This window comes from Sciurus carolinensis, chromosome 5 (genome assembly GCF_902686445.1).
Source record: "Sciurus carolinensis chromosome 5, mSciCar1.2, whole genome shotgun sequence".
NCBI lineage: Eukaryota > Metazoa > Chordata > Mammalia > Rodentia > Sciuridae > Sciurus > Sciurus carolinensis.
The window spans coordinates 110,422,203-110,487,415 of record NC_062217.1 but is presented as its reverse complement, the minus strand read 5'-3'; the positions used below and the strand labels follow the sequence as shown (position 1 = coordinate 110,487,415).

The 65,213-nt window shown below is 37.6% G+C and overlaps 2 pseudogenes; one reads left to right on the top strand and one right to left on the bottom strand.

Annotated features, from left to right (window-relative positions):
• Nucleotides 1-27,372: 27,372 nt before the first annotated feature.
• Nucleotides 27,373-27,465, bottom strand: LOC124986011 (uncharacterized; annotated as a pseudogene).
• Nucleotides 27,466-27,777: 312 nt separating this feature from the next.
• Nucleotides 27,778-28,543, top strand: LOC124985836 (pre-mRNA-splicing regulator WTAP-like; annotated as a pseudogene).
• Nucleotides 28,544-65,213: the final 36,670 nt, after the last annotated feature.

Sequence of the window (65,213 nt, the reverse complement as noted above, 5' to 3'; positions counted from 1 at the left end):
CAATATACTCACAATGGCTTCCAGAACCTTATATTCTCAAGTTTGTGACAAGCTCCCTGATCTCATATTTTATTAGTCCTATCATACTTTGCCCTCTGGCTAAGCTGGCACTTCCCTCCTGCAGTTCCTTTATCCTACATCTGAAGTTTACACGTAACTTTACCTGGAATTCACTGCTCTCACAGTTTTGTACGGTTCTCCCCTATACTTTTCAGTCTCTGTGAATCTATCACTGCCACAGAAAGTTTCCCCCTGAGTAAAAACAGTCAGCACCTCATTACCCAGTGATTTTACACTAGTTTTCTTCATAGCAATCATTACTATCCTATCACATATTTTTTTTCTTGTTCATTTACTGTCTATCCTCTGCCTCTTTTTCCCCCATGGTGCTGCCTGCTAGAAAGAACACTCCATGAGAATAAAAACTTGGCAAGTTTTGTTCACAGTTGCTTCTGTAGCACTCTTGAGGCTCCAAAAATGATTCCCCTAAGTATGGCACTTTGTCATGCTGAGTACCTTGAACTGAAGGATATTGGAAGGGCTGCAGAGGCAAGTATCCTGACTTTCTCTGGCCCTTGTTTCTTTAGCTTCCCTTTCTTCCTCAAGGAAGGCCATAGAAACTAGAATTCTTTTTTTCTTAAGGAAGATCATGGAAACCAGAATCTTTTTCCTCCAGAAATATCCATAAAGCCTAGAAATATTATTAATATTATTCTAACCTCCTCCTGGCCATAAAGACATTCCTTGGTCTACTTGTCTGAAGTGGGTCATAATATCTTCATTCTAAAAGGATCCTACCCTGAACCTGGGCAGAAGGAAAGGGATAATTAGAAGAGACAGGGCCTGCTGTTTCTTGTCTAAGTCGATTGCCATAAGATCATACCCTTTGTCTCATCACGTTTCTACACAGTAGTCCATTCTTCATCAAATCTAAGCATAAATATAGACAGTTTCCCCTGGGTCTTAGGGGTCTTCATTTTTGAAGACTTCCATGTCATGTAAAACATTCATTATGTATATTTATTATGCCTTTGTCCTGTTTTCTTGTCTTTTGCTGGAGGAATGTAGTTGTGACCCTTATGGTGGGAGCACAGATATCATGCCTCTCCTTCCCTGTAGCACCTAGAACACTGCATGGCACAGAGCAGGTGCTCATTCTATGTTTGCTCAATGCAAGAGAGTGAACGAATGAGTAATGCCTTTGGGCAACACTAAAATTTAGGAAGTAAGAATTCATGAGCCTGTTTCCCAATAGCTTCACAGCTTTTGACAACTACAAGCCTGTCTGACCATAAATGACTGTATTCTGCTGTGCTTCTGGCTAGTTTTACATTACTAACTTTTAGCAATGTCTCTCTGCCTCTTTCCCCTCCCCTGCAGTGCTGGAATTGAACCCAGGGCCTCATGCATACTACACAAGTGCTCTACCACTGAGCTACAATTCCCAATATCTATTCTATTCTCTTCCTTTTAGAAGAAGCTTTTAAAGAGTCATAAAAGCTCTGTTTTTGGAACCCACTGTATTCCACATGTCTCTTCATTCATTTTGTCCTGATTTGTATCCTTTCTCAATAAACTGTTATCATAAATGTTTCACTTTTATGACTTCTGTGGGTTATCCTAGTTATATTATGAACATGAGGGAGTAACTGATGTGTAGCCAGATGGTCAGGAGTGCCACTGGCCTGGACATTCCAAACTGGTGCCTGAAGTAAAAGCAGATTCTTGGGGGCACTGCTACTCTTTGATCTGTAAAGTCTGAATGTTAACTCTGGGAGGTTAGGGTCAGAATGGTAGTACAGTGGCTCAACATGTGCTTCTGTTTAAAGATACCATAGTTAAAATATATATTGTTGATTCATTAACATTGAGCTCCCAGCCAGAGGCACTAAGCCTCCTTCCTGAGCACAGCTTAGCTACACACTTATTTTCTTCCCTAGGCACATTTGTAACTTTCTATGTTTAGGAACCTGAGACAACACTTCAGTATTACACTTGGAAAGAACATTTTAATCAGGAAAATCTATGGAACTAAATAGACTTTTAAAAAGGCACTTGTTGCCAGGCAGGAAGGCAGAGGCCTGTAATCCCAGCTACTTAGGAGGCTGAGGCAGGAGGATTGTAAATTCAAGGACAGTCTGGGCAATTTAGCAAGTCCTGTATCAAAAAAATAAAATAAAATAAAATTTAAAAACTAAGAAAAAAGATTTTTTTAAAAAGGTGGTGGGGTTGGGGGCCAGGGATGTAGCTCAGTGGTAGAGCTACATCCCCAGTACTTCTGATGGTGGGGGGATGGCAGTGTGAGGAAAAAAGAAAAAGAAAAAATGCTCTTATTTGTAGTATGAGAGCTGAAAAAGCAAGGCAATGCATTGCCTTGTTCCATTTCAACTGATACCTGAAAACTCAACTTTTTTTTTCCTGTTCTTTGTCCACAGATGACTGAGAAAATGCCCCTAGTATTGACTTGGAGACTACAAAAAAATTTTAGCCAGTAGGTGAATTTCCAAATATGGAATTCATAAATGAGGCTCAACTGTGTGCACACACTTGCGCGCGCGCGCGCACACACACACACACACACACACACACACACACACACACAGTTAGAACCTTTTATCCCACATCCTAAAAGAAGTCTGATGTACTTTCTGAGAATCCTGTGAAATCCTAGGGATTTGTCTTCAATACAGACTAGTTTCTATTCTTCCTAAACCCTTATCTTGTTGATCACAGTCCTTCTTTTTGCTCCATACTTATTCTATGGGGCACTCAGCTCCTCTTGTTTGATTTGCTCCCAAATAACTAACACAGTGCCTTTGTGTAGCAGGCTTCAGGGGAGGTTCATAAATGATAAGCTTTGTTACATTGCCGGAACACAAACAAATTAAAATAGAATGTCAAACATCCCTGTCTTAAACTATCCTTCTGTCCCTACATCCCCTTCCTGGAATTTTTAATAGTTACTATTCCTGAGCATTTAATGTCTTTATTTAAAACAAGACTCTGCCTACTTTGCATCTTAAGCTCAACAGCTCTAGCCAAGGCTTTCCCTCTTTGTTTTTTCCCCTCAGCCTCAACGATGTCTATAAATAGAAGAACGGAGATTTAGTTTTACTGAAATGAGTTATGGTAGCCATTTCTCGACAAGCACAGTTGGCTGTGGTAGTTTTAGTAACATTGCCCTCCCTCTGTGTTCCTGATGTCAAACCCATTTAAGCCTCAAAATCCTTATGAGAAAGTTGTATTTCAAAATACCAGACGAGGAAGAGGCCTAGCAAGGTTGAGCAGCTCCCAACTTCTGAAGTCTAAGTTCACAGAACTTGAATATATGCTACATGTGCATTATTTCATTTAATTCCCACAATAACTCTCTAAAATAGACTTTAAAAAAAAAAAAAAAAACAGTTAGGAAAGAAGTTTGGGAGGTAGTCATGTGGTTTGTCCAAGGTCAAGTAACAATCAGAGCCAGAACGAGAATCTAAATTTGGCATTTATAATAGTAATTATTATTATTCTATTGACATCTCTACTTATATAACTCTGTTTGCCAAAATTAATGCTCTAAGGGAGTTCAATCTAGATCTTAGAGTCAAGGATGAATTTGCTTATTTCTGTGCTGGATTTGCTTCCTTCTCAGCTATCTAATTTATCTAATAAAAGGATGCCTATATTAGTGAGAATATGCTATCCTGTGTACTTTCAATTCCCTTGTCCCAAAATCTGTAATTGAATTAAATGTACAAAATGTCATCTAATTTGAAAATGCGGGTTTTGGGCTCTTTCTCTTCTTGGATGTACTCTGCAAGGTAAAGATGTTGAAAAGCCAGAACCAAAAATTGAATTGTCTCTATTTGAGAGTACTGCATAACTCAGGAAAAAAGGTATTAACTAATCCTGCATTATACTGGGTAATTAGTTACTTGCATTATTCTGGTGATTTTCTGATGTTGCAAAGCAATTTTGAAAGACTGCAGATTAAAGGAATAAAAGTAGTGATGGGTGCATGCAGAAATCATATAAATGAACTCAAAATTTTAAGTTGTACCTAGACAGCTTTCTTATGAATATACAAAGTATATGAATCCTCAAGATTAATTATGTATGGAAAATTATTTTAACATTTTCTCTTTATAGCTTTATGATGTAATTCAAGACCTTTTTAGAAAATTTTTGATTTACTAACTACAAATCCAGTTTTAGAGCTTTTCCATCACCCTCCAGATTTTCCTCAAACTCATTTTAATCTTTTAAAGGACACAGGAGACACACACACACACACACACACACACACACACACACACTCCTAAAGAGAAAAAAAATCACCTAGTACCATCTAGTGGTGTATAAGTGGATAGCAAGTTGACATTGGAATTGCTGAAATTCTCAGATTTGAGATTTCTTCTTTGAGATCACTAAATCTGCTACTTATTTTTATGGGTTATAATCAAAAACCAACCTCAAAATATCAAAAAGCTTTTGTAAAATCCTTACTAGATAAAATTTTAAAACTTTAACTTAAAAAATGAATGATGTTCTTCTTAATTTGAGAGGTTAGTTGCAGCCCTAGGATGCTTAAATAAATTCATAAATGCCTATTGACTCTTGTTTGACAGAGGAATGGGGTTGCTCCCCCACCTGTGAAATTAACTTTATAAAGCAAAAATGGTGTAAGAATACACAAAAATAGAAAGAATGGTTATCTTTGGGTGTTGGAAAATGAGTGAAGTTTTCCTTTTAGTTTTATTTTTCTCTCGAGTGTGTGTATATATATATTTATGTGTGTGTGTGTATATATACAAATGTATTTGGAAAAACTGGTAAAAACTCTATTTTTAAAAGTGGCCATAAAATTTCAAAGTATGGAATAAAGCAGAAGTAACTAAAAACATTTCAAAGTATTGTAAAAATGCATAGCGAAGTCCCTGAAAAAACAATTTTCCACCAATATTACTTCTTCTTGTTTTCTCCCTAATGCAGATAGTAGGTCTATCACTCATAGATTATGACTGAAGGTGGTGGTTAATTGGGAATATCTTCTCAGCCTCACAACATGACTTCTTTCAGGAGACTCCACATGTTGTCTGGCTTCATAGAAGTTCAATATTGCAAGATTAACTCATGTCACTGTAAGATTCATATGGTGAAATGCTCATAATTCCAAAAGAAGTCCTGGTAAACAGTGCTATATTACAGAAAAATCATTCATAGAAACAAAAATTTTGACCAACAGCATTATATAAGTAGAGATCTTCACATAATAATAATATTAGTAACAACAACAAATGCACAATTTATATTCCAATTTTGCCTGTGATTCTTACTCTCCATGTGACTATTGGACCTCCTCCTGAACTGGGCAAACCACTTATCCTCCCCTGTAAAATAGGGATAACAAAAATACCTTGAAGCATTGTTATGGGAATTAAGTGAAATAATATGTATGTAACATATATCAAATGCTCAATAAAATGCTAGGCACTTCTACTGTTATTTTGTTATCAATATTATTTTCTTAAAGTGTTACATAAGATTTGTCTTAATTTTGACCCTAGGAAATTCTGATCATACCATTCCCACAGGTGTAGAAACACAATTCTAAGTGTGGAGGAGGTGGATAAAGTGCTGTCCTTGGTTCTGAAATCACCCCACCAAAAGAGCATGATTGTTTTGAAGGCTCGGGATACTGATGATTCCTGGCCCAGCCTCTTCCAAGACTTTTGAAACAGGTGAGGGCACACACACACACACACACACACACACACACACACAATGGGGAAAGGGAGGGAAGGAGGGGGAGAGAGAGAGTGTTCTGAAAAGTTAGGGAATAAAGAGTTGAAAGAAACACATGATTCATATTGTTTTCAAGGACATTGCCTTCCATCATCAAGAAAGAAACAGACACACCCTTTGCATTTGGGCAAGAGCTGTGGGTGTGTGTTGAGGAAGGTAGTTTACATGTTCCTTCCCCGAAGCTATCCTTGCTGTACTTCCCTAATTATAGTACCTAATTAGGTATTAGTACCTAATTGCTAAACTGCAAGTTCCCCAGGGCAGGAACTGGGTCTTGAGCACTCTGATGAAAAGAACAGTGCCTGTGACAGCTCTTGCTGCCAAAACAAAGTAGTATAAATAAGGTGACTTAACAGAAAGTTATTTTCTCAGAGTTCTGGACCTGATAACTTGAGGATGGGCGTTAGTATGATCTGGTTCTGGATGGGACCCTCTTCCTGATTTGTAAATGGCTGCTTCATTCTTTTGCCTGTGTCCTCACATGGGGGATCACATGTCCTCACATGCTGGACTTTGGGGAGAGTTCCACAGAGCAAGCTCTCTGGTGTCTTCTTATAAGGACACTAATCCTATCATGAGGTCCCCTAATTACCCAGGCCCCATCTTCAAGTAGCAGCACAACAGGGATGGGTGGTCAGGCTCAATATATGAATTTTTGGGGGCTCATAAACATTCAGTCTACAACAATTTGTAAAGGAGAAAAATCTGTCACATAGAAGTTCCTAAATAAATGGTAGTTTTATTTAGAGAGGAACTGTAACCTGAGTCTCATTTCTTCTATTTCACTGCATAATTCTATTTCTTTTCCTTGTGGTAACCAAGGAAGATAATTCTGATATAACACTGTCCATGTCTTTGCTTGGTCACATGTACCCATCCAGCACAGATGGACTGTGCTGTGAGTGGCAATGATCCAAAGCTCAGCGTGTAACCTGCCTGGCAGCATATCTAACTACACTAAGGGGCGTTTGCTGAATGGAGCCCAAGTGCACTGTAATTTAAAGCTAGTGTAATGGAAAAGATAATGAACAGTTAAGATGTACATAGTGCTTATCGCGTGCCAGGTGTTTCAATCATGTTATATTATTATACTGATTCATTTAAATCACTGCAGAAATCCTAAGAAGAAAAACAATTATTATTCCAATTTTACAGATGAGGAAACTGAGCTAAAATATGTGAAGGACCTGGACTAGTGTCATGCAGTGTCATAGGCAAAGGCTGAACTTAGGCTGTCTGGTGCCAGAGCCTGTGCTTTTAATCATGATATGCAGTCTTTCCTGCAGTTCAAACAACACTGTAAAGCGTTTTGTGAAAACTTATTTAAATTTTTTTTTGTTCTAATGTATATGACAGTAGAATGTACTTATACATTTTGATAGATCATACATAAATGGAGTATAATCTCATTTTTATGATTATACATATTGCAGGATTACATTGGTCATGCAGTCATATATGTACATGAGATAATAACATCCGTTTCACTCTACTATCATTCCTTCCCCCCTACCCCTTCCCCTCCTGTCACTCCCCTCTACCTAATGTAAAGTGGTTTTTTTTAATGTCTCGGAGTATATACTGCATGTCCCTCTAGCTGATATCTGAAGACTGTGAGGAGTGGTGGGAAGGAGAGATTGAGAATGGGGATTGAGAAGTGACTTCCTTTTGCAAAATGACACACTCAAGGGAGTGACAGTGTCTTTAGGAAGGTGGGTACAGCCTCATCAGGCAAGGGCAGAGAGGCTCATTCATTTGTCAGAGGAGGTTTGGGATGAGAGTGGGGTTAATCCTGGGGTAGTCCCAATTGTCTAAATCCTACCATATATTCTAGCAAAATTCTTGACATCCTACTCCTTTGTGATCAGTGCTGTAACTGTCATGGGAAATCATGAGGCTGGAAACTACAACCTGAAGGACTGTGGTCCCCAGTTATCTCATCTCTGGTGCTAAATCATAATGGACAGCCTTTACTTCATCCTAGTCCAGAGGATTTAAGGGTCTGAACTGCCCTTCTCTCTGTCTAGACTTCCTGGTTTTGTTAGAAGTGACCACCTCATAACTGTGATTCCTTGTGTTCTTCACATTATTCTAAGGTTAGAGAGCAGCTCAGTTTTTCTAAATCTCTTTTAAAGGTCAATTTATTCCAGGTGATTCCAGGACTTAGTTTAATTAGATATTTCACCACAGCACATTATAGGCTGCTGACATTTCATTTCTGAGTATTAACATGATTTTCATGGCTTTTAAGTCAATAACCAGTGTATCCTTGAGGTTATACTGTCTGCAACTAACTCCTGATGATGTAATGTAAAATTTTGACCCAGAAATATCACTTCCATCTGTACTAGTTTTTTAGATTGCTGTAACAAATTACTGCAAACTGGGCATCTTCACACTAAAGAAATAAATCCTCTTACAGCATTTGAGGATAGAGTTCCCGCCCCGCCTAAATCAAGATGTTGGCAGGGCTATGCCCCTTTTGTAGGTTCAAGGACTCTTTCTGGTCCCTTCCTTGCTTCTAGTTGTGTTCCTTGCCTAGAGCTGTCTTTTTTTTTTTTTTTTAAGGGTACTTTTTTTTAGTTGTGCATGCTAGGCAAGAGCTCTACCACTGAGCCACAACCCTAGCCCGCCTAGAACTGTTTTGGTACTAAAAATGAACTAAAAAATACTTGAGGCTGCATTCAAGGAACTTTATTATTATTTTCATGTGAAAAGATATGAAAAGATAAAACTATAATTAAATCAAGGAATATCATAAACAGAAATGCGAAATAATCTTGATTTTTGCTACAAATGTTTGGTTGATACCAACCCCCAGTTTTGAATTATCTATCAGTTTCACTTTACAATATCCCACATAGCATTACTTCAAAAACACCATAAACAGTGAAGGCTGAAAAACTTCAAATAATTAAATATTGGGCTAAAGAAAGTTAATTCAAATTTCTAAAAGGCAGATTTCATGCATATTTTTCTTCCTGTCCAAAGCTGCTTTTGGCCTCCTTTTCAAATCCCAAATCTTAAGCAAAAGAAAGATTTTCATGCATGATTGAACTATATGATAACATTGTGAGGGAACTGGAACCTCCAGAAGTCTGTTAAAAAATTTGCACTTCAGTGTATCTTCCATGAATGACTATGCTGACTCTCCATTTCAACATCTATTTGCTGTTTCTTCTACAGTGATAGAAATTCCAGTTTTCATGTTGGAAAAAGGAAGGCTGTAATAAGCTATACATTTCCTTGACCCTAGGAAAGTTCAGTGTAGTCATATGACCTAGTTCTGTCAGTGGGATGTGAGCAGTGGTAATGTGTACATCTTTCAGGTCATGCCCTTTTAAAAGCTCAGTTTCTCTAAATATCTTTTAAAGGTCGATTTATTCCAGGTGATTCCAGGACTTAGTTTAATTAGATATTTCTAATTAAAAGGGTCTCACTTTCCACTCCACTTCCCTGATAACTGGAAAGTAAAGGTGTTAGTGAGCTATCTTGGACTATGCAGATACATGCTAGAAACCAGTCTTGCACCTTATTATTTCCATTTGCTTATCTCTGAATACTAATGAAACTGAGCATTTTTTTTTCATATATTTATTAGTCATTCAAGTGCAACATGCAACTCAAAGTGCGTCCAAAGAGACAGGAAAGATTTATTTTTAACCTTTTTAAAATCCTAATGAGAGTGTGTAAAACAATAAATTTCCCCTATAAGTGCTGTCCTAGTTATGTCAAACGAATTTTTACATGAACTGAATTTTGTTTGTTCTAAATAGATCAGTTCTAAATAGATCTTAATTTCCTTTAGGTTATTGTTTTTTAAAATTCTTTTAGTCTGTGAATTGTTTGGTCATGTATTATTTTGTTCTCAAACATGTTATACATCTTAATAAAATTTATGACTTTATTGCATTGTGGTTGGAGCAAATAGTCTAAAGCACAAATAGATCCTTTGGAATTTATTGAGACTTTTTTTAACAGGCCTAAAATAGTTTATTTTTATACACCTTGCGTGTATACACAAAAATGATATATTCCACTATGTTAAATAGTTTAATAGACCCAATATTAATTGTTCAGATATTTGATATCTTCACTTATTGTTATGTGCTTGCTCTATCAGTTTTTGAAAAGATTCTGTTATACATCTCTCACTTTATTTATTCGTTTTAGGATTTTACATTTATTTTAATGATCATCCTAAACATACATATTCTGATCTTTGCCAAATGATACAGAAATTGATTACATTTGTATTTTGGCTTAGATCAGATTTTTCCAATTATTTTAGTGTTTGGAGGGCATTCTTACTTTGAGAGAGGGTCTAAGTTTTAGTTACTTCTCCCTTTCCCTCTGTGTTCATCATGTCTTATTAGTGGTTTTGCAATCATAAAAGGGAGGGTGGAATTTCAACAAGAAGGGATGTTTCACAAAATTTTACTGCATTGTCTGGCAGTACCTTAGGGTCCACTGGAAAGTGTGGGGACTGTGCAGAATAAATTTTACAAATATGTGGTAGCATGGACCGTGCTGGGAATTTCTGGGAGAAGAGGTGGGGAATGTAGGCTGGATCCATAGCAGTGAGAATCTTTAAAACAAGGCTCCTCATTTTATTCTGTAGTCTATGTACAGTTCTCAAATACTTTGTTGTGTTGGCTTTGATTCTGATTCCTTAATAATAGAACAGGGATAACATTTACCTAATATTATTCTCAAAGATGTCATGTAAACTATTTGTTACTATTTGTGAACATGATTTGAAGATCTGAAATGATAAATTCCCAATGTGTAAGGAATTATTTCATTATTATTCTCAAAACTATGTCTTTGTGAATGTCTCAAGCTATTTGAGTGATATGTTTGAAGTCTCTGGCTGTCTCAGTTTGACTATTATCACTATTTAACACCATCCCAAAGATCAAGTGATATGCTTGAAGTATCTGGCTGCTGTGATTTTACTTTTATCATTATTTAGTATTCTCCTGGGTTATTTGTTCTCTAATTGGCAATGTTATCAGGAGAACAATTTTAATTATAGTTGTTTAGTGTTTTAGAAATATAAAACCAAATGCATCATTTTAAAAACTTTGTTTTATTAGCACTTAGTAGCTTGTGTTGTGTTAAAATTACTTATTTAAACCTGTAAAGACTTCTAGTCCTTCTCTGCTCTGCCCCTTAGTATTCATGCTCCAGTTATTCAATAGTGATATTAAATCTACACTTTTAGTTGAATGCCCAGAATAAGTACATATTTTCTAGCCTCTTTGGTAGCTGGATGTGGCCAAATGACTACATTTTGCTCAATTGGATGCAACTGGGAGTTGTGTTTAACGGAAGGAAGATCTGTATTTCTTGTATACTGCCTCCTATCTATTGGTAGAATAAGGATGTAATGCTGGAGTTGCAGCATCCATATTAGAATATTAGGTGATCCTTAGAATAAAAATCCTGCAGGAGGCAGCAACAAGACAACTGAGCATAGATTTCTTACACCCTTCAATGTCTAAACAGTTGTGACCTGAATACCACTGGGCTTCTTAAGTATGTGTGGGAAATAGAAATATATTTTTCTTTAAACCTCTGATTTTGAGTTATTCTGGCACTCACATTCTAATATGATCTTAACCAATGTAGCCTATGTGTTTTTGCATGTGCAGCATACATTTGCAAGTCTTCAGGAAACACCACTCTAATGTTTCTACTTTTTTTCCATGTGATTAGAGGAGGCTGACACTAGCCTCACAACTCAGGGAGCCTTGCCTTGCCAATCATTGCTTCATCTGCTGGGCTCCAGTGAGTGGCTCATGGATGGTCACATGATCTACCTTGCACCAAGGAGGAGCAATCGGGATTTTTTTTGTAACCCATGAAAGAGAATTTAGCTTTTTTCAGCTGAACTGTGAGAACATGAATCTGAGGGTGTTATGTTGATACAGGAGGACTGGTCTGAAAAAGAAGTCAACACAGGAAAATACTGGAACAGAGTTAACATACTTGCACAGAAACACATTGTAACATTGCTTGAGCATTTTAATCTAGTGATTCCTGAAGTTAACTATGTCAGGCTTTCGTTGCTCTAGGCAGTAAACTTCCTTTTTTCCTCTTTGTGATTGAACGATTCCTATTACTTGCTAAATTTATTTACATCATTCAAAATGTTTTGCATGTACCATTATCTTATTTTTATTCTCAAATCACATCTTTCAGTTAGGGAGGAAACAAAGACTAGATCAGATTCACTTCTGTACTTCTCACAGGGCAAAGCACTATTTCATTAAGACAGCAGGTGCCTAACAATGGCATAAGTGACACCTGTCAGATTTCTGCTTTATTTTAAAAGGACTCATAGAATTCCTATTATAACTTTCAGAGTAGCCACCCTGAAGTCTAAAATATCTTTTAATAAATGTTACTACCATTGCTCAGTATGATTTGAGAGATGACATCAAGTACTTTCAGATTCTGTGGTGTTTTACCTTCTTAAATAACTCAACAGTGGGAAATCTTCCTTCTTTTTCCTTATAGTCAGAAATCAGGGGCTGGGGAGATAGCTCAGTTGGTAGAGTGCTTGCCTTGCAAACACAAGGCCCTGGGTTTGATCCCCAGCACCAAAGGAAAAAAAAAAAATCAGTCAAAATGAATTCTGGCAAATTCAGGAAAGGACTAAAGGATAGAAGTGGAAGCAGTGCAAGAGGAAAGGAAATAAACTCTTTTTATTAAGTTTTGTTAAACTTCATATGAAAACCTACAAAGTAGGCATTGTTATTTTTGTTTTCCTGGAAGAGGCTGAGGGGACACAGTCCATGTTGCTAGGGGCAGGGGACTCAAAGCCAGGTCTACCTTATTCCAAAGACTATGCCTTTTCCTATCAGCCTTTCTGCCTTATTAGGGCTAATTTTATTTGAAATAAAAACCAGGAGGTGATTGTAAAGCCCGGAGACACAATTTTTTGTTGTTAAGTTGTCATGCCACGGGGCAGGATAAATACCTCTGCAGACACAAGGAACAAGCATGAAGAGAGGGATATGGGGGTGGCTCTAAGGGTCAGTCCATTGTTTGCAGGGGGCTTAGGCAGAGCTGAATGCCCCTGGAAAGTGTTACATGGCTGAGGCTCTCCAGGAAACTGAGGCCGTGCAAAGACTGCCCAGTTCCCCCTCAACCCAGATTCTTGCTATCAAGTCAGAAAGATTTCTGTGTCACTCAGAGCAACAGGCATGAATTTATTGAAGGGATAGGAAAAGGGAAAAGGGTGATACCACCAGTTATCAGTGACAAGTTCTGCTTCCTCAAATGTTGAAGTTTGAACATTGGAGAAGAGTGCTGAGACAAGCGTAGGAAGTGAGTTTTATTTAAAAAAATAATAAAAGGAGGAGGGAGAAGGGGGTCATAACTGGTGTCCTGGTATCCCAAGAAGTGGGGGTGTCCTGTCCCTTTTGTGCATGTTAGGTTTTCTTTGCTCTCCTGCCCTCTTCCTCCTTTTCTCTCTCCTTCCTGCATAGTGACTAGGCCCAGGAGATGCCAGGGGGATGGCCAAAAGATGAGAAGCAGACGGGCAGGGGGATGGGCCAAACGGAGTGATCCAGGCAGGCAGCAACCCAGGAGGCATTAATTAGCAGTTCCCTTTCTGCTCAGGGGGTGCTTCATTAACAACCTCTGGGAGGGGCAGTATAGCAGGTTAGCTTGGTAATCAAAGGGCTCTGAGGCATTAGCATTCTAATCTCCCAGGGCCGTCTCCAACTTCCCAGACACACAGGGCCTCCATCTTTGGGATCAGACCCAATTGCCTATCTACAGTGACTGCCTGTCTTTAATTTTTGCTTCAAGAGGACACTCTGAAGGGAGAGAGTGGTTCCTCTCAGATAGCAGGGACAGTGTGTCTCTCCAACACTTCAGTTTATTGGGGGTCCTAGAGAAGTTTCCAGAGAGTTGCACCCAGGTCCACCTTTTGACTTTTGGCTGACAGCAGAATAACATCAGACTTTCAAGTCTCCACTGCGATGACAGTTCTGGGCCACTTTGGCTCATGCTAACCAGTTCTAGCTGGATTCTTAACCATAAATTCTTACAGATTTTACGGTTAGGAGGAATTATCCTTATCTCTTTGTGTTTTGGATCTGGTCTATACAAAGTGTCACAAAAGTCTCCCCCTTCAGGGTAACTTGAATTCCTCTTATGGGTATTATTTCAGGCCTACATTTCTCCTTCAGGTAACAGTTTGCTGAGGAATGGGACATAGCCTGTCCACTTAAGTCAGGCAGGGCTGCAGGTAAATTGCTTCTTGGAAAAGAAAGCATTCTGTAAAATTCAATTTTATAGAATTAGTCCCTTAACTTCAGGTTCCCACCACTTGCATCTGTCTATCTTCTATCGGGTAGTGCTCCATGAAAAGAATCCACTTTACATATGTGTGGAGAACAAGGCAGGGAGACTGGAAACCCTTAGCTGCAAGAAGTGGCCTTGCTGGAACATAGGTGTATCTGGAGCTCAGACAGGGGTTCATGGTTTAGGGAGCTCATGTACCATTGGCTAATATGAGTTAATCACTTTCTAGCCCTTCAGTGGAACTGAAGCCAGAATTAAGGACAGGTAGTTAGTGTAGAAATAGGAAATCGTGTCAATTCGAGGAAATGAAGCCATGAAGCCATCTGCCTTTGGAAGTTGGAGACTGCCCCTGGAAGAATGGAATGTCAAGGATCTCCGGAGCCCACTGATTACCAAATTTACCTGCCTTTATCAAGGACTGCAAGCAAGGAGCTGCTAATTAATGCCCCCTGGGCCCTTATCTGCCTGAATCACCCTGGCCCTCCCCCTACCCATGGTTTCTCACTTAATGCAAAACCAGGCCTAGTCATGTAGGCAGGAAGGAGAGATAAGGGGGGAGAGAACTGGAGAACAAAAGAGACTTTAACCTATAAAAGATGTAGGGTGCGCTCACTTCTGGGGAACTTTTAGAACATCAGCCATGGCCCCCTTCTTCCTGCCGGGAGAAGTCTGTATTATTACCTTTAAATAAAACCTGCTTAATATGCTTGCCTTGGCGTGCTTCTCTAGTGTTAATCTTCAACATTAGAAGGAGCAGAACTCGTTACCGGTAAATGGCGGTATCAGAACCAGCTCAGTCCCACTGGGCTATATTACTGACCACCCAAGGGGAAGGTAATGGATGGGATCAGGAGGGTGTACCATGTAGGTAGAGCCACAGGGCTTCCAACAGGCAGATAATTTTGTGTCTTCTCAGGAAGTGTGTAGATTCCTGATATGACTACTTTACTTCCATGGATGTGTGTGTGTGTGTGTGTGTGTGTGTGTTGTGTGTATTTGGTTTCATTCACTTTTTTTTTTTTTTTTGGTACTGGGTATTGAACCCAGCTCACTTTACCACTGAGCTACATTTCCAGCCCTTTTTATTTTTTTGAGACAGGTACTCAAAATAAAATAAATGATTGCTTAGATTGCTTAGGATCTTGCCCAATTGCTGAATCTGACCTCAAACTTGCAATCCTCCTGCCTCAGCCTCCGGAGACACTGGAATAATTTTCATCTTGTTGCCTCTCTTATCACTTTACTCTGCATAATGTATTTCTAGATAACACCTCTAAATGGTAACAAGTTCCACTCTCTTTTGAAAGTGAGTTTCCGGAGGGTGCCTGGGTGTATACTATCTGGGACTCTCAATTTCCCAACTATTTGAAAGAAATTCCCTCATAAGCCTTAACAGAGAAGAGGAGGGAGGATTTCATTGATATTTTGAGCATCGATAGTGGTAATCTAGCCAGAACATGCTGGGGAGCAAAAAGGCCCAAGGCTCTCTGATAGTATTGCTTTTTCCTTGCCTGCTCTTTTGAACCTAATCCAGAGATGGGAAAAGAAGGGAGGCGGGCATCTTCATGAATGCACATGCTGCTGTCTGCAGATTGTTGTTTATAAAAAGAAAATCTGACATTCCTGACAGGAGGCCTTCTTTTACCTGCTTCTTCTGTACCTGCCTGTAGATGCGGGGTTTCCAGCACTGCTAGATGGAGCACTGTCATTGTAACTGTGTGACTGCCTGTTCAAGAGGTGACTTTAAAAGTTTTGTAATTGCAGCCTGTAAAAGACAGTCCAGTTGTGGTGCTATTGAGAAAAGGACAGGCCAGGCTGCTTCTGGCTTCAAATGCAGATGACAGAAAACAATACCAATGAGGGGAGGGTTCTTGAAGCAGATGCAGTTACATTTTGGTTTATGCAGGGACATGTTCTGAAAGACATCATAGTGTTCTTGCACAAATCCAGATAGCATAGGTTCATCACTAGAAGTGACCTCCTGGTGCAGTAAAGCTGCTGCTGGCGTAACATGGCATACTATTTTATAGTAACCTTTTCTTAAATTTGTAGAAGCACATCTAAAATAGCAATAGAAAGGATGTAGAGCAGATACATGGGCCAGTGCCATAATCAGTTACTGTCATAGTTGTTTGATGCACTGTACATAATTGTACGTGCTATACTTTCATACAGCTGGCAGCTTAGTCCTTTGTTTATACCGGCATTGCCACAGAAGTGAGTAATGCATGTCCCTAAGACATTTCAACAGCTATTACATCATTAAGCCAGAGGAATTTTTTGACTCCATTATAATCTTATGGGACCACTGTTGTGTATGTGATCTGTCATCAACTCATGTGTCACTGTGCAGTGCATGAGCATATGTGGGAAATGAAGGGAGATGAGCCATGTTGTGCACATTGAGCACAGCCGCTCTCCCTTGCATCACTTCCTGACTGTGTGATGGTGACCTGACAACTGAACCCCTCCTGCTTCATATCTACGTGAAGATGGGCAGATAATCGTAATAATAGAAATTATAATATCTACCTCCTAGGATTGTTAAGAAGAGTGTCTGCTAAGTGCAGGCACCAAAGTTAGCAATCAAAATGTTGGTTTTGGGGTTGTGGATGCAGTTCAGTGGCAGAGCACTTGTCTAGCATGTGTGAGGCCCTGGGTTCAATCCCTAGTGCTGCGAAAAAAAAAAAAACAAAAAAAACCAGATGATGATGATGACATTAAAAGTCTCATGGAAGACGATGGGTATTTTGGGAGCAATTGGTTTGATTTTGTTCTAGATTATCTTAGATAATTCTAATCTTTAAAGTCTTTTTTTTTTTTTTTAAATACAACAACAATGACAATATTATCTTACTTACTCTTCTCTCTTTGAAGTAGGCAGGAAGGTCTGAATAACCCCACACTTCAGGTTAAGGAAAAATGAGGCTCAGAAAAGATATTAGACTTTCCTTTTGCACAATGTTTGTAGGTGGCAGAGTCAGCATGTTGCGCTCAGATGATGCAACTGTGACCAATATCCTCAAAGGTTCCAAGACTATGTGAGACAAGGATGAACTTTTTCATTGCAAGGGTGCACTGGGGGTGACTGGGATGCGTGCCTCCTGAGAAAGGAGAGTGGGGAGGGGGCACCCAATTGGAGCATCTTCTGGAGCCCAGGAAAGGCAGGGATGGACACCTGAGACAGCCACCTGGCCAATTCCCACTCAGCCCTCAAGCCTCAGCTGCTGACATGCCACTTCTTCTGTGAAGCCTTTCCTGGTTCTCAGACCACATTTGCACAACTCTTCCTCTTCACAGAGATCTGTGCTTCTCCTTGCAGTACTTACATGTTTACAGTTGGTCTCTGGGTTGATTATTAACTTGAAGAGCAGAGGTTGTCATGACTGTGACCCCAGCTGAGCACTGTACCTGACTCACAGCTGGGGTCCTTTCATGCAGTTGCTTAACGAATTAGGAGGAGGAAGGAGGGACTACCAGAAGAACAGGTTGTGCCAGATCGTCTCTCAGTACCTGTGATTCTGTGGTGTTTTATGAAATCTCCAAATTTAAATATTCACTTGGTTGTAGAATGAGGGTTCAAGGAGAGGTATTCCACAAAGAAACTAGAATTGTTAATGGATGGATAAAGGTGAGAGTGCTACTGGACAGGCAACTGAGGAGTGAGGAGGTCCCTCAGAAGAGGAAAGGGGACCTCAACTCAATCCTGGCAGGTTCTTGACTTTTTTCTATATGTGTATATATTTTATGGATATTATAGTTGCACACAGTGGTGGGGTTTGTTGTTTCATATTTGTATATAGACACAATATAAAAATATAATTTGGCCAAAATAATTTCCCAGTATTTCACCTTTCCCTTCCCTCTCCTCCTTCCCTCTAGGTTCTTGACTTATACCAGGGAAAGGAAATTCATGATGTGTCAAAAGAGGCACAAAAATTCGTTTAATAAAGCAAGGAGATTTATACAGGGAAGCAAGCAATCGAGCAGGATACATATTCAAAAAGAGATGCACTTTGGGTTTTTGGACTTTTTGTGTTTTGAGGAAAGCATACATATTTATTTAAGTTTAACATGATGTGGAAACTTTGAGAAATGAAGACCCAAAGAAGCAGTATTATCTATGTTATTTTTATGCTTACTTTGTTGAAGAAGTGGATAGATGTAAAGAAGTAGGACAGGGGTGTGTAAACTAATTGTAAGGTCTATTCAGAGTCTTCTGTGTGTTCCTTTATCTTCACATTAGGGACATTTGTTTCCTCTGGGTATAGGGTGAGGTTCTCTGGAATGAAGCTTGGCACCTGCCTTGGAGACATGGTGAGGGGAAGCAGAGAGGGATCTCCTTTCTGTGGTTTCTTATGATGTCGACTAGCCCTTTCAACTCTATATTATTAACCACATCTTGATAAATAACCACAGCTCTCTTGAGTCTCAAATTTTATTTATAATAAGGATACTTGATTATTTAATTAGAAAAAAAGAATGAACTAAGAAAAATGGTTATCATCATGCTTAGTATGTATAATGGGGATTCAAAATATTATGAACTCTCCTCAGGAAGAGAAGTTCTAGCGGGTTCTTCTTTTTTAAAGGAAACTTTGTAAACAGTAAGCATGAAAAGTGCATAGAACTGACATGAGCCTAATGAGTTTAATTCTCATACTCATGGAGCTCAGGGTGGGTTGTGGTGACCTGGTTCTTTCAGGATCTCCAGGTTGATGTCATCTAGTCAATAGATGATGTTTAGAATATGCCCACATCATAAGTCTCTAACTGTATTTTCCCCTTGACTTTACTGAGTCTAAAGAAAACAAGTTGTATAAGCTAGCAATGTATGTAGGCATTGGTCAGCTAGGCTCACAATACTGTTAAGATTCAAGAATTTAGGCTTGAAGGAAAACCTGGATGGAAATTACGGATAAGGGTACTCATGGAGTTTATCAGATTTAAAATCAGTTATTTTTTCTTCCCCATTGATCTCCTTTTTATTGTTCTTTATTTCTTCTATCCTCCCTCAAGAGGAAGTAGCAGATTCCTTTTATTACCTAAAAAATGTCATCAGTGCCTTCTGAATTCAGGCCAGAAGATGGATAACACGGGTTAGGAGCAAGAAGATACAGGTTAACCACACTTAGAAAGAATTTTTTTCAGGGAAAGCTTTTGAGGCAGGGAAATCAAGAAGCATCCTGGTCAGGCCAATAGCTCTGCAGGAAGAACCAATGCTTGATGGCCCCAGTTGAGCTTGTTTTTAGCGATTCTGTGGTTTCTTTTGTGGATCATGCAGAAAGGTTCAGTAACTTGGCCTGTTTGCGCCTCAGGCCAAGGAAAGTTTGTTGGTTCTTTTATTTTTAATTCTGTAACAATATAATTAGAAGAACTCACATTCTTTATGAAGTTTTCCCATGATATATGTTCCACATTACACCCCACTTTCCCCAGTTGCTCCATTCTTTCCTCCCAAACTATAATATTTCTTAAACACACACACTCACACAAAGAATTTTAGGCTCCACCAATTTACCCTATTCCTTTCCCTCCTATTCTGAACTTTCAGTAATTCTGCTGAGTTGTCTCTGTTTGGTAGATTTCAAAAGCTCCATTTTAGATTTTAAGTTCAACAAGCACTGTTAGTTTTGTCTCTTCTCCCTCTTTCCTCTCAGAATCCCTCAAGATCTGAATCTGGCTCCTTGTAACCAGAGGCATCTGGCCTGAGGCTCTGGGTACTTCAGGCTCTATCTGTCTGCTCAGAAAATCAATAGTTGGCATATCTGTGATCCCTTTGCTACACACCACTGGGCCTTGGCATCAGGGCTGGGAATCTGATGTATGCAACTCTTAAGCTAGCAGGGCTCCCGCAGGCAGACTCTCCTTGCTCTGGGCCTACCTTGAGGCAAGCCTCAACTTTATGAAGCCTTTAGATACATCCATATTCCTCTGTGTTAATGAGTGTCAAATATTTTAAGGTGGATAAATGGATGAGAATTTACATGGTACAACAGAAAAACAAAATCCTGAATTCAGTGATCTTTTCTTCACTTTTCTGGTTTCTTATTTATCATTCTGCCCTTATTTTTTTTAGCTCACAGATGATCAAATTCTCTCTGTGATCCTGAACAATTTATTTCTCCTCAACTTTGCATACTCCATGCGGCACAACAGAACCCCTGTTATCTGAATAGCTGAATGGGGGCCATGTGCATTGGGTGCCTTGGTTCAGTTCACTATGTTTAAAATGGGAGATTTTCTTTTCCTTCCTCCCTCCCTCCCTCCCTTCCTTCCTTCCTTCCTTCCTTCCTTCCTTCCTTCTGTGTTACTTTCTTCCTTCCTTCCTTTCAGATTTTCTTTTTTCTAATCACTATTCTCGGTGCCATGTTTCTCAGTGGATTGGGTCACATCTCCAACCCTGGCAGAAGACATTAATCTGGGACTAATCAGGAGACAGAAACCATACAATGACTTAAATAAGGAAAGTATGATATAAAGAATTATTAAACTATGATAAAAGAGTAAGACATAATAAAAACTTATAGGGTACTATAGACTGAGGAAGAGTACACATGAAGAACAAACTTGAGAGTTACTCCCCTTTAAGGCTGGGGTTCAAAACTTACTGCAGAAGGTATAGTTGCAGTCACTGGGTGACAGAGAATTTTGCTGATTTTCATGGGGTGGGTTAGTCTACAGTCTCTGGGCAAGTAGGAAGCAACTCTTTAGTGACAGATAAAGCACAGATGAGCTGCGGCCAGTGTCTGGGATGTGCAGACAGAATGGTGGCACCAGCGCAGGTTAGTGACAGTGTGGAGAGGACTCTGGGAGGGTGATCTCCAAACCAGACCAGTGCTTTCAGGTCAAGGGACTGTGCCTTCTAGACATGTGTCTGAGGCCAGGACAACCTGATACTCACACCAACATTCCTGACTGACCTTGTTGTCCAGGAAGCAGCAGGAGAGCTCCTTCCTTCTGGGATGTTGCTATAGTGTTCTCTCTAAAGAAAGCACAACAGTCAGGTATAGTGGCACAAGCCTGTGGAGGCTGAGGCAAGAGGACCGCAAGTTCCACGCCATCCTCTACAACTTAGTGAGACCAGAAATAAGATAAATAAAAAGAGGTGGAGATATAACTCAGTTTTAAAGCTCTCCAGGGTTCAATCCCCACTATAAAAAAAAAAAATAAAGGAAAAAAAAGAGAAGTACACTGTGCTTCTCACTGTAAAGAGAAGTGCATAAAGAAATCCATCTTTTAATTCAAGGCATATATTGAAGGGTGAATTTGGAGTTGAACAACAGATTGATAACAGATACTGATTATTTCCTGGTCTGTGTTAACAGTAAATGCTCAATAAACACTGATAAAATCTTTTGTCCCAAGCTAACTGGTTGAGTTAGTAGATAATTGATTTAGAATGAGCATTGAATTGAAATTCAGGGGACACAGAGTCCTAGTCCCTTTAGTAGCATTGATTTTGTAACCTTGAACACATTTTCTAGCCCTTAGTTTCCTTATCTATAAAATAAAGGAGTTGGGCTAAAAAATTGCCTCCAATGTCCATTTTAAGACAAACATATTAAAATATGTTTAATTTAAATAGGACAGTTCTGGTGTTGCTGTGGTATGTATCAGTCACCTCATTGAATATCATCTTGCAATGGATGAGGATGCTGCCAAGGAGTTCCCTCCACAGATACACAGTACTGGAGTAGTCATAGTCCTGTTTCTTGTGGTTATGGAATGAGAAATTCACCCTTCTCTTTTGCATGAGTCATGCAGCAAAGAATAAGGATAGGAGATATTTTTCTTGTCTCTGTCACTCAATTACTGGTTTTCTCTCTAGGGAGAGAGATTGAACAAATAGCACAAGTCATTTTGAAGGGTTTCTTTCTCAACACTTACATAAGAAAATAGCAAGTTAGTTAAATTCCAACCCCCTTCAGAAGTGACTAAATGTTCCCTATGGATTCCTTTTCTGATTAAAAGGATATCATAGAGGTGAGCATATTTCTTGCTGTCTTATAAAGGCATCTAGCAATAAACTATTTGTGTTAAAGTGGGAAAAATTAAACAGAGGAATAAATTTTTGATGCAAGAGAAGAATAAATTGGCAACTTGGTAGAAGAATTTAGCATTCAAGTGTTTGAAATTATAGTGCCAAATCGACCCTAAGGGTCCAAATGAGATATTGTTGCTGGTAAAGTAAAACAGTGATCTTCCATTCATATAAACAAATCAATATTCTTATAGGTGAAAATAGATTTTCTTTGCCAGTTAATACATTTTCTTTTTCTTGCTCTTATGTGAAATTGAATGATTTCCAAACTATCTGGTTGAATCATATTTTTCAAGATGTCATCTTGCCAGATAACTTAAGAATACCTATATGTTTGATATGAGACATATTAGCAAATGACAGAACCAAATCCTTGGTCACCCTTGATAAATATTATGTAGTATACATAATGCATTGAGGCAGCTTATTTTAAAATATTGGTTGCGTGTGGAGAATATATAATTGCTATTAAAGGAAAATACAGTTTTAGTCTACCTCATTTTTGAAAAGTGTTATAAAGAGTGAATTCTTCATTTTTCAACACATCAGCCCCATAGGTCCCCAGCAGGACCGAATTTAGTGGTAATGTGGGTAGTAATACCTATGTAAACTGAATAAATTGGAAAAAATGTATATGAATTCTATTGAATTTTTCAATTGCCTACTTTCACCAAAGCCTCCTAGAATGCTTATTTTAATGAATAGGTAGGTTTATGAAACCAGGAACAGAAAAGTTCATGACACCACCATGCTAGGTGTACTGTAGTTCTGTTGTTTGTATATACAGACACTCTATCAGTGGTAACAGTGAGGTCTGTTAGGATTGTTTTAGCTTTGATCTGGATTGTAGCAAACCCAATCAGGGTACAGATGTCACTGACCAGGACCAACTCCCTCTTGGTCACTTGATTTTATTCTGTTTCAGGGTCATTTGTCTTTGCAAATGAGCACTTCTGGTCAGTAGGTGACTCACAGAAGTAAGAGAGAACCGACCAGAGAACGTTCACTGTGATTGGAGAAACTCTTAATGGCATGTTAATACTCCCTATAATTTCATTGCTAAAGATTAGCTTACGAATGTTTATAAATATAACACAATAGTTTTTGCTTCTTAAGTGACTATTACTTTTTGCAAAAAAATTCTAAGAACATTTTTTGTTTTTAAAATTAAGATGCACTCTACCATATATGCTATCAATATTATTGATTTTCTTCATAAAATTTTTTCTCCTCATAGACAAGAAAATAACAAAAAGAACTACAATGTAAATTGTAATCAATTTCAAGTTGGCAAAGTCAAGCATGATGAATGTTGATTGTATGTATGTTAAATTCTGACAGGAGATAATTTGTAACATTGGGATACTGTTAGTTCTATCTTTTGGCATCAGAGTGGCTTCCTCTTGTTAGAGTTGTTTTATCTTTTCCTCTCATGGCTATTCCACCAAGACACTCTGAAGTTCTTCATAAAAACACCAATAAGATTTAGGTTGAAGAGCTTTGAAAAGCACATTTACTTCTCCATAAGAACTCTACTTGGTTCCAGAAGGAGTATGTATTTTTAAACTGAAAAAAAAAATCTGGGCACTTTTTGTAAAATGACATCAAAATTACCTCTCTATTTCTACCTGCAGTGAAATGGAGTTTACATAAAGAAAGCTGATAGGAAATTGGAGCTTGAAGTATTTTTATAGCAATTTTTTGGAAAAGCTATTTCTCTTTTGTATAGTAATTACATATAAAATTCCCACTGAAAGACATTCAGCAAAATTAAAATGTCCAATGCCCACACTTTTGCTGGATAAGGTGACCCAGCCATAGATGTAGTCTTAAAAATGAGAGTTGTACGTATGTGCTCATGTGCACGTGTATGTGCGTTAGGAAGAAAGGAAGAGGGAGTTAGGAGAACCTGTCCTTTACCCACAGATGCTTGTGAATCTGACTCTTATCAAGGATAGATAACTGAGGGAACATCTTTTTCTTTTGTCACCTGAAATCCATTTATTTTTGCATTTCTAATCAATGCATTCTCCTTCACTTCTGATGAGATAGTCCAAAAGTATACCTTTCACAAAATTCTTACTTGTTTCTAGGCTCCAACTTTTTGTCTACTTTGGGGCTTATTATGTACTGTTTACTGATTAATGATAAATGCAGCATGAGACTACTGTGTGTTTTGGTTTGATGCCAGGTAATCTGAATTAGTAGTTCTGAGGAACCATTTGAGAAGTAGTCATAAGAATCAGGTGAAAAAAAATTTAAATAATTATCTATCTATCTATCTATCTATCTATCTATCATTTTTTGTGGCCTGGGGATCAAACCCAGAATTTCACACATGCTAGGCAACCTCTCTATCCCTGAGCAACACCCTACTCCCACTAGGTGGAAATTTAAATGCAGTATTGCTTAGTCCATTTGCACTGCTATAACAAAACATCACTAATTGGATGAGTTAGAAATTTAATTTTAAATTCCAGGAGCTGGAAGTCCAAGATCAAGGGACCAGCAGATTTATTGTCTGGGGAAGGTCTGCTATTTTGGTACATAGATGGCTTCTTTTTCTTGCTGTGTCCTCACATGATGAAAGGGTAAAGGCATTCTCTGGGACTTGTTTTTTCTTTGCATTACTGGAATGAAACCCAAAGGCCTCATGCATGCTAGACAAGCATTCTACCACTGAGCTACACCCCCCAACCCCTTTTATTTTATTTTAAGACAGGGTCTTGCTACATTGCATAGTCAGACTTTCACCTTGTGATCCTCCTGCCACAGACTCCCTCGTAGCTGGCATGAACCACAGCACTCACTTTCTGACTTCTTTTGTTTGGACACTAATCCCATTCATGTAGGCTCTGTTCTCATGACACATAATCACATCCTGAAGCCCCCACCTCCAAATATCCTCTCATTGGGTATTAGATTTTAATACATTAATTTGGGGGATACACCCACATTGAGATGGTGTCAAGGAGTCATTTGTTGACTATATAGGATTCTCTTTTTATGTACAATGTAGTCTAGACCTTGGAAACTGCATGTAGGAGTACAATCACAAGGTGAATGCTTCTTGTCAAACAATTGGAGGATCAGTCTGCTCAAAGCTCTTCAAGTTTAGACAGAAAAGTCAGAAGGACAAAAGAGAAGCCTGCAAGACTGAGCCATTCTAGGGGTACTTACAGTATGGAAGCAGGAAGAGAAGACCTTCCACTTGTGAGCAGCCTTGCTTGGGAGAGAGCAATAAACAGAGCCCAGAGGACAGTCTGTACATGTTCAGGGACCTTCTTCCAACTTCCCTAATTAGGTCAAATCAGCCTCTTGTACAGGAGCAAGTGAGAGAAAGAGGAACAGATGACTGGCAGAATCTTCCCTAATACTTAGCATAAAGTTAATGGTAGAAATACTTACTTCATAAGTAATGCAGGAACGAAGAGAAAGAAAGGAAAATACTCCTGTTTCAAAAGCCAAGGGCCCCCCAACCTGGGTGACCACCAAAAAATAATTGGGAGTTTTAACTAATAGTTTATTTAGAATTTGCATGTTTTCTTTATCCTTTTTTATTTTTTGTTATTAGGGATTTAACCCAGGGGTGTTTTATCACTGAGTCACATCCACAATCCTTTTTATTTTTTATTTTGAGACAGTGTCTCTCTAAGTTTAGAACCTTGATAAGTTTCTGAGTCAGTCTTCCTTCCTCAGCCTCTAGAGTGGCTGGGATTATAGGCATACGCCACGCCACCATGCCTGGCTAATCAGGAGTTTCAAAAAATTAAAAATTCTTGGACTTCATCAGAGTCAGACTCAGATGTGCTAAGGTGAGGCCTGGGAGCCTGTGTTTTTTGAAAATCTCACCTCAGTTCTGATGATTAGTTAGTTCTGGGAATCATTGATTTATGCCCTGGGAACCATCTTCCCAAACTCCTTTTTTAAGGGCTTCACATGGTAGAAATATATTTTGTCTGCTGGGAGGAAATAGTTTAACCCAGAGGAATTAAAAAAAACCCAAAAACCCAGCATATGCATCAAAACCATAGAAAATGGTTAGTTACCAACTTAGATTGACTTTTAAATGAGATTGTCTTAAATTGTTTGACAAATTGTGTTTGCAAATATGAAAACAAAATCCAGATACATCATTACCAATATTGTCCAAGTTAGTCAAAAAGGAACTTCAATTATTATACAGCAGTCACGTTGGTAACCAGGAGGACCATGGCTGTGAGCCGGCAGTGCACACACACTGCGAGAGTCCTGGCAACCGTCCCAGGCATGTTGATGTCGGCAGTGGCCCAGGAATGGTTTTGTGGTTTCACTGAGCCATGCTTTCAGGAACCAGCTGTCAGGAGTATTTATCCTATGAGGAAAGAATTAGAGTTAAAATCCTTTTTTTTTCTTTGAGGAAGAGTGAAGTTTCTGATTTAAGTTTAAATGGCATCACATTGATTTTTGTTTGTTTCTATTGGACTGAAGATAATGTAACATTCATGGAGAAATAAGTCACTGCACTGTAAGGGCTGCACAGGGCAGTGGTTCAGAGCCCAGGTTGTAGCTCCCACTGCAGCCTGCCTGGGTTCAGTCTTAACTGCTGCTGACTGCTGCACAAGTCATATGTTGCTCAAATGGGGTCATTTGGTCCAATAAAATGCTGTATAATCTGGATTTGACTTATTCATCTTTATGGCATTGCTTGGTTTGTCTCTGAATTTTTTATAAACTGATAGTTAGATCTAGAGGCTTAATCTTCGGAAAAGAATTCTTCATACTCTAACACTCTTTTTTTTTTTTTAACTTTTAAAATTGGTCCGTTATAATTATACGTAATAACAGGATTCTTTGTGATGTAGTCATATAAGCACCAACCATATTAGACCCATTTCATTCCCCAGTAGTCCCTCTCACCCAGTCTCCTTCCTCTACCCTACAACTTTCCCATAAGATCCTTCTTTTTTTCTTCTTGTTTTTTTCTCTCTAGCACCTATGCATACTACCACATTCTTAAAAGTTCAGACATAGCATTAGCACCTAAATTCCAGCTAGTGTATTACAACTACTTTGTATGACCTAGTTCATGACTTGGGTTCAGATGCGTTAGTGAATTTAAGGGGTAGTTTGGTGACAAGAGAAATTCCTCCTTTTAAGATAGCTTTTATTTGAAAGACAGTTTTTCTCAGAAGAACAATTTTCTTTTATGGTATCTCTTTTCAATTTATTAATTTTTAAATATGGAAGACTTTGCAAATTTGCATGTAATTCTTGCACAGGGGCCTTGCTAACCTCTGTATTGTTCTAATTTTAGTATCGGTGCTATCCTAAATGTTTATGTTGGCATTTAAGTAAGAGCAAATATTTAACTGTGATGACGATAGGGCAACTCTATGGCATACTGTGTTTCAGAAACAGGAACTGCTAGCTTTGGTCTGAACTTGCTCACATTTTAAGGGAACTTTGGCAAATGGTCAAGGTCTTAGAATGTTAGTTTAAAGAAAATGGGAAAATAAGGGAGTGCAACTGCTCCATTACAGCTCAAATCCCCTGCTCGGGCCAGGCAGCCGGCTGGTGGCCTCCCCTTGCTTTTCTTGCCCCGGCAGGATCCAGCCGCAAGGCGACTTCTTGGATTCAAGATGAACAATGCAGAACCTTTTCCAAAAAATGTTTGACTGAGTGAAACAGACTTCAAAGTTATGGCACAACATGAGTTAATTCTAAGATGGAAACAATACTAAGCTTATGTTCAAGCTTTGGAGGGCAAGTACACAGATGTTAATTCAAATGACGAAACTGGCTTAAGGGAGTCTGAAGAAAAACTAAAGCAACAGCAGCAGGAGTCTGGTACGCAAGGAAAACATCCTTGTAATGTGACTAGCGACCAAGGAACAGGAGATGCAAGCGTGTACTACTAAAATTCAGCACCTCAAGCAACTCCAGTGTTGCCCAACTGAGATCAACAGTGGTAGACCCAACCATCAACTTGTTTTTCCTAAAAATGAATGGCGAACCGGAACAGACTAAAGACAAACTGGAACAAGCCCCAAATGAACTGAGGTCCTGGAAGTTTACACCTGATAGGTAAACAAATCATACTCCCCAGTCAAGACTTCCCCGACAGTCCCACTACAAGAAATCTGTGGTGGGACAGTCAAGTACTAGTTTCCACACCAAGACTCAGACTTTTTGAGCCAAAAACCAAAATGAAACAAAACAAACAATAACAACAACAACAACAACCCCCACCACATTCTTATACCATGCAGCATGTAACGATTAATGTAAAACTTACAGATGAACCTTGTTTCAACTTTTTTCTCTTCCCCTTCCCCTTATTTCTGAGGCCTGATGTTATTGGACTATTTCAAAGAAGAGGCAACCTCTGAAAAATTCCCCTTCTAGAACATGAAGACATTTAAGAAATGTTTCCTTTTGAAGAAATTAGAGGGAGAAACAGAAGTTTTAAGTCTGTGGCACACTATGTCTTCTGACAGTTTGGAGGATTGAAAACCTAGAGATTTAAAGTCACAAATTGAACATGTAAAATTCCAGTAAAATGTAAAAACAGAATATGCATTATTCTTAATTCACCTTGAGCAAAATGACTTAGAGACACCGTATATCAGTTTTGACAATAAGACTGTGGACTTCATGATTGTTGTCAAACTTCCTGGAGAAAACTCACATGAGGTGATTTTGCCTTTAAAGTTCTTTTTTTTTCCTTGCTGAGAACCAACTTTTAATAGTCATGAGAAAATCAAATAATAAGTTGTGCATATATTTAACCAGTTAGCTTAGGGCTCTGTATTACTTAATGGAGCCTTAAATCAATGTGGTTTTCATCAATAGTTTGTTCTTTGAATAGCTGCAAAAACTGTAGACAGTCATAACCGAGGACTGTACAAACATGAAGGTGAGGTATCAAAACTTCAGGTTTAAACTATTTGAAGCATTATAACATTCATTTCACAACTATATTTTATAAGGATATTGGCTCTAATGAGACTCACTGCATTATTTTTTTTCAGTAGTGAACTTTATGAACCCCTGCATCCCATTCAACAGGCACATGTTAAAAGAGCATTGTTGTTGGTGTTAATGGGGGAATGTGTTCCTTCATTGTATTTGGGTATTTTACATTATACTCTTGATATTAAATTAAATATACCTTGGGGGAAAAATGGGAAAATAACATCTAACTTCTAGGGTAGATTTATATTTAAATAAAATAGTACACATAAAAACATCCACTGCAGGGCTCGGCTTAGAGTGTGCCTTCAAATAGTATTAACTTCCTTTGTTTCTTCTTCATGGTTTTTTTTTTTGTTTGTTTGTTTGTTTTGTTTTTTTTGTACTGGGGATCGAACCCAGTGTTGCTTAACCACTGAGCCACATCTAAGTAAATTTGTAATTTATTTAGAGATAGGGTCTCACTGAGTTGCTAAGTGCCTTGCTAAGTTGCTGAGGCTGGTTTTGAAACTCAGGATCCTCCTGCCTCAGACTCCTGAGCCACTGGGATTACAGGTGTGTGCCACTGAGCTGGGCTCTACATGTATTTTTGAATACCCTTTCAAGCTCAGCTGTGTCAGGTATTGTGTTGGGAGTTAAAAGAAGTATAATACAGAATAGAGCACAGGGCTTTGAACAGACTAGATTCTCAATAAATGTATTTTAATATTGAGTTGTAAATGTGGTTTATACCCCAAAGGAGCTTTGGTGCAATGGGAACACACACACACACTTGACCAAGACATGATGACAGAAAAGACTGAAGGAGTTCGGCTGTCAATCACCACTGAGAATTTACACAATGGAGTTCTTGTAGAGGTGGGACTAAAGCAATATGAGGAAAATATGGGGAACATTGGCACAAGCATATTCACTCCAGACTTGAGGAATATTATAGCAGATGAAGGAGCAGAGAAATACAAGCAAGGGCATGTTTCTAGTAAGCAGATTCATGTAACTGGTTAGAAAGGAAGGCTGTTGAAACAGAATCAGAAAATACTGTTTGCAGACTGGGGTGAGATCGAGGAAAGCCTCAGATGTCTTCTGGATTTTATCATAGTCTACAGAAGAATGGGTTATGATAAAGTAAGTATATAGGAAAGTAAATTTAGAGTGTAATGTATTGGGAAGATATAAAGATGGAAGGATATCAGTTGGAGACTACTATTAAAATCCTGGAGCCAGGGGAAAGAATCTTGGGTGATTTCTTGTTCATATGGATTTAGATCATGAAAATATTTGCTCCAGACTGTAATACATGACCTTTATCTGAAGTCTAATTTTTGAAGCATATTGGTTTGGAGTTCTCAAAATCTTTTTTTTTTTTTTTTTTTTTTTTTTTCAAGTTAAGTGCTTACAGCCAAGATGGCTTATGGAACCAAAAATAAGTGGGATGCTGGGACTCCCAGATGTCCTGAAGACCTATAGATCCCTCCAATTTGCTGGTGCAGGCTTTGCAGAGAAGGACAGCTTTAATGCTAGACAGCTAGCTATCTGATTAGTAGAATGGGAGTAAGTGTGGGTAAAACAAACCGCACAGTGTATAAATATGGCAAATGCTTGATTGCTACCAGTTAGTCTGCTCTGTGGTCAAATAGAGTGACCAGAGAAAGGGTCAGGTTTATACTACTGTCACAGTGGTGGCAGGATAAATGCCCAAACTGACCATTAGTCTTTCATTTGTCCCCAGTGGGTCTTAGCTATTTTGTGTTTAACCTTGGAGAGTGCAAAGAGGATAGAGTGCAGTGGAGAGGTGGAACCATGATAAATGAAGTGCTGGTTGTTCCCATGGGCTCCTCTCTCTGAATCTCTCACCTAGTGATCCATGCCTGGTCATATCAGCTACTCTGGCTGAAGGAATGGGCATCAGACCACAAAAATGCATATACATCTTTGCTTTTACAAGACCTTTCCCCCTTGCAGGTAATAGCTATTCTGCAACACCTCCTTGTAATAAATTAGGACTTATTTTCCAGGAGAGGAGACTCAGGTGAGAGATTAAGGGTCTTTATTATTATCACCAGGAGAGACAGAAAGTTTTAGTCCAGTAGGTTGTGAGGCCCAGGAATTTCACAGGGACAGGATATTTTGTTGTGAATTATATTTTATGAAGTGTGAATTTCAACACCGAAATACAGTAGTTCTCACTGTTAAAATTTAAAAATTTCTCAGGCTTATAAGCATGCAAGTAGAAACCACATATGGTTGCTTAAAACAAGTCTGTGACTGTAAATGTGTAGTTCTGGTTGCTAATTTTGTGGAACCAGTTTGATGAGAACAAGGGTCAGGCAGATAGATCATGAGCTTTTGGACTGATTAATATAATCTTCAGTGAGTGAGTAATAAATGAGTACAAGTGTTTGTGTTTTTATAGGTTTTACTCAGAAATAACACCTCATCTTTCCCCTCGAGTGTTCCTCCATATTTTGAATTGACCTGAGTTGTGGAAAGTAAAATGGACATGGGCCCAACAGAGCAACTGCTTCTCAGAATGCTGACAGAATCTTATGCTGGCTTTGGACACTGGGTGGCAGACGTGCTCTTGTTAAGATTTGATGAGCGCGTTTGAAGAGCAACTTGGCCCTTGACAGGGATGATGAGTTCTCTTAATTAAAAAGTCAACCCCCGCCCCCACCCCAAAGGCAACACAGGATGTTCCCATCAAAATAGAAATCTATTTTACAGTCCCTAGGGAGTATGTTTTCACATTATTGATGGGTTGGCTGGGGAAACTTTTGTGAAGCCTTTCAATTCATTTCATAATGGAATGGGGTCACTAGGATCTTAACCTCCCATTCATCAATGTGAATATTGGGAGATAAATGAAATCTGAATTTAAAATGCTGATGTCACATTTAGTACTAAAAATCTTTGCTGAGACTTTTGGGATCCTAGAACAGACTAACAGAGCAGAACATGGGTTATAATTTTCCCTCATAATTGTGGAGAGAGAAAGGTTTCCTTGCACATTGTAGAACGAAAGATTTAGGTTAGTCCTGAGCAATCATCTAATGACTAGAATCTCTTCAAGGGAGACTCAACCTTGGCTGTGGCTGAAACTCCCCAGGTGCTTTCAAAAAGTACAGGTGCCTGGATGCTAGAGATAGTGTCCCTAGGGATGAGTCACATTCACAGGAGGCTTTCATTGGAAAAGCTGCATAGGTAGTTCCGGAGTGAAAGCTATGTCCTTGAGTAACATTTGTAATTTCTTAAGCATAAAAGAAACAAATTTGTAGGATCAGCCTTAAGAGAGAAACATCCTACAACTGTTGTTTTAGGAGTACAGAAAGGTCCCAGATGTCCCCAATCCATTTTCCTCTTCAGACTAGTAAGAGGTTTGAGTCTTGTCACTGGTTTTTCTTTATGTTCTGAGGCTAAAGGGCATCATTCACTACCAGCTTTTAGCATTATAGTTCTGAGTTATTATATTCTCAAAAACAATCAATAGGACAAAGGGCATAAAACACTGGGTGGATCAGAGTTGAGAAAAGTTTAAGATCTTGCTTCCTTTTGGGAAGAAAAGGACTGGATCTGTGGAGACATAGAAATTCAAAGGTCACCCAGAGCGTTAACAAGGCAGAAGAAGGATTGAGATTTGTGGATTTGGATGTTCTTCAAGGCAGATTTTATATGTTTTACAAAATTGTCATTTGCTGCCCAGGCTTACAGCTTAGTGTGGAAGCAGTGAGTGTAATGGTATATTTCTTCCCTGGGTAAAGATGGAAGAAGGGGAACCCAGTGTTGTTGGAGGCAGTCATAGTCTCTGAAGAATGGTGGAGACAAGGCTGCTCTTCATGGAGGTCTTAGAATTCGAGACTAAGCTGGTCTCTAAGACACCCCAAAGGTAGATTAAAAAGTAAAAAGTATTGTCTGTCCGCCAAATGAACAAGAACACAATCTATTTGATTATTGTTTTTCCTCTGGTTGATCTGTTATTTTAGTTTTTTATAAGCATACCCTGAGTATCAGCCAATTTGAGTCAGTTGTGCCTAAAATTAGTTCGGTGAAAAAAAAATCAGTTGCACTTTCCATTTGGCATAAATACAACATAAAAACAAAGTACAAAAGTTTTGATTGATTGTAGTTTCACTTTCAGCATTGTTATGGCATTGTTACTCAGTCTAGGATTTAAAACACCTGGGAAGATAACACTGCATTGTTCACTTTAAAATGGTTTATTCTTTGTTATATGAATTTTACTCCAATTAGAACAAAAGACAACTAAAAAGCAAAATCTCCTACTCAGAGGAAAATTTCCTATCTACTATAAATTCTAAATTAGCCATTTACCCTATTAGGTTTTTTAAAAAAATAAGTCTCTAGAGCTTTTTCATCTGTTATGTTCTTTAATAATACATATTTTATTACACTCCAGGAAAGCAAATATAGAATTCAGAATAGATAATGAACTGTGTGCTAGTGACATTTGGTATTCACTGGCTGCCCGTGTGGTTAATCAGTCTCAGAAATATATGCTTTGGAAACGAATTTTCTTTTCCTTCCAATATTTATAGTGATCTTTTTCCAGTTCCTAATTAATGGGCATGTTTAACCATAATAAAAAACAGTAGGGTCTGGGAGGAGAGCCTTTAACCAGAGCAGCTAAGTCACCTTAGAGTACCCCAAACCTCTAAATTTTGCATGTGACACCCAGGGAGGGATTTAGTGTGGGGAGATAAACCTCAGGGCCTCTCGTACCACAGATTCTAATTTCTGTGAAACCAGAAATGAACATACACTTTCAAACTAGATTTAAAAAAAAATGCATTGTTAGAATTCTCAATTCTTTCTGAAGATAAATCTCATAAATATTCTTTTGGAATCTAGTCAAGTATTTATAACTTTAGTACAGAGATGGAAGTGTTGGCAAATGTAAATATTTCTGATATTATGTCTTTTTGGTGTTCCTTTTCAAAATCACAAACAGTCCAGTCCAGCACTCCCGATTCTCTTGGAAAGAACATTATCCAAAGCTCCCTGGTTGCTGCAAGAATAGCTGAGGCTGGTTTGAAAAAGTAGCTTCTGATTTTAGGAGGCTGAATTAAACTAAAGCCAAAAGTTTAAAGTCATCAGGAGGTTGATATTCTTATGTAAGATGAACCATAGGCCAGAAAGACCCTCCTTTCTCAGAAGTCGTATTTCATGTGATTTACTTTATTCATGGAGAAAACAAATTTCTTTCATTTCTGATTTTCAGTAACTAATCAGTTATAAATAAATTAGGAATGTGGACATTTTACATTTTTCCCACAAGTGATTGGCTTTAGGCCTTTTTTGCTTAATGAAAGGTGCTTTCAATGATTAACTGACTGAAATGTCACATTTGACAGAAAAAGTTGAGGTATTTGCATAGAGCTGCCATGGTTTTGCCTGATAAATGTGAATTGCTTTATCTGGTTTCCAAGAAATAATTTGCCTATATTGTAATGAAAATGACAATGGAGTATCTTGAATGCTGTGTGAATGCCCTGCTCATTGTGAGTTATCCAGGTAATTGGAACAATTCTTTGCATCGTGTGGGCTTTAGTGATCAGGCCAACAGGAGCTCTGTAAAACAGAAATTGGCTAATATAATTTGGGAAGAAGGAAAGCTGATGATAAATAGTGATGAGGTCTCTCCCTTAAATGCCCCATAAATCATACCACATTATGACCCAAGACTTAATTTGAGCTTGTTTGGAACAAAAAGAAGTTTCATATCTTTGACCTTATTTTTGTTAATTTCATCTAGTTGCTAGTTAATATTATATATGCCAAAATTTTCCTACTGATGTGTTCTGTTTAACCTTTTTATTGTTGTCCCATAAATTTTCTACTTATCATGATCCTACTTGTATTATAGCAGAATAAAAAGAAAACAATGCAATTATGTCTTGTAAATTATTTTCTACCAAAGTAGAAGAGCAAAATTCAGACCTAGAAGGTCACAACTTTTCGTGAAAAGCCAAATGTCGTTTTTTTTTTTTTTTTTGTAGAACCAAAGAGTAGTCTACATGCGGGTGGGTGTTTTTTTCAAAAGGATCAACTTAAATCACCATTATGTAACATCTTATAAATGGGTACTATAAGTCATTTTGGTTCAAGAATGCTATTTTAAACAAGAATTGAATTTTCCCTAGATGGTTTATGCTTTCCCCCTTCTTATTCCTTCCATGTATTTGTCTGCCTAATAAAAACTGCCTAATCATTCAAAAATAGAGTCTGAATTTATAATTGTTTCCCTGTCTGCTGCCTGGGCAGTATGTAGCTGTCCAAGGTCCTGAAACACTGCTTGGAGTACTGGGTCTGAATTTTGACTGAACATGGGAATCCCCTGGGAACTTATGAAAGAAATGACGCTTGAGCCTCATCTCTAAAGATTCTGGATCCACTGGTCTTTAAAAAGACTCACCAGGACTGGGGTTGTGGCTCAGTGGTAGATCGCTCACCTAGCACATGTGAGGCGGTGGGTTCAATTCTCAGCACCACATAAAAAACAAATAAAATAAGGCATTGTGTCCATCTACAACCTAAAAAAAAAAAAAAAAAATTAAAAACACAACTCACCAGGAGATTGTAAGGTGTGAACTAAGTTGAGAGCCACTGTGGCCATGATTCATTCTGTTATCAAATCTGTTATCCCCTCTGTGCATAGTTCATTGTTTTAAAATTTTCTTCCTTGGTGGAAATAATGTTATTAAAAAAAATAGCTATAGGACAAAGAGAACCAAGATTTTTGTTTCATGATACATATAAATAGAAGTTTTGGCAGATCTGTGGTGTTTCTGTGTGACACATTTTCCCTCGAGTATCAGATCTTTTAGCTTCAGTGGCAAGGACCAGAGGCATCCCTGTAATGATAGGGCAAGGAGCTCTAGAAGGAAGGAGTCATCTCCAGGATTACCTTTTCTCACTAGTTGGGATGAGACAGGTCTAAATCTAAAAAGAGAGAACATGACCAAAGGGAATTAGAGATGGAGATTTGTCCCTGTCTTCCTTCTCCAGTTTCAAGGGATCAAGGGATTACAAAGAAAGAGCACATATTTATCATATGATCTTAATTATTGGAAACAATGAATATAAAAGGACAGGGAGCAATTCAGAGACAAATTACTTATCCTTAGGAGTACAATAACATGTGAAGGTCAGGAAAATACCAAAGCCCTGATCCCACTTCAGTGGGCCGACTGGCTCAGTCCCTACCTCTGTCCCAGTTTTGTGGTCACGAGATGGGCAGTTCAGTTTCTTAAGGCTTTTATGAGTGTCTCTTATGTTACCCAGAAGACTTTTGGAGGTGATACCTGTGACTACTCTTTATGTTACCCGAAAAGTCATCCTCTTTTTATTTTTTATTATTATTATTTTTTGTGGTGCTGGGGATCGAACCCAGGGCCTTGTGCTTGCAAGGCAAGCACTCTGCCGACTGAGCTATCTCCCCAGCCCCTCTTTCTATTTTTGACTTGAATGTTTTTGAAATGTTTTATTTGGTCCTCTAGAGTAAAATCATCTGGGTTTTGTATTGTAAAGTCACTAATAACTACCTGTGTTGACCTTAGTAAAATTCTTAGTTTTCCTGAACTTTTCCAGTTACTTTTATCATCTGTAATATAATTGAATGTACACCATAAGGTTCTTGTGAATAATACGCACATACATAATAAATAAATAAAATAGACTAATGTATGTGAAGCAGTTCAGTATCTAGCACATTGTAAGAGGCCACTTAGTGCTAGATGTTCCTCCTTCTCCAACTTTACTTCCCCACCCAACTCATAAGTGTTTTAGTATTTGCACCAAAGTTCAGATAAAAATAATAACAATAGTATTATGTAACATTTACTGAACAACTATTTTGTGTTATGCATTCTTAACACATTATTTAATTTAATTCTTGCATTAATACTCTGAGATGATTAGTATAATTATATATCTCATTTTATTTTTAATTTTTTTGAGATAGGTCTTACTAAATTCCCCAGACTGACCTCAAATTTACCTCAGCCTCTGGAGTTGCTGGAATTACAGGTGTGTGATATCATTCCCTGTTTCATTTTTATAAGTAAGATATTTAAGTCTCAGGGAATTATTTGTCAAAACAACATGCTACTAAGTGACAGATTCAGAATATTAACTCAGCTTCATCTACTTCATAATGCTATAACATAATAAACCTAAAGTTGAGCAATATGAATTTCTTTAGCTAGTCAATTCTTCATTTTATTAAATAGATTGTCATTATTATGAAATAGATCTTTTTTCTTATTGCCATAGAAAGCCCCCCAAATATGTATAAAATAGCATATTTTCCCCATTTTTTTCTTCTTTGGCTTATTGTCTGTCAGTGTGGTTTATTTGAAATTAGATTTCTTCTACAGATGGTGTCTTTTCCTGAAACTGAAATTGCTCCATTAGCACCATCAGATATTTAAAAATGGGACTCACTTGACCTGGTGTCCCACATGTGTTTTGGTTCTAGAGTTCCAACAATGCCCAAGCAGCACCAGACACTTCTGCTTCAGCAACTCTCTTTTGGAGCAGTAGTTTCCTTCCATGACTAAGTATTAGTTGTGCCCTAAAATACATTTTGTTCTAGATCTACACTGTTTTCATGGACTATAGACTATGACAGAGATTCATCTGGGAGGAACTGTTAGATAAAGTAAATAGAAGAGAGAAAAACACTAAGATTTCTTATTCTTTGCTTTGGCAGGGGGTAATCTATGCTGAACTTGGCAAGAAGGAATCTCCCACCAGAAGACTAATTTTGATACAGTGCTTTTATACTCCAGGGGGAAATCCACTCCAGGGTGGGAATCCATCACTGTTCAAATAGTCTTTTCTCCATGGATAGCATCTAAATTGTTAATACAGTCAAAAAATGTACTAACCTAGTAGTGGCATTGTCCACCCTCAGATTTTTCCTGAGTGCCCTTACTTTGCATGTCCTTTTGAACCTGTAATTTTTCTTTCCTTTTCTCTTTTGACCTCTCACATCCTTGGGCTCAATTGCTGAGCTAGTGTGTGTATTAATCCATTAGGACTGCCATAAAAAGATACCACAAATAGAATGGTGTGAACAATAGAATTTATTTTCTCATAATTCTAGAGGCCAAAGTCCTAGATCAAGGCACTGGCACATTCTTCCCAGCTTGCCCAAAGCCACCTCTTCTGTGTCCTCTAAAGCCTTTTTCCCATGTGGACACACACACACACGGAGAAAGAGAGAGAGAAAGAAATATCTCTGGTTTTCTTCTTGTCACATTAGGGCCCTTCCCTTTGTCTTTGGGGATGAAGTAAGAAAGTCATAGGGAACATGAAGGAGCCATGAACTTTCCCTAATTAAACTTCAGAATGCAACATAATTAAACTTTCAGAAAATTTAGGGATTCAAAAAAAGAGCTCAATCAAGCATCTCTACTACCAATCGAGTTTTTCTCACCACAATATTTTACTTCATGAGCATCTCTGTTCTATTTGTTATGTAAAATCCTTTTTCTATAATCTTAAGGTGAGATATGCCACTGATGATGAATGAGATTGCGGAGGGATTGTGTAGACAAGTTTTGTACTGCCTATGGGTATAGACACTGGCTTCAGCTTCTGTAGCTACAACTTATTAGCGATGTGAACTTAAATTCAGTTAACTAAACTCTCCAAATATCCCTCTCTCATCTTTAGGTTGGGAATAATAATACTAGAACCTACATAATAGTAGTATTTGAGAATTAATCAAATGATGTATGTTAAACAGTTAGTACAAGTTTTATCATATCATGTATGCTAGATTAATTTTAATTAACACCTTTCCTTCTCCTTCATCATCATCATCATCATCATCACACATCATCATCTCTGGAGAAAACAAGGTGATGGGATGTAAAGGAGGGTTCAAAGGAGCACAGACAGTATGGGGAGAAAGTCCATAAGACCTAGCAAATATGTTGCTGCTGATAATAAATAACTATTGTTGTCATTTATTGAATGTATTTTGTGATGAATAATAGAGATGTGCTTTTTATTATTCCCACTTAATTCTCATAACATTATGTAATACACTTTATTATCTCCATTTTGCAAAGGTGGAAATAAAGCTCAGAGAAGTTAAACACATCATTCAAGGATGAATGACTGTGAAATGATTTAATGTGGATCTGCTTTAAACTTTTAGCATTTATTTTCTTTCACCTGACTTTGATATTTTTCTTTATGATTGAATAATGTGTGTGTATACATATATATATTATATATGTATAAAATTTTCTATATATGTTCATCTGCTGGTAACGTTTTCTTTATCTGTTCATCTGTTGATGGACACATAGGTTGACTCCATAACTTGGCTATTATAAATCATGTCATTTTCAAAAAAATGAATGGAATTGGAAATAATCATGTTGAGTGAAATAAGCCAGACTCAGAAAGACAAGTATCCCTTGCATGTTTTCTCTCACTTGTGGAATCTAAGGGGAAACAACAACATCATGAAAATAGAAGGGAGACTAACAGAGGGGGAGGGGAGGAGAGGGCAGGGTTATAATCTTCTAGTTTATTGGTTCATAGTAACAGTAAATCATGTATTTATTGTCATGTCATATTTTTAAATAATTTATTTTTTTGAATCATTGTAAACAAATGGGGTATAACTTGTTTCTCTGGTTGTACATGAAGTAGAGTCATGCCATTTGTATAATCATACATGTATAAAGGGTAATGATATTTGTTTTCATTCTGTTATTTTTTGTCATGTCATTTTTTTAAAAAAAATTATTTGCTCTTTTTAGTATACATGACAGTAGAATGTATTTTGACATACACACATGAAGTATTATTTCCCATTCTTGTGGTTGTACATGATGTGGAGCTATACTGGTTGTGTATTCATATATGAACATAGGAAAGTTATGTCTGATTCATACTGTTGCCATTATTTTTTATATGAAACCACTAAACTTTTTATCTTAATAATGGTTCACAGTTTATTACTATGGACACTCATTATTTAAAAATATAAATAAAGTATTAAGAAAAATATAACATAACACACTTTGGTAAATCTGGTTTCTTTTTACTGAATCAAATTTTACTCTTTGCTATGGATTAATAACACTGAGTCCACTTGTACTTATTCTTGCTGAGTTTGTGTTCTGTTTAGGAGTCATTTGTTCCAATTGATTTCAGCTGCCCTTTTGGATGGGGCATGGGTCTCCATGGTCCCAAGGTGAACTTTGAATTTTGTTATGTCTTGCCTGAACACTCTGGGCAGGACCACTCTTTTCCCAGCCTCCCAAGCTCCAAAGAGTAAGACCACTTTATCTTACAAGAGTCTTGCTTAGAGCACGCCATAGCTTGAGCCTCCTCTAATATTCCCTGTATCATTTCATGACTCATTAAGGTTTCCATTCTTGCCTGCTCTATGGGTTTGTCTTTTGCATACTTTTGTCTTTTCTTATTTGCTCAAATGAGTTCTCTTCTCTCAGGCAGGCCTCTGTTATCTAAAGCACAAACTAATTCACACCAGTGCACTGGTGCAGCAGTTCTTAGCCTTGTCTGTGACATTAGGAACATAGGAACAGCTTTCAGAATTACCCACACTGAGTTCTACCCCATCCAATCAAAGCACAGTTTGTGGGGATAGGACTGAGATCTTGAAAATTTTAAGGGCCTCTCAGTTGATTCTAGTGTGTAGCCAGAGCTGAGAATCGTCATGTTAATGGCTCAAGAGGTCCCACGTAACATATTTGGATGTGAACTGAGATTCTCAAACTCTTAACTCCAGAGGAGGACGATGGGTGGAATTTTCTGTCTTAGGAGAAGTATTTACAGACCAAGGGAATGTGCAGAGTTTTGGGGAACAGAGGCTTTCTTAACCCACACTAGTCAGGGGATTGGTCAGGAAAGCATTTAGTGGGGAAGTTGGTGCTTGTTTTTAGCTCCTTTTTGCTCTATAATGAGATGAAGAACAAAGAAGAGTAACCTCTGGCCAAGCAAGGAATGAAGCTTCCTGTATTAGGGACATATTTTCATTCAGTCATGTACTGTAATGTAGACAGTGGGATTATGTTGCATGTATTACATTTCCTGGTCTTCCCTGATTATGTCTACATGCATATGTACTTGTTGTAAGAATAGAATCTGTTTGGTTCTCACCCTTTTCCATAGCCAAGGAGGTTCCTAGAGAGAATCAACTCCTTAAGTGCTTGACACATGCAATTGTTCTTTCATTTTGCTTTTGCATCCATAACTAGCATCATTGATGAAATGTGACTCTGTGGGAGTCTGTTTGACTGTTGTGAAAAAGCATCTTCCATCAAGTGAAGATAAATATAAAATTAGGGATCAGACTGTGACCACTCATGTCTCCTACAGAGTGTTGTTCTTGCTTCTGCCAACATTGCTGTAAAAATTCTTTAAATGTGCTTCTGCCAAACTTGAGTTGTAAGTACTATTTTAAAAATGTATCTACTTATCTAGTATTGATCTCTTCTTCCAGTACACCAGCTTCATGAAGGTGAGATTGTACTTGTCCTATACCTGTTTGTAGCCCAAGAACCCAGCACTGCCAGGCATGGTAGGCACTCACGTGTTTCATGAATGAATGACTAAGGTGGCACTTACTTTAGAACTGACTTGCTAGGTCCTAATGCAAATCAAGACTATCAGTTGCAGAAGTAAAATTGTTCAACCATCCATCTCCCATTTAGTTAGGGTAATTACATTCAATGCATCTTTATTTACTCCTTTACAAAACTGCTTTTAAAAAAAAAAAAAAAAAAAAAAAAAAACCTCTGAGAAAGTTTTTTCATCACATTTAATTTTAATTGTACATCTAGGAGTCATACTTCATCATCCTCCCCTTGCTTCATTCAGGGTTTTGTGATCCTTCCATGTTTAATTCATGCAGCTGTTTCGTAGGCTGTTATCAGCCAGGAGCTGAAATCTAAAGTACTAGAATAAAACATCCCTTAAAGAATATTTTGACAGACTTAGCAATCACCATGATGTTCATATACCGTGAAAGTAATTTCATACTTTATTTCTTATACAGGTTTTCCAATGTTATCTTCATATTTGGATGAGATGTAAAAAAAGGATTACTTTTTCTCTTTTCCTCTCCTCCTCTATCCTATGAAATTTTATTCAATCAGAAAAAAAAATCTCCTACTGAGGGAGACCCATGTATCACAGTACTTAATTGTCTGCCATCTTGGACTGGATCTCTCACAGTTTCTAAGATGGTGAGTTGCTATGTCATAAACCAAATCTCATGTGGAATAGTCTATGTAGTCTTCAGGATATGTGATTTCTTCTCCTCTTGATTTCCTTGAATAAATGCTTAATTAAAAAAACAGGTGACACATTTTATTTCAAAGTTTTGACAATAGAACTAGAGGAGCAATCTATCATTGATATTCTTTTCACTTTACCAACTATTTTAATTAGGTTACATTTTGCTAATTGTTTTTATCCCAATACATGTTCAATGAAAAATGCCTACAGCTTGCTAGTTGTGCACCTAAGAATTGATTGCCTCACTTCTAATTAATAATAATAGCAAGGAAAATGGCTCAATGAGATTGTGACTGTTAATGGGATGCAAACTTTTCAGAGAGTAAACTGGTTCTTTTAAAATACCATTCATTATTAAGTTAATCTTTATAAACAACTTTGTAATTCAATGAGCCCTGAGATGAAACCAGCAATCTCATTTGCTATATGATGGTATTTGATGGGCTGTTGAATACAAAAGATCAATACATAATAGGATTCTACCCCAGGGTGGGGCCCTGACATTTATTTTGATCAAGATTTAATGCAGTTATACATCTTTCTTGTAAATGGCATTTATTAAATACCAGTTAAAGTTAACTAACTGTGAACCAGGTCAGAGTTTTAAAAATTGTCATGACATTGGAAACTTCTAAGGAGTTTGTAAATCACTATTTTGAAATTTCATTTCATCCTGTGGAGGGACGTTATCTGAAGAGCTACAATCACTTGCTTTGTTCTCATAAAATTGGTTATGTCTAAGTTCTGAAAATAAATACTGGTGATAGTTGTACTTGATGCCAATGAATTGTACACTTAAAAAGGTTAAAATGGTACATTTTATGTATATTTTATCACAATAGAAAGTAAATCAGGACCACAATCACAGAAAATAATAGAGAATACTAATAAAACCAAAACTGGAAAATGGTTGACAAGACTAATCAGAAAAAGGGTTGAAAGAAAAATGTACAAAATGAAAAAGTAATAAATATAGGTACAACATAGTTTTAAAAGATGATAATAAAACTTGTTTGGATTCTGATATGAACACACCACCAGTGCCCTATAAGGCAATATTCACCTGCTCCAGTGATTAGGACCTAGCTATCCTTAGAAGCCATTTTTTAGCCTACTTCAGAAACCAGGAGAAACAGAGACACATTTCTTCTTAGGATTGTGTGTGGGGAAAGTTAGAATGAAGAAGGATTAACTTTTTAAGACATTTTTGAAATAAGTGGAGGAACTGAAGATTAGCTAATATTAAAAGCTATTAATGAATGAATTTCTGTTGTGCTGAATGTATATCAAGTCAAATTTTTTAAAAGTCTCACTTTTAAAAATAAAAAGTTAAGATTTAAATTTTAATAATGGCTAAAATTTGCTTTAAAATGATCCAGAAAGAAAAGTTGCTGTAGGTATCATAGACTAATAGCATAGGAATGTTAGTAACTAAACACTGGTGTTGACTACATGAAATTATCATGTTATTCTCTCTGCTTTTGTATTTTATTTGAAACTTTCCAAAATAAATGTAGACAAAGCAAAAAAAAGTAGTAAAAAGCAATAAACAACTAAAATTTGAATATATCCCTGCCTTTTGGACACTGACCCCCCCATAAATATCAACAGAGATGGCATGTTCATTTTCAGAATGTTAGCATTGATTTCACGCTTAAAATGATTTTTCTTCAGATGAAACCCCATGGGCAAACCTTTCAAAGTGCATTTAAGGTAAAATACATTTACTCTCCACCAAATAGTTACATTTCTATAATAATTCCTGACTTATGTATCAGTTAGAAATGGAAAAAGTTCTTAAGTGAAAGATGCTGTTGAAAATTAGTTGGTAAATTTCAATATATAATTCTTTTGTGGAAACACAATGAGTAGAACAATAAATTTCACTCTCTACAATGTTACATAAAGTGCCTTAGCTAATGGCATGATCTTAACCATGATTAGAAAAGTAAATCTACTTTATTCTCACTTTTCCACACAAATCCTAAAATGAAATGTGCTACTGTTTCTCCTGGCTCCTGTGCTAGGCTAAAAAATGGCCCCCAAAGTTATCTAGGTCCTAATTACTGGAGCATGTGAACATTACCTCATGGTTAAAAAGGAGATTATTCTGGATTATACAAATGGGGATTATCTGAAGAAGGAGGATGTTTGAAGGGGGAGAGGGTGATATGAAGATGAAGTTGAGAGAGACTTGACACAAATGGCAGAAGAGAAGGTAATGATGGGAATGGAAAGAAAATTGGAAAGTGCTGCTTTTAAAACTTTCAAGGTGGAAAAGTGGTCACCAGCCAAGCAACACAGCCATGAAAGCTGCAGAAGGAAAGAAAATGGATTCTCACGTAGAACCTCTGGAGGGAGTGTGGCCCTGCCGGCTTGAAATTGTTTTAGGACTTCTGACCTGCAGAATTGTAAGATAATAGTATTGTATTGTCCTAAGATGTCAGATTTGTGGCAATTTGTTATAGCAGCCACTGGACTCTAATAAACCTTCCTCTTATAAGCATGATTGATTGGGAAATGAACTGAGGAGACTGGCCCTTGGGTGTGCATCAGGACAATGTTTAAATAGTGTACACCTGACAGCTCTCCCAGTTGTAATCCACCATTATTATAATGGAGTTCCCTTGATGTGGTATGTAGGTACTGGGAAATTATCATGGGAAATCATTGTATAACACTAAAATTAAATCTCAGCATTTTTAGTGGGTCTCTGGTCTGTGACCTTTAGGGAAGTTTTGTAGTCTTTCTTTTTATACCTTTATGTGAGATAGGAGGCTAGAGAGGACTGAAGTTGTCTAATTGCCCTTCCCTAGGTCAGACAAAACTCTGGCAAAGTAGCTTTCCTTAAAGGAAGTGCTTTGTTATTGAAAATATACTGCTCTGAACTTACTTCAAAATGGTTACTTTCCCCTGGAAAGATTTCAAAAGTGGTCACTTTTTTCTCTGTGCCTCCCTCATCCAGAGGAGGAAACTATTTTTCTCTGATCTTCACTGAAAGTAGTTGGTGGAGTTCTTGGAGGTAAGACTCACAAAAGTCTGGGTTGGGGGTGCCACTAAGACTGGGTCATGGGGGGCTTTTAACGTTCCAGATGGTCCACACTCAGCCTCCAGAAAATTTTCAATTATTCAGCATCCTTACTGGTTTATGGCATCAGTGGGTAAATTGGCATCCCTTGTGTTCATGTCTTTCTGATTTCCCCTGTGATGTCAATTCAGTCATGAATATAAGAAGAGTTATTGATTTTTAATACGTTAACCTTTTCTTGTTGGGGAAACTAGAGATGACTTCCAAGCTCTTTACACTCTGGAGTTGAAACTGGAAGTCCAGAACACTGATATTTGAATGCCAAATAACTTTGCATTCCTTGGATAAATACCTCTTGGTCATATAATTATTATTATTGTTATTGTTATTATTATTATTATTTTAGTATTTCTGGGTTTAATTTGCTAGTATTTTGCTAAGGTCTTTCATCTTCATCATGTACTTCATAGGTCACTAGCTTTTTTGTCTTTTTGGGTTTTGATAACCAAGTTGCATTCTTTCCTCTGTTTTCTGAAAGCGTTTATATAAGGTTGGTATTATTTCTTTTTTCATGTTTGAAACAGGTCACCTCTGAAGCTCTTTATTCCTACTTCTCCTTTCTTACCTTCTTTGGGTAAATTCACATTTTACTATTATACTTTATTTTATGAATTGAACTTTTTGTTATAAATAGTTTTTTAGTCCTTTTTCAGAGTGTTCTGCCCTAGAGATTATGATGTGTTCTGAATTATTGCAGTTTATCTTCAAATAATATCACCCCATCTCACAAACAGTGTAAGAACCTTGTAGAAGTCTTTTCCCCCTTTCCCCTCCCTGTTCTTTTTGTTCTTGTTTTCTTATATTTTACTTTAAGGACACAATCATTTTACAACTTCTGTTGAATCTTTTAAAACAACCAATCTTTAAAAAAATTAAGCACACACACTTTGCTGGGATGGTTACATCGTCTTGCAGATCGCTTACATCCAACATCACTCCTCTTCAGCCCGGAGAACTTCTTTTAGAATTCTTACAGTGCAGGCCTGTTGAAAACTAATTCTCATGCTGTTGTCACTCTGAAAATATCTTTTTTTCACTTTATTTTTTTAAAAGGATATTTTTTCTTGCTAAAGAATTCCAGCCTGAGTGTTTTTTTTTATTTTTTTTATCACTTTAAAGACACAGTTTCATTTTCTTATGTCCTTCATTCTTTCAGGAAACAACTCATTATTATTTGTATGGATTTTAATGTGTATATGCTCTGTGTATATTTTGGACTCTGCTTGAAAATAGAAAATCTGCTTTTAAAATTTGCACTTTGTTTTTATTTTTTTCCCAGCTGTTTGAATGTTGTGTTCAAATAAGTGAAATGTTTGTGTTTATCCTGCTTGGGAATCATGATGTGTAGTCTGTGGACTGATTCCTTTCAATTCTGATTTTGGAGAATTTTTCAGCTATGGTCTCTTCAACTAAATCTTCAAATAGTCATTCTTCCCTGTACATATAGATAAGGACATTAATTGCAATATTATTTAGTACAGCTAAATTCTCAAAACATTTATATATTAAAGAGGAATTTATTAAATTAAAAAATACTGGAATTCTATTTTTGTAGAAAAGAGTTAGATATATGTTGATAAGGTGAGTTCTATTTTGTGTTTAGTTATAAAAGTAAAGTGCATCTAAGTTGTTATAGCTGATCTTCATATAATATCCTACTTCATGAACAATGTAAGAATCTTACAAGAGTCTATTCCCATTTATAGAATCATTTTGTTAGGGTAAATACACTTGAAATAAATGGATGGGTATACATATATATAAACATTCCCTCTGTCCATATTCTTTGCCTATAAATTTTCAGCACTCTCCAACTCCGACTCTGGACTTGGTTATATGGCTTTCTTTCACCAACAAATGTGGTTAAAATGATTGTGTGCCACTTCTGACCTTAATCTTTTAGAGATTTGATATAATGCCCTTATCCTCTTTCATCTGCCACCATCTATGAGAGAAGGTCATGCCCGGGTTGTTCACTGGTCCCAGTAATGATGTAGTTTTACAATACAGTTATCCTGAAAATTTATGAATGAGCTAGGTAATCGGCAGATGAGTGAAAAGTCAAGTTAAGACCATCCACGTTTATCTTAGATCAGCAGAAACCCTCAATATGTGAAAATACATGTTCTTTTTTAATTGTATGTCATGGAGACTTTGTGGTTGATTGCTATTCAGCAATTTTGTGGTAATAGCCAACTGATAAATGAACTGTCCTGAGAGTATAGAGTAGTCCTTTGGTAAATTCTAAGTAGCTATAATTCTCAAGACACATGCAGTGCACAAATATCAAATTTATGCAGTTAGAAGGCATCACATTAATCCCCAGTTTTTAAATATTGATTTGCTGTTGGGTTTGACATTTTATCATTTAGGCTAACCTCTTCTTTTCCTACTATCATCTGTTAAAATACAAATGCTCCATGAAAAGAGTAACATATTAACCCATCATTAGTAAGCATTAAACAATTGTTTATCGGATAACTCCATTGAAAGAAGGAATAAAGATAGCTGGGCCATAGGCAGATGGTATGTCCGGAGGAATGGAACACAATGCACAGTGATGAGCGGAAGCTAAAAATGAATATTTTAGCGTCTTTGCAGTTTTGTCTTAGGAGGGTAATTAATGAATTGAATAACATTATATAATTACCTATATTATTTTTGATATATCACATTTTATATTATGTACTTTTATAGTTCATTCAATTCAACTCTTTCCTTTTATAGATAATGAAACCAAGTCTATATTGGACAGAGTCTATATTGGAAACTGAGTTCCAATCACCTGTGAAGGCTGGTTAGATAAATTCCAACAAATCACTGATGCATTTGGAAATATTTTTGGGTGAGTGGTTGAATTTGTACATCTCAGCTTTGCCCCTAGTCCTTGGGGATACAGCAACAACAGAACATAGATTTTTAATATTTATTTATTTATTGTTGCTCACTGAATTTTAGTCTTCTGTTGCTTTCTTGGACACCTCCAGGGTCTTCTTTAGTTGTTAAGCAAACTGCACGAGCTGAGATTGTACTCAGTATGCTCATGGTGCGGGATATGGGGTGCTCTGACTGCATCTGCCTTACTTGATTCATCAGATAAGATGTCATGAGAACTGTTCTTCTGACATGGGTTCACTGTCCTGGACTCTTTCTGCCATTTTTGGCTAAGATAAGGTTGTTGTGTTTTTCTAGGCCCTTTAATGAAAATATCTCTCAAACTTTCTGAGTGGAGACAATTAAGTATAAAACAAGAATTACAAATCTTCACAAAATAGGTAAAATTTTCCTCTTCTAATAAATTCTGCTTTATTTCCTGTCTAGGGTAATCTTAGGGAATAACTGGATTTTACTTAAGCTGCCAGTCATCAGCTGGTGCGGTTCCTTCCCTTGAATAATTCATACATGCGAGCAGTGGGGACCATATCTAAGAGACCAGGGGAATGTAAAATGAAGACATTACATGAAAACATTTACTTTCTTATTTGAATAGAGACATGGGTTTAATTTTTCATGAATAGACTAATTCCAGAGCAGTGAATATATAAAGAATTCATTTGATGTTAGAGTAAGATGGAAGGCAGAAGAACTTTTCTTTCTTTTGTTCTCCCATTTTCCATAACTTGGAGGGAAAGACCAGCTACACCACATGGTATCATGGTCTTCTACTGAGTATTTTTCACATGTAGGTGCTTTCAGATGAGGGAAGCTGCATGATGCAGCAGCTGCCATGGTCCTGGGAAGCTGGAATATATTGTGGGAAACCTTCCTGAAACATCACTGTTCCATGCTGTCTTTTATAATTCAGTTTAACAAGAACTTCTTCCCCAGAGTTTGAGCCCAATACTTGGCTAGTATAGGATGAAGAATGGTAACCATGCTATAACTTAATGATCAGGAGTAATGTTTAATGGTATTACATCAGAAGTACCATGGTTTTGACACTATTAGGGATTTTGCTTCAGCTGGACCCCTGTTGGGAGGTGACTGCTCACTAAAGGACTAACATGCCAAAAAATGCAGAATGGTGTTGAGTTCGAAGAACAGCAACCTTCAGACAGATAAACCCCGATCACTCTTGTACTAGGAAGTGAGATGAGCAGGTCACATTTACAAGGCATAATAGGGGAAGAAAAATATTTTTAAGACCTCTTTAAAGAAAATTTTATGTATTTTCAGGTTCAAAAAATAAAAACAGCATGCAAAAAATCGTGTGGGGGCTGGGGTTGTGGCTCAGAGGTAGAGTACTTGCCTAGTATGTGTGAGACACTGGGTTCGATCCTCAGCTCCACATAAAAAAACAAATAAACAAATAAAGTTTAAAAAAATACATGGAAATTGATAGAAGAAAGTAGTCTCCCCACACCAAACACCATTGGAAGAGATTTGAGAAGCCCAGCAGTGGTAAGCATAATGACAATGGGGTGACAACAAATGCTGGGAACAGTCTTGAACAGAGGCAAAAACTGCACAGATCATTTAGATTTGCAATAAGGAGGCACTTGAAACTGATGTCATTGTCATCATCACCACCACCACCACATTGATTTATTCAGGACTTACTGCCTTTGTGATAAGTGATTTATGCACTTGAGTTTACTTAATTTTCCAATAACTCCATAAGATTTAGGAGGTCAGCCATCTTAGGCTTAATTTTATAGATAAGAGACCTGGAGAGGGTAACTACTTTGCCTAAGATTACACATCTGGTGTGGAGATGGAGGCATCACACAGCTAGAACGATTTGTCTTAAGATTTTAATTACCACACTTCTTGGGCTTAACCACTAAACACTAGATATACAGTTTCCCCCTCAGCATTTGGATTTTTCCTTCCCAAGAAATCTTTTTGTCATCTTTTGTTGCAGCGTTAAGTATGTCCCCCCCAAGATGTATTTATATAGCTATAATGAATAGACCCTTCCTGCCAACTGCACTCAAAATTCTGGTAACCAGAGTTCATACAAACAGTTTCTTTTACAGAAAAAAATCTGTTTACAAGACTTAATTCTTTCTGGACGTGCTGTTATGATAGTCTTTATTATAGTAATTTAAAGCCCTTTTCCATACATTGGCATAAAGGCAAGCCTATAAAATCAACCACCAAGACCTCTCTTCTGTTGGAGCAATAGAAGTGTTTTGATAAGTGAGAATACACTGAAAATCTTCATCCCTTTCTCTTTCTGGTTTGCTTTTTGTTGGTTAGTTTGAATTGTCATTAGGGTGTTCTGATTCTCCTGGAAGATCCATCTTGTGTTAACCCATCCTGACAGCAGGGTCTGTGCTGTGTCAGCACTGACAGCCTGCTAGACTGCTCTCTTCTGTGCAGACTGTTGCTGGCTGTTCAACCTTCATTTTCTTCCAGAGATTTTTCCTCTCCTGAATAAAAAAAAAAGCCAATTCTTACTGTTTATTTTGTTGGCAAGGTTTTATTTTGAGTATGGTTTTTAAAATGTCATTTAAATATGATTTTACTGGAGCGATTTTCTTTGGGTCTTTATGTCAAACCTAGAGAGATGTCTGTCTGGTAATCAAGGTCTCTGGTTATGTTTCCTTTTAAAAAAATTTGTAATTCTGCATGTTGAAACCAAAAAGCATCAAAAATATTCTTTTTCAGTGTATTTCTCCTTTTTGAATCTTGCCTTCCACTGAAAGTTCAGGGAAAAATGATCTACTTTTCTTTGAATTTTGTGAAAATGATGAAATTTTCTTTCTTTTTTTTTTTTTTTTCAAACTTTTCTTACCTAGAATTCATCTTGTAGAAATAAAGAGATATCACCACTCTTACCTTAGGTAAAATTCAGTATAGTCCTCATTATTTTGATGGATATGGAATGAAATGCAAAGGGATATGTGTATCAGTGGCATTTGGGATCATTATGAGTGATTGTTATCTAAGGGTAAAGCTAACTGCAGCCTTCCCACAGGCAACAGTTAAGCTTGTCCCTTTTAATGTCAATAAATCTATAATACTTTGTATTTTTTGTATGTGTTTTCATATGCAGATGTGTGAAGACATGCACATGCATTTTATCTGAATGCAATTTTAATAATTTTTTTCTTAACATTCTCTCTTTCCCCAGAGTTGTATTTTTCTCTAGGAGACAGCTCTACCCACCTAGGGCACTTTCGAAAACAGTAGGAAAAATTTAGGGGAATAACCAATCATGCTGCTCTGGCCAAAATTAGACAAAAGGATATTTGATGAAATAGTACAGAAACCTCATAGTAACAAAGTACCCATGGGTATTTCACACAAGTCCTGCACCTTCAGTTGCCTCGGCAACTATTCCCCCACATCACTCTCACTCTTTACTAGACTGTGTCTCAAGTATCTATCTCTTTATGCCACTCCATTCTCTTTTTCTGCAGATTGGATCCTCCATTTACACATTTGTCTGTAATAAAATGGTGCAGACACTGGTTCCTTTAATTCAATTACATTCTATCCACTGAGTACAACTGGGATATCACTTAATTTAAATTTTCAAGGAAGCATTTTAATTGGGTGTTGCCTAGACCATGGATGGCCTCCTCTTGGGTCAAGCATTCACTATTGATCCAATAAGTCATCATAATAAAGTGAATAGCATGTGTACTTAGACTGCTTCTTACAGAGTTGTGGACAGGACAGGCATATATATATATATTTTTTTTTTGGACAGGCATATTTACAGACTAGAAGTAATAGGAACTGTGACTTGTTAAGGAGGTAAGTGGTTTATAAATTGAGAAGACATTTTTTGACCATCCTCAAATCAACCTTCTGGTTTCACCTAGAAAGTCAGCTGAGTGCCTTAAGAAAAATAGCTTATATCATTAATCTAGTTCAGCTTACTGATACTTTGTTTTAGTAATAGCAATTGTCTCTTTGTTTTCTTCCAATTTTGTTTCTGGGGTTCTTTCTGCATGACTCATGACCCTAACATTTCCTCTCATGTACATATGACAGTAGTTCTTTAGGCTAGAATTCTGATCTTTTGACTTTGCTGTCTCTGCATCTCCCAGGGCTGTTTCCTGAATATTTCCTCTTCTAGTGTCTCAGGGAGGTCTGTCATTCAGGTTTTTAGATGCAAACTTCAGCACTGGATTACCTGGTAAGAATTTGGGCCTCCTTTGAGGTGGTCTTTCAAAGCTTAGTTTACTTATGTGAGTCTCTAATTTCTTTCTAAGAAGAATGGATAGGGACTTTTTACTGGCAGAGTACTGGTTTTGTATGAAATGCAGGAGATTTATTTTTTTTTAGGAACAAGAATGAAAATTATCATTAGGTATGAAGCAAGTGGGACTAGTATGCTGAAAAATCTAGGTCAGCAAAGTCATCGTGTTGGAAGGACATCTTAACTAGGAGGACATCTGTTCAGACCAAAGATATTAGCTAATTGCACTTATAAATTTCTCATGTTCCAATTTTTGGCAATTTATCTTGACCATCTTTGAGTACTGGATAAGACATTTGTTTGAGGTGCAGGGAAACTACTCACTTCAAAGTTAAATGTCAAACTTCTTGATGATCCACCACTGATCTTTCTATCCAAGGAGGGTTTAAAAATCAATCTGAGTCTTTGAACAGCAATATCAAAGCACTGATCCTCTTCCTCTCTTGCCAAAGATCTATGCCCAGACACAAATATTGTGTCATATTCCAATCCCACACTGAATACTTATTCCATTTGAACAGTAGCCTAAATGAACCACTTTATCAGCCTTCAAAGTCAGAGTTATGAGCAGAATTGCTTATGGTGGTTTCAGCCTTCGGCCATCCTGCATAAGATTATTTAAACTAGAGTCTGAGAGCACAGTTTGAGGACTGATCTAAGTGATGATGAGGTGTCCTCTACAGTCCTCAGGTGGTCTTTTTCTAAGCTATGCTCAAGGAACTTGGTTAGGCATGAGGAGGAAGATCAGTTAAGTTACTATGTCAACTTTGGTCAGCCACTGGCCTCTTGGATCTTCATTTCCTCAGTAAAATGAATGTGTTGGGATTAACCATTCCTAGTTCTGGCAGATTGCTTGGGTCTTTGTGACCAGTTGGAAAGTGTGTTGCAATTTTTAAAATGAATTCCATTAAAATAATGACATTTGGGAAATAATTCTGCTTTTTTTAAGAGTGATTTCAATTCTGTCCCTATAATAGTGTCCCCTTCCATTTATTTGCATTAGGCTTGAGAGGTATATTAGTTTCTAGTGCTGCTGTAACAAAGTTCCACAAACAGACTTAAAACAACAGAACTTTATTCTCTAACAGTTCTGGTGTCTAGAAGTCCAAAATTGAAGCGTTGGCAGGGTCATGCTTCTTCTGAAGCTTGTAGGCTAGAATTTGGTGAATCATGAATCCTAAATATTAATAACATGAATGACAAGTGAGTGACTTTGTCCATACTCTTGAGAGCCATCAGTCAGTGGGAATATTTGCTTTTATGGAGACAATTTTCTCTTGAAAAATCTGTACAACTATTCAGGTAGCTAAAAACACTCTCCTCTAACTATTGGATAGGTTTTTGGGAGTCCTCTACTTGCCTTTAGGGGCCTAAATCCCATAGAGCTATTTGGATATTCCTTAGTCACATGACCCAGGTAACTGGGATGTACCCCATTTTAAAGTTCTCCAGAGAGTATTTCCTTTAGGATCCACTCCAATGTGAAAAACTTCTACTTTCAATAGTTTTTCTTCTGAATTTAATATCTAATATGGTTGACTGAGTGAATTTTCTTCTATTTGTGCTTAAAAGAGATCGGGAAGTACAAGTCAGACTCCTTAAAATATTTGGAGGAAATTATTCAAATTTTATTTAAAATGACTCAAAAAAATTCAGTGCAGACTTCTTGATGAGGGTTGCAGTGGAGTGGGTTGAAATTGCCGTCAGGTGACCAGGTGAGTCAGGGGCCAGGCAGGGAGCCCAGGTTGGGCTTCTGCTGAAACCTAGCAGAGCTGATTTCTGCTTGTATGGAAATGGGAGCACAGGCAGCCTGGAATAGCAGCTCCAATACTGTGACCTGTTGTCTCTTCCTTACCACTCTATTTTAGTGGCCAGGCAGGTTACTTCCAGAAACAACCACCTGCTGATGGTCAAAAGTGTTTTGTGGACTCAACCAAGCAAAGAGGTGCTCATTTTGTTACTTGCTGGTCACTGTCTCTCTGCCAGTGGCCTCTCAGAGATCACCAGCAGTCTGTACATCAGCAATGGGGAGACCTCCAGCTATAAGCTCAGGCTGTCCAGTGCCAGAGTACCATGGTCATCGATATCTCGGCACAAGTGAGAGCACCTTCTGTGTGCATGTGCCTGAGGCCCAAGCACCTGTCTGGCGTTGCCATGACTTGTTTGACCCCATTGGCATGTGGAGACGGAGCAGGGCCACGGGATGCCCCACTATGCCCGCTACCTGGCAAATCTTCTGAAGTATGGGACATATCTTTTCTAGGTGCCCATTACCCTGCCCAAGGATAACTTTTGGAAGCTGTTCATTCTCTACAGGGTCCAGCAGTCTATCCAGAACACAGAGGACAAGGTTAACTTCCTGAGGAGTGTGATTCCTGAAGTCTAAGAGAAGGATTGATTCAAGCCAAACTGTGAGGCATCCTGGCCAGTCCTGCCTCTGGGCTCTAACGGGATGTTCTGCCTTCGATTTACACCAAGATCTGAACTTGAACACTCTACTTTTGTAGATACAAAAAAGTAGACAGTGTCTTATAAGGGCAAGAGAAAAGAGAAGGTTACTGCAGGTTTTAACTTTATAACGCTTATCTTTGAAGAATAAAACTTACTAAATATGAGATGGTGAAAATATTTTCTACTTTGGGACTACCAGGTCATGACTGCTGGGGCTTGTCCAAGGAGGAGGCAAGGCAGGTGGTATCCATTCAAGTGGACATGCCCGCAGGGCCTGAGGCATGTGGCAGGTCTGGAATCCTACAGCCCTCCCTGAGGCTGGCTACCCAGGAGCAAGTCAGAATCCCACTTCATTCTTTGAAACCCAAAGCTAGAGACTTAGGCATCACAGCATACTCTGTAACACTCATTTTAAGTGCTAAATAAATGGAGAAGTGACCTTCCTATGGTACTCCAAGAGCCCCGGGAGCTTCAGGCTACCTTTGCTTCCATTTTCAATCAGAGCTACCCAACTCTACATTTTTAGAGCATAAGATAGTTTTTTTTAAGCATAAGATAGGTTTTGAAGAAAGATTTTCACTATAAAAAAATTAAAAATGTTTTTTAGAGCTCTATGCCAGGTATCAGGGTCTCTAGGTGCATTTGGTGACCTCCCATCACCTTTGAGGAAAGGCAGCATTAGTTTTCTTCTCTGGGAAGTGTATTGAGAGAGCAGGCCTGATGTCAGTCCTCAGGGTTTCCTCTTAAGGTTTTGATTGGAAAGATTGGGGCCGTGGAACTATCACCTCTTTCACCTCTTTCACCTCTTTCACCTCTAAGCCATGTGACCTAGGGCCTCTCAGAGGTTCATTTCCTTCACTCACAGGGCCTTGTGAGGATTAAGTGAGCACTAGCCATGGGCCTGGCACAGGGCACAAGCTTATAGGGCATCTCCTGTTAATAATGATGCTCTCTTCTACTCTTCTAGCCCCACATTGCACTCTCATCTTCATAGCATCGATTCCCCACTCTGTGCATAACTGTTCTTTGTTTACAAAGTGCTCTTCTAAAAAAATCTTTCTGTGGGAAACAAAGGATGTTTCAGACTGTACTTCCAGGAGGGCTAGACTTCATAGCCTTTCAAAGTCCTCCTTGTGTTTTGTCCATGTATATATAAGGGCTGTAAAGTAAGGAGTACGGTGCCAACTCCCTTTCTAATGTCTCTCTTAGAATCATGGACCTTGAGAGGCAGCACCCTGGTCTAACCACTGGGATTCACAGGGGCCCTTGCCCAAGGGACAGACAAGTTGACCTCAGCAATAGTTTCTGGTGTTGGAGATTTTTGGAACCCCCCAGGGCCTGGGGACACAGTTTGAGACCAACTATTCTAGTCTGGAGGTCTTCAGAAAGACAATGTACAAGACCAACAAAAGCACAAATACTCTGGCCAACTCAAAACTGTGGGTTCAGAGCCCAGTGGAAGCTGAAGGCCTTTGTCTCAAACATACCCACTTCCACAGAGAGTTTCCAGGGACACAGTTTGGGGAGGGGAGGGGAGGTAGATGCATGAGAAATCATTGCTCTAGAATGATATCATTGTTTACTAGATGGAAAAACAGGCCCAGAGAATAGTAGTGTGGCAGAGCCTTTCAAAGCAACTTTTCTGGCAGAAGTTCAGAGAGAAAAAAATTTTTATGGCACTTTTTAAAGAGAAATGTATTTGGTATATATTATATGTATGTGTATTATTTATATTTGGGGAGTTATTTTAAAAGACCATGAAATTAACTTTTTTTTTGATGTGCAGTCTTATGGGTTTTGACACATGTATAATTCAATGTAACCACTGTCACAATCAGAGTGTGGAGCAATTCTATCACCTTGAAATTCTTCCCCAAGCTTTTCCTTTGTAATAAAGCTCCTATCCCACCCCAACCCCTGGCAAACTCTGATCACTTCTTTACTCCCATGCATTTGCCTTTTCTAAGCTGTCACATAAATGTCAAAATGTGTATTGTGACCTCTGGAGAGTGGCTTCTTTCCCTAGGCGTAATGTCTTTGAAATTTATATGTGTTGTTTCTTTCCATTACTGTTCCATTTTATGGATGTATTACATTTTGTTTTACATCTAACCATTGAAGGTTGTTTGAATTGTTTCCATTTTTTTGGTGATTATGAATTAAACTGCTATAAATATAAAAACTATATTAAAAACAAAAGTAATGTATACTCACGAAAACTTCCTTATTATCTCACTGCTATGTTACTAGTTATATATACTATGTTACTAGTATCTGTGCTTTTGAGTTTATTTACATCTATTGTATCCATATGGTAGAAATGCTATATGTAATGGTGTGTCACTTAGCATCTCTTTGTCAGCTCCAAGTACAGTCACATTGATAGTTTGAAATCAGCTACTCTGAGAGTTTCACACTATGGAAACTAGCAAGTGCTACACATGAGACCCTACTCCCTTCCCCTGGAGTCCATTGTTAAAACATTTCTCAGTTAGCTGATTCTGCTAACGACTGTGGACCAGAAACCTCAGGAGAATAAACCAGCAAATATGCCCTACGACTGGACACCATGAACCATGGATGTTTACTGTTAGCTATGATTTCAGTGAGCAATTCATTAAATATGCATAGCTAAATGTGATTTATGATTTCTAACTTACCTCTAACTCTGCCTATTACTAAATTAACAAGTCAGAAAAACTTCTGCCAGTCCACATATCTTCACTTTTGTTTTTGAAAATAATATTATGAACTTCAGAGGATAACATAAATGTTTTCAAGAATACAAAGTTGATATTTGTAAACAATGGGAGACCTTTTATTTGGACCAGTTCAGGGATAAGATGACAAAGATGCTTTGTGAAATTTGGAGTTGGCCAGTCTTTTGACTTGCTGTGATCTGATGAAATATTTTAGTTTTATCTACTTTCTTCTTTTTTCTTTGTTATGCACTGGCACCCCAGGCATTAGCTGGAAGTGAATTAAAAGGCCCCTGAAGATGTGATTCTGCAGCCAGCATGATATTAGAATAGAATTGATTATCTGGAGGTGTTTGCATATCCAAGCAGCCCTCCTACCTGTTCATTTCCATTTTAACCTAAGACTATGTGGGAAACTTGTTAATACCCTTAAAGGATTTGATCTCTCTGTCCATGTGGCTTCTGATTTAAGGATGAATACTTAAAATCCACAAAAGGGAAATCGTAAATAAAAGCAAACACAACAGAGAAGGAATATAGTTCTAAAAAGTATTAGAAACTACCTGTAGGCTGTGTCAAAAAACAAATTCAGACTTAGTAAGGAGAGACTTTTTTGAAAAGACTATAGCAATTGGGGGAGAAGGATTTTTATTTATTTTCCTTTATTGATTACAATAAAGGGAAAGGAACTATTGCAAAGGTATGCTCTAATCATAAAATCTACCAGCCTACCAATCTCTCAGGAAGAAAGAGGTTTTTTTTTTTTTTTTTAAGTAGTAAATAGTAAACATGGCTAAAAAACCAGGTGTTAGAGAACCAAGTGATGTGACTGGACAGTTGAACAGAAAATTTCTTTTTTTGTGACCTCCTGATTCTCAGGAGTAGCTATTTAGGGGGATTTGTTTTGTGTTCCAATATTTCCTTTAGCTTCCAGTGCCCACCTAAACACAAGAGTGGGTCAAAGTTCAGGGGCCTGGGGAAGGAGAAGCCTCTAAAGTTTGGTCAAGTCAAGTTAGTGGGTATTTTGTCTAGATGGGTCAAGTGGGGGCAAACAGATTGATCATTTATAAGACAACAGTGGGAATTTGGAAGGTGAGTATTTATGGGTCTCCCATAAATCATAAGCAACTAGTCTTTGCAGTAAGCCATTTCCCCAAATACAAAATGATGGTGATGGTTGTTTTTCTTCATCACTATTTTCTAGAACCACTGGGCTCAGGTAAAGTTCGATGTTTTCAGCAGCAAAAGCAATTTATGCTATATTTTACATTAGATTTCTCTAGACTAACTAGCCTTTATCTGCTGGTTGCTTGCCTTTCCTCAGGTTGCTACATCTAGAGGCTCAGTCCTTTTCCTTTGTCTTGTCACCTCTCTAAAAATTTACTGTTTTCTCTTGAAGTTGTTTATAAGCTGAAATTCAAAGTCATTTCCTGAAAAAATAAGCATTCTCTGGGGGTTTCCTATGTGTATATAAATATGCATGTTAATACACATTTATTTGTTTTTTGTATATTGATCTGTCTTTTATAACAGGGATCCATTCCAACTAAGAACCTGCAGGCGTTATTTTTCCCTTGTAGTTCTTAACTGTAGGCTCTAATGTTGTGGCTTTCTCTCTCTCTCTAGCTATGTATTAGAAACTTATATTTATTGTTTTGTTTCTTATTTTTCCTTCATTAAAAATGCCTCTGGAATTTCTTGGTAGGTGGAAGTAAAAATCTTGCGTGGGGTGCTATGGTTTTGATACTGTGTGTCCACCTAGAGGTTCATGAATTGGATGCTTGGTCCTTAGTGTGGTGGTGTTGGGAGGCAGTGGAACCTTTAAGAGGTGGGGTCTAGTGGGAAGTGGTTGGGCCATTTGGGCCACTTCCCTTGTAAGGGACTGTGTTATTTTCTCATGGGTACCTCGTTAGTTCTTGGGAGAGGGTTTTATGAAAGAAGCAAGACTGGCCCCACCCAAATGTCTGGCTTCCTCTTTGAAATGTGATCCTTCCTCTCACAAATGGTCCTCGTCAGAGCCTGTACTATGTCTTTTAGATTTTCACCTTCATAATTATGAGCTAAATAAACCTACTTACCTTACTTATTAAATTAGCCTGTGTCAGGTATTTTGTGATAGTGACAAAAAGCTGACTAACATATGGGGACAGGCCTGTAACTTCTGTTGCTGATACAGATAACCTGAATCCTTCAACACAAAGTCCCTAATGCTACCTACAAGGTATGAGATGTCACCAAAATATTTCTGTAATTGGGAACTGCTATAATATGGACATTGAAAAAAATTAAAGTGCTCTAAACCTGGATTAAGTTTCTTCTGGAAGCCAGTGCATAATCAACTTTCTTTTATCCTCTCAATTTTTCCCTCTCTCAACTTTTTTTTTTCCCTCTTACCAATATCATCATTTTAAACACTATAGGAAAATTATCTTCTCCATAAAGTCACTCTATCTGGATGGTCCATTTTCAATTAATGCAAAAATGATACAGAGTGCAGTTTTTTACTTGATTCAGAAACCACTTAAGAGTTTTTTTTTAATCATTAGAACTATCATCAAGAATATATCAAGGGGGCTGGGGCTTAGCTCAGTGGCAGCGCACTTGCCTGGCATGTGTGAGGCACTGGGTTCTATTCTTAGCGCCACATAAAAATAAGCCAATAAAATAAAGGCATTCTGTCCATCTACAACTACAAAAAAAAAAAAAAAAAAAAAAAAGAATATATCAAGGGCTAGGGATGTAGCTCAGTGGTAGAGCACTTACCTAGCAAATGGGAGGAATTTTCAATTCCTAGTACAACAGAAAGAAAAATAAAGACTTTATACCACATTTTCTTCATTCATTAGTCTGTTCACTGACCCCTAGGCTTGTTCCATAATTGATCCCATTTTTAAGGAACTTACAATCTAATTGGGAATCATGTAGACATATATAAGATATGTAAATGCCTATCATATATCTTACATTTTCAGAATGCTCACTTAGGAATCTAATTGCAAAATTTATTACCATTTGATATTAACTTTATAACTTGATCCCATAGTTACTCATAATTTAATCATGGTAGCTCCTTTTATCACCATCCCTCTGCCTTGAATGCTGACCCTTCCTGGCAGTTGTTTTACTTATGGAAAAACTATACTCTCCCCCCTCCCCCTTTTCACTGTTAATAGTCCTTACTGCAGTTTACTTTGTAAGAAATAGATCTGTAAAAGAAGATCATATGAGAAAAAAAAAAAAAAAAGAAAAGAAATAGATCTGAACAAGATCCTTTGTTGTCTAGACCTGTCCCTCTCTCTTTGCATCTGCTGGCTTGTATCTCTCAATTGCCTTGTGCAGACCAATTTCACTCCTTGGCTGCTGCCTTTTCAAAACAAGCCAAATAACAATCTGGTGAATAAAATCTCTTGCCTTCCTCCCCATGTGAATAGGAAATGATGGGATGCATCCAGGGAGCCCGGGGTCAATTGAACCACACTGGGGCCAGTCAGAGGAATAGCCTCAGCAAGGTCATCACAGATGAAGGGTTTGGGCATTCGCAGGAGCCAGAAACAACGGGCTGTCCTTACACAGCAGTTACAAAGCCATGAATGCGGCTGGATTTGAGCTCTACCACGCTCCACTGTCTTTTTTGTCCTCCAGCAGCCATGGAGCTGTAGGTTTGAATGAGGTATTAATGCAGCAGCGGAGACTGCAAATGATTTTGTTTTGTACTTGGCAAAGGTTGCCCTGCAGTTCATGGCAATGAGGGTTGTCTGCAAATTTCATTCTAGGCTCTGCCTGGCTCTGAAACAATTTCACTTTTGACGCAGGAGAAATGGGGTCAGCGCCTTCAAATGTAATGCAAGGATTTTGTAGACATGTCTATTTCTTGACTGTAAAAAGACCCTGTTAAGGGCTATTCTTAGCCCAGCAATTTAGCAGAGTCCTACCGTATTATACAGCGATTACTAAAGAGTTAACACCAGATGATTTTAGGTAATGGATAGACAGGTATAATATGAACTTATGGTTAGAAGTTTCTTTTGGTGTCTGCAAATGGGGCTGACCATAAATTAGAAACATTCAGAGACATTCTTGAAATGGAGCACAACATTGTCAACAGCAATTCTGTATGACAAATGTGAGCAGAGTGCCTTTGAGATTCATCAAGTTGCTGCGTACATCAATATGTACATATATTTTAATGGTACTTGGGATTGAACGCAGGGGTGTTATACCACTAAGCTACTTCCCCAGCCTTATTTATTTATTCATTCACTCACTTATTTATTTATTTTTTACTTTGGGGCAGGGTCTTGCTACGTTGTCAAGGCTGACCTCCAATTTGGAATCCTCCTACCTTAGTCTCTCGAGAAGCTGGGATTACAGATGTGTACCTCTACTTCTGGCAACTTGTTTCTTTTTATTGCTCAATAGTATTCCATTGAATAGACATTCAACAGTTGGTTTAGCCAATAATCTGTTAAAGGACCCTTGAGTTATTTCCATTTCTTGGCTAAAAAAGAAAAAAGAAAAAGAAAAAAGAAAAACTGCTATTGTGGTTAACTATGTATGTTAACTGTGTTAGGCTATGGCAATTAGTTATTTGGTCAAAGGCTAGTCTTAACATTGTTATGAAGGTATTTTAAGGTATAATAAAAACTAAAATCAATAGTTTTTGATTAGATTACTCTCCATAATGTGGGTGAACCTCATCCAGTTTAAGAGAAAAAAAATGAAACTCCTCAGGAAGAAGGAATTCTGCCTCTAAACTTCTTTAGAATCAAGACTGTGAAAACAGCTCTTCCCTGGGTTTCTAGCCTGCCAGCCTGTCCTACAGATTTTAGATTTGCTAGGCCCCACAATTTTACAAACCAGTACATTAAAACAAATTCTCAGACAAACACACACACACACACACACACACACACACACACACACACACACAAGTTCTCTGGAGAACCTGGACTAAAATAGCTTCATGTATATGCTTTGTGTGAATATAGCTTTCCTTTTTCTGGGATAGATGCCCAGGAGTGCAATTGTTAGGTGATATGGTAAGTGTGTGTTCAGTGCTTTAGAAAATTTCCTGCCTAAGTATAATTTAAAGTGGCTGAACCATTTTATCTTCTACCAGCAATGTAAGACTGACCCAGTCGCCACATTTGGAATTAGACATTCTGACAGTTACATAGCAATATCTCATTTGTTTTTGTTTATTTATTTTTTAAATTTGTTCTGATTAGTTATATACGACAGTAGAATGCATCTTGACATATCATACATAAATGGAGCATAACATCATTCTTCTGGTTGTACATGTAGAATCTCACTGGTCATGTAGTCATATATTGCACATAGGGTAATAATGTCCAATTCATTCTACTATCCTTCCTACCCCTATAACCCCTCCCCTCCCTTCACATCCCTCTGCCTAATCCAAACTACCTCTGTTCTTCCCTAGCCCCACCTGCTTTATTGTGAATTAGCTTCTGCATATCAGAGAAGACATTTAGCCTTTGTAATTTTGGGATTGGTTTTTTTCTCATGGTGTTTTTAATTTGTGTTTCCCCAATGGCAAATGATATCAACTATCTTTTATGTGCTTATTTTCCATCTGGTTTTTTTTTTTTTTTTTGATGAAGTATCTGTTTGAATCTGTTCTAGTTAGCTTTTCATTGCTGTGACCAAAAGATCTGACAGAAACAATGTAGAGGAGGAAAAGCTTATTTTGGCTCATAGTTTTAGAGGTTCAGTCCATGGTTGGCCAACTCCATAGTTCTGGACTAGAGGTGAGGCAGAACATCATGGTGGAAGAGTGTGACAGAGGAAAGCAACTCAGAACATGAAGATCAGGAAGGAGAGAGGAAGTTTTGCTCACCAGGGACAAAATTTAAACCCCAAAGGCATGCCTCCAAGTGACCTACCTTCCTCTAGTCACATCCTATCTACCCAGTTATCAGTGGATTACTCCACTGACTAGGTTATGAGCTCTCATAAACTAATGATTTCACCTCTGAACATTCTTGCATTGTCTCACATGTGAAATTTTGGGGGACACCACATATCCAAATCATAACAATAGTTTTAGCCCATTATAATTGGCTTGGCTTCTTTTTAAATTGGTATGCTTTGGAAATCCTTTGTATGCTCTAGTTACATGACTTTTGTCAGATATGTGGTTTATAAATATTTTCTCTAGACTTTAACTTGTTTTCTCATCACTTTAAAAAATATTTTTAGATGTTGATAGATCTTTATTTTATTAATTTATTTATATGTGGTGCTGAGAATCGAACCCAGTACCACATACATGCTAGGCAAGAGCTCTACCACTTAGCCACAACCCCAGCCCCTTCTCATCTCTTAATAGGGTTTTTTGCCAAATGAAAGTTTTAAATGTTGGTAAGGTTAAATTTATCAGTTTTTCCTTTCATAAATTGTGGTTTTTGAATTAACTCTAAAATCTCTTTCCTAAACTAGAAGTGCTGACATTTTTGCCTATGATCTTTTAAAAGGTTTTATAATTTTAAATACATCATGGAATCACACATTCGATTCCATGATGTATTTAAAATTAATTTTGTGTATGTTATGAGGTTTAGGTCCAGGTTCATTTTTTTGTTTGTTTTTGGCCTTCTGATATCCAATTGCTCCAGCATTGTTAATTGAAAAGGTTATTATTCCTCCACTTAATTTCTCTTGAATCTTCATAAAAACATTTGTGTGCTTCTATTTCTGGGTTTTCTGTTCTGTTCTAATGATCTATGTGTCTATCCTTCCACCAAAACCATACTTACTTGATAACTGTAGCTATGTGGGAAGATTTAACATTAAGTAGAGTGAGTTCTCTTTTCCAATAACATATTTTCCAATTTTTTTTTCCAGTAAAGTTTTTTGCCTTTTCATATAAATTATAGAATACTGTGGTCTATCTGTACCAAAAAGCTCATGCACCGCAAAAATAGCATTAATTCTGTTGCTAAAACATATATGTTCATCATCGAAAATTTAGAAAATACACAAAAGCATTAAGTGGATGTTACGACCATAAAGGGTCTTCATAGAAAGACCATCAAAGTACCCAAAAGGAACTGCTATTTAGGTAAGGTCCAACTAACATTTCCTGAAAGCTTTTCTCATGTGTTAGGCATTATACTACGAATTTAACAAAATATTTTCACATTAAATCCTTGTTAGAACCTTGGGAGGAAATATTATCTGCGCTTGACATTTGAGGAAGCCCAAACAGAAAAGTTAAGTCATTTGTCCAGAATCATCCATTTAACAAGTGATAGAACTGGTTTTAATTATAAGCATACAAAGTCTTTTGTAATTTACCTGCTGCCTCATCTCCTATTACCCTGTGTTCTGCTCTAAATGATTGTGTCCCTGCCAAATTCATATGCTAAAATCCTTGCC